Source organism: Equus quagga, chromosome 1 (assembly GCF_021613505.1).
Source record: "Equus quagga isolate Etosha38 chromosome 1, UCLA_HA_Equagga_1.0, whole genome shotgun sequence".
In the NCBI taxonomy this organism is placed as follows: domain Eukaryota; kingdom Metazoa; phylum Chordata; class Mammalia; order Perissodactyla; family Equidae; genus Equus; species Equus quagga.
In genome coordinates, this window is record NC_060267.1 from 94,722,866 (window position 1) to 94,793,468 (window position 70,603).

General features: G+C 58.4%; 1 long non-coding RNA gene across 1 annotated transcript; it reads right to left on the reverse strand.

The window, feature by feature from the left end:
• Positions 1 to 23,952: 23,952 nt before the first annotated feature.
• Positions 23,953 to 28,977, reverse strand: LOC124250468 (uncharacterized). The gene is made up of 3 exons (XR_006891562.1): positions 28,208 to 28,977; positions 26,754 to 28,053; positions 23,953 to 24,271 (listed from the first exon to the last, which is right to left on the reverse strand). It is a non-coding gene; the product is annotated as an uncharacterized LOC124250468 (long non-coding RNA).
• Between the last annotated feature and the right edge of the window lie 41,626 nt (positions 28,978 to 70,603).

Below are 70,603 nucleotides of genomic sequence, written 5' to 3' on the forward strand. Positions count from 1 at the left end.
GGGAGGCTGGCCATCCACCCAGCCCTGGAGCCAGTAAGAGGCTTACTTAGGTCTTTCAACAGGAGTAGAGTTGGGGCCATTGCTTCCACCAGGGGCTCTGAACACCGAGCTCTTTATCCAGGCGACGACCCACCCAGAGTGACAGAGTCGGTGCCTGGATTCACCTGGGGACCAGTCCAAGCCAGGCGGAGGCCACGCCTGCCTTTTCATACTTTCTCTCTGGAAGTTTATCATTCATGCTCGGTTGATGCCCACGTTGTTCACGGCGGCCACTCGCCGTCAGCAGCCACAGGCTGCCCTGTGCCAACGGCTCTGTGCCTCCCTGCCTAAGGCGGGGCACAACCTTGTCTGTGCCCCCGGGGCCAGGGCCCAGGAGCTCTCCGCCTGGCGTTGTTGAGTCATTGCCAACAGCAGCTCCCAATTCTGCAGAAACTCCACAGCTTGACCACACGCGTGGATGTCATCTAACCTGAGTGTTCCCTGGCCTCAGAGAGACCCTCCTCTGGCCAGTTTTCAGGCTGCCTTAGAGAAGGAGGCTCAGAACGGGCCTGAGGCACCGTGCAAGTCCTGCAAAAACTGGAGAGTTACGATCTGATGCTCCTGCTGTAAGCGCGTCCTCCTGCAGACCTTGCCTGTGTGACGCACGTGGCCATGCTGGTTCCCACCACCAGCAGAGGCGAGCAGGCCCCAGACAGCCCATGGGGGAAGTCTCAGAAGCCAGCAGGCCAGGCCAGGACCCCTTTGTCTGGACAGACCAGCGAAGGTCTGCAACGTTGTGGGAGCACGTAGCCTGGGCCTTCCAGCCCCACACCAGCACCTGGGAGCACAACGGCACTGGCACTGGGACAATCCATCACTCCTTGCCAAGCGCCAGAGTCTGAAGTACCAGGGGTCACTCTGGGAGGGGAGGGCCATGTGCACCGGTGGAGATGGGGCACCTTGCTCATGGATGACGAAGTGCCTGTGAGGCCTGGAGACGGTGCCCATAAATCTTTCACATCCAAGGGTCTTGGGTTCTTCTATCTAAAAACATCTTATCCATGACAGAGTCTCCCCTGGGGCCTTGAAGCTCAGTTGAGTACCTGGAGTGAGCCACCAAGAGCTCCCTGGGGAAGGACATGAAGTGGGAGGCCGGCTTCCTAATCTAAATGGACCCTATGAGCCTCTTAGGGGGCCCACCAAGGGTATACAGCCAGCGGTCTTCAGAAGCACACACTTGCTCCAGCTTCTCCTGCTCTACAGCCTTCAGTGGCTCCCACTTGCTCTCAGATATGTTCACTGTCTTCCTGTAGCCTGGAGTCTGCTGAAGAGCCAGGCTCCTTCTCTACATCTATGCACATGTCCAGGGTCCTCAAACTTTTCATGTCACACACACATGGAAAACGATAACAGGTGTATGGCCCTGGAGTGAACAGACGAGGCTGCAGGAGGTAAGGGTGACTGGCTGGGGTCTCCGTCCTCTGCCTTCCACCCCCAAGGGATGGGGGCCTCAAAGTCTTGGTTCTGTCTTACACTTTGGTGTGGCATTTGGGCATCACAGGAGGCCACTCACACTGGCCTCTCAGCTCCTGGACCACAGAGAGCAAATTTCCTGACACAGGAAATTTCACAGATGCTGTTTCCTCTACTGAGAATGTGGTTCTGTTCATCGTATGTGCATATGTGTACATGTGTGTGCAACCCACACACACACCCACATACCTCCAGATACATGGGTCTCTTTCATCCTTCAGGTTTCAGCCTGGACACCCCGTCCACCTCTTCAGAGAACACTTTCCCGACCCTCCAACTTCTTCACCCTCTCTCAAAGCACCCTCTTCTCTCTCCTCCAGGCACTGGTCTCAGCGGTGACTTACGCACTAACCATGCAGAGGGCTCCACCTCCAGCTACGAGAAAGCACCTGGTGCCCCAGGAGCCCTCCCGCTGCAAACAGCTGTAGAACGGGGTGAACTCGTCAAGGCGACGTTCCTCAGATCGGACATCGACGGGACTCCCAGGGGAGGAGAAGTGTGCAGAGTGAGCCCCACGTCACTGCCTCTCTGCCTGGGGCGCTATCTGGACCCTGTGTGGTCCCACCTAGGACTCTGCTCACGAGGTTTTCTTTTCCTAGTAATGGTCCAGCTCTTGCAGAGAACGGGGGTTCCATTAAGCTGAGGAGGCAGAGATGGGAGTTTGGGGCCGGAGAGGTAGCTGGAGCGTGGGGGCCAGAGGCCAGGAGAGGAGGGACCTGCACAGAGAAGGACCCTCGGAGTTCTGCACTGGGGATGCTCTGCATGGCCTGCAAGGATGGCTGCTGCAGAGATGAGAGCAGCACTAATGTTCTGGATTCCACGAGGCCAGGAGACACAGGAGCTCTGAGCAGCAGTGATGGAGGAAGCCTGCCGAAGCTCCTGGGTGTCAGTCAACACCCCAGAACACCTCTGCCTAGGAGGGCTGATCCAGCCCAGAGCAAGAGCCACTGCAAACCTGTCTAATGAAACCAAAACTGAGCCTGAAGAGTCAAACTGATCTGCCAGTTGTCAGAACACAACCCAGCACTGTCTCAAGAAAGACAGCAAAATCCAGACTCTCAACGCCACAGCGTCTACCACGTCCAGCATATGACAAAAATGACTAGACATGTGACCCAGCAAGAAAATGTGACGTATAAACAGGAAAGAAAAAAAAAAAAGTTAATAGAGACTGACCCTGGAAAGACCCAGATGTTGGAAATGGCAGCAAAGATGTTCAAGCAGCTAATAGAAATATTTTTTTGAGTACTCATAGAAAATTATGTCACTCGATACAAATGGATGTGAAATCTCGAGAAACAAGTGAAAACTATGACAGAGAATCAAGTGAAAATTCTAGGACCACAGAGCTTACTGTCTGAAATGTGACCTTCGCCATATAGAGTTAACAGCAGGTTTAAAACGGCAGGAGAAGCAGCCAGCGAATTGAGACATGGAGCAATAGAGACGCTCTGATCTGAAGAACAGACGGGGAGAATATTGGGAAAAAGTGCACAGAGCCTCTGCAACCACGGGAAAATATCAAGAGACCCAACACACGTCTCTTTATGAGAGAGAACAGACCAGAAACAAAAGATTTGAAAGACTGACGATCAGCAAGTCCCCGAATTTTATGAAGAACATAAAACTTACAGATTCGAGAATCTCAGCAAACTCCAAGTGGAAGAAATACAAAGAAAATGACTCCTAGACACAACATAATCAAGCTGCTGAAAAGCGAAGATTAAGGGAAAATTCTTCAGAGCAGACTTGTTGCCTGGAGAGCAACGGTAACACAGATGATGTGTGATTTCTTATTCAAAGCAACGGGGGTCAGAAAGCACGGAATTAAAAAGCCATCAATCCAAAATTCTATGTCCAATGATAACATCCTTCGAAAATAAAAACAAGAAAAGATAGTTACAGATAAACACACATTGAGAGAATTCATCACCTGCACTGTAGGAAATATTAAAAGAATTGATTCTAGATGGAAATTCCCACCTGAAGGAGGGAGCAGAGAGCACAGGGTAGTAAATAAGTAGGAAACCATAAAGGACATATTTTTTCTTTTTTTTTCAGGTTTATTTTTTAATGCTTTTTGGTGAGGAAGATTGGCCCTGAGCTAACATCTGTTGCCAATCTTCCTCTTTTTTTTCCTCCCTAAAGCCCCAGCACATAGTTGGATATCCTAGTTGTAGCTCCTTCTAGTTCTGTGTGGGACGCCGCCTCAGCATGGCTTGATGAGCAGTGCGTAGGTCCATACCCAGGATCCAAACCAGTGGACCCTGGGCCGCCAAAGCGGAGTGCGCTTACTTAACTGCTACGCCACCGGGCCTGCCCTAGGATATATTTTTTCCTCTCTTAATTTCTTGAAAAGACAACTTGTGTCTCCTTTTATAGTTTCGACTTGTTTCTGAGAAAGACACAGCCTCACCTCTGGGGTATACCTGCCAAGGATGCACGGCCCAGCTGCAAAGACCTGAATATGTTCTGTGCATCCGTGGGGACCATGACCTCCTGATTTTGATCATGGCACCGTGACTACGTGAGAGCCTGTCCTTGTTCCTAAGAAACGCACGCTGACGTATGGAGGGCAAAGGGCCAGCCACGTGGTCCCAACTTATTCTCAAACAGTTCAGAAAAACCTGGTCTATACGCATGTGTGTGTGGAGAGAGAGAGGAAAAGAGAAACGGCAATGGCATACGGGAGCAGCTTGCACTATTAATGCAATTTCTCTGTAACTATAAAACCAAAAGATTTTTTTAAATGATCACTTCAATTAAAGCTAATTATGGGGTAATTATTCAAAATCTGTTATTCTCTAGAGATGGGCTCTGGGAAAGCAGGGCCCCCAGTGTGGTTAGTCTGTCACAGGGCGTGTGTTTGTTGAAGGAATGACCTCGGTGCTGAGAATTCACCTGACATCCCAGGTAGAAGCCGGGAGCCGGAGGCCTGGTGCCAGCTCAGCCGCCCTCGGTCTCTTGTTGCACCACCACCTCTCTCACTGCGCTTTACTCTCTCTGTCTCTCTGTCTCTCTCTCTCTTTCTCTCCGTCTCACTGTCTCTCTGTCTCTGTCTGTCTCTCTCACTCTCTGTCTCTCTCAGTTTCTTTCTGTCTCTCTCGTCTCTATCTCTGTCTGTCTGTCTCTATCTCTGTCTGTCTGTCTGTCTGTCTCTATCTGTTTCTCTCTCTCTTTTTCTCCATCTCTCTGTCTTTCTGTCTCTCTCTGTCTCTATCTGTCTGCCTGTCTCTCTGGTTTTCTCTGTGTCTCTCTCTGTCTCTCTGTCTCTGTCTCTCTCTCTCTCTGTCTGTCTCTCTCTGTCTCTGTGTGTCTGTCTCTCTCTGTTTCTCTCTCAGTCTCTCTCTGTTTCTTTCTGTGTCTCTCTCTCTTTCTGGAAGACCAGCTGACCTCTTTGGTGCTGGCCAGGTCGAGGGCAGCGGTTGTCGGCGTCTCTCTGCAGGACTATGAAGGTGTACATGTCCCATCAGCAGACCCCAGGCCCCAGAGCTCTGACTGGGAAGAGCTTTCGTCCCTGGGCACCATACAGTCCCAGGGCTGAGCCAGGATGCCACTGCTCTGGGGAGGTGCACAAGCTGCCCCCAGCGCCCCCAGGGCGGGGCGTGGGCTTAAACATCCACACGTACTGCTGACTTGCCTGAGTGCTTGCTGTCCCAGGTGGGCCACACGTCCCCTGGGAGCAAAGACCCTGCCACCCAGGTCCCTCACAGCCTCCTCCACTCTGGGGACAGGGTCCCGGCTCACACTCCAGGCTGCCAGGGGCTGAATGAGCAGGGTCCGAAGGAGCGAGTGGTGGCTCCTGACAAAGCAGGTCCAGGCGTCCGCACGTGGCCCCTCCCTGTGTCTGGCGATAGATGGAAACCGCAGCCTAGCAGGGCCCCAAAGTCACACAGCAGGTGCCTGCGCTGCCACCCCCCAGCTGGACAGTTTTCACTCTCCATCCCACCCTCCGTTCGCGTCTGATGGGAACGGAGGGGTGCCCCGAACGCTCTGAGTTTTCTGCCACCAGCTACCATGCGTCCTACAGTGCTGGCTCATTCCCGCCTGCAGGGCATGGGTGCCTCCCCTGGTCATCACCCTGGGGACAACGGGGAGCCCGACTGGGCCATGGTGCCGCCCCTTCTCCCACACGGTTCCAAGCCCGCTGACCTGCACTGCCCTGAGCACGTCCCCATGCCTCTGTTTCCTCATCCACAGGAGACGCCCCACCACGTGGCTGTGGGAGTCAGGGAGAGGAGTCGCTCCAGGGCCCTCGTGGTGCCGGTGCATGTGATTAGCACACCCAATTGAGCACGGGCGGGGTTAGGATATCAGTGATGTTCTCAGCAAAGTGGTCTTGTCGCCCTCGCACGCAGATGGGGAGGGACGGCTGCCTTCAGCTCTCGTCACTGTCCCCAGTGCAGCCCCTGGCCCGGCCTGCCAGGAGCCGGAGGGGCTGCTGCGGCGGTGCTGAGCTCTGGGGTCACGGGCACTCAGCTAAACGTCCTCACCTGTCCCTCCCACCAATGTGCTTATACCTTGAGGAAAGGGACCGTGTCCTTGGACGGCCCAGCTCCGGCCATCTGGCTCTTGCCGGCTGACGGTGATGGGGAGGGAACCTGGTGAGGAGCAGCTGGCCTGCGGCTGAGGACCGCCCTACGGCCTGATCTTCCCAGACTACCCAGTGCGAATTATTCTGGAGATGGCTGAACCCAGGGAGCTACAGCAGTCTGACCCCCAAACACAACGTGGGGCAGATGCACCACTCGAGGAGCATCGCTCTTAACTTCTGCTGGGAGAGACGGTTCCAGAACGAAGCTGAGGTTATGCCATCTGGGTCAAGCCCGATTGAGTCCCCTGGAAGGAAGGTCTCTCCAAGGAGCCTGGCTTCCTGCACAAAAGGAAAGGCGGGCCAGGTTCCAGGATCCCTGTCTGAACAGGGTCTTAGAGCTACATTACTGGTCCCCAACTTGGCACTGAGCAGTGGGCACAGGCAGGAGAGAGGGGCATGGGCGGCTCTGGGCAGCACAGCCCTCTGGCTGGAGACAACCCTGCCCCTTGGTCTCTGACGCCTGAGAACCGACCACCCCGTGACCTTGCACTGAACTTGCACTGACCTTGCACCAACCTCCTACCCCCAGCAGCCCCGCAGCTCTCCACTCCTCAGCGCAGGGTCATTAGCATGCATCTAGGAAGAGCATGGCCCCATCTGAGGTCACCAAGCCCAGGCCCTCCCTCAGAGAGCAGAGAGAGCCAGGCCCTGGCCGGGCCCCGGCTCTGCCTTCCGGCTGCAGGGTATAGGCGGGTTGGGACAGCTGGCTGAATGTTGAGCGCTAATGACGACACCCGGCAGCCTCTTCTCAGGATTAGAGATGGGAATGTAGAGGTGCTCAGCCCGTAACAAGCAAGTGATAAACAACAGCTATCACTACTATCTAGTTAAAAAAGCAAACGCCAAGAAAAACACATGTGCCCTGGTAACACGACCAGGTGACGCTGGGCTCATTCCAGGGCCCAGTCAGAATGAGAGGTCAGGCAGGTGGGGGCCGAAAGGGGGCTGCCAGACCAGGGCATGGAGAGGCCTGGGCAGCATTTGGACCAAGGGGGCAGGGGGCGCGTGTCAGAGGGCAGGATAAACTGAGGGCGAGGGGAGGGTGAGACCCCCGTGGGCAGCTCAGGGGCTGACAAAGGCGACCAGCTGGAGTTGCTCCTGCTGTGCAGTGTTTGTGCCCGCCGTGGTGGGCTGGCCCCACCAGGACCCTCCTGCCCTGCCACCTGAGGGCTCCACGGCTGGTCACTGGTCCTCCGGCTGTCCTCCATGGTGCGACCCAAAGAGAGTGCGGGTGGGTTTTGGTGGCCGTGAAGAAGGAATGAAGCGTCACAGGCACGGACCTCACCTGTGCACTAGTTCCTTGAACACGTGCTGTGAAGACCCCATGCCACGCTGGGCAGAGGATAGCCAGGGGCAAAGCAGACACAGCCATCCCACAACTCCACCCCTGGGTAGGATGCTCCCAGGGATGCCGGTGCTGATGCAGCAGGCTTGATTGGCAGCTGAATGCTGATACTCAATAGCAGGTCACCCCTTAAGCCCGTTAGACCCTATGCCAGGCCCAAGAGGGAATAGAGATGAGCAAGGCCAAATTCCCGTGGGCTGCCAGGACCTGTACCCACAGACCCCCAATTGAAGGCCGGGGCAGGTGTGGTCAAGCCGCCGGGGATCCCGGCACTGGTGGGCGACGGGTTCAAGACGAGAAGCCTGGTCACACACCTTGGATTTCCCACTATACAGGGAGGCAGACGAACAGAGTCCTCATAGGTTAATGATTCTATGACGAGGAACAAGGTGAACGTGATGAGCGGGGAGCCCCAGCAAATTCCAGGGCGGACGCTCTTTCTCAAGGCTGCAGCCAAGAGTGTTTCTCGCATCTTAATTAGTCCACTGGTACGAAAAGCACAACAAGCAAAACCCCTCGGAAGCCGTGAGGCCCTGGTGAGGACCACGTGTCCTCGGAATTGGCCACTCCATCTTCAGCTCAGCCCTCGGGTGGCCATGCTCTCACCCTGGGAGAGAGGATGGGTGGGTGGGGCCAGTGGAGCAGGAGAGGGCCAGGCCCCAGGACTCCCACCGACTCTGGCTGATTTGGCCTCCTGCCCTTTCAGCTACTCCACTGAGCACCCCTCTCTCCCTGGGCGTCATTTCATCACCCAGAAAATGGGCTCACTTGGACTCCAGTTTCCAGGAATCATCAGAGATGGTCACAGCATCCCCGTCTGCTGGCCCAGCGACTCAGGAAGGGCCACATGGTCCAGGAGGCTGGGGCTTCCCACTGCCAAAGACTTCTGTACAGCCCTTCCACCCGGGGCTGCACGGCCTGTGCGCAAACTCTGGGCACTGAGTTATGCTTTCTAAGAGCCGCGTCAGACACTCTTGGATCTATTTCCTAAACATTTTCAAACTCGTACAAGGAGGGACCCAGGGACCCAGAAGTTTGTCTTTTAGGAAATTATCTTGGAGCTAAATCAGTCGAGTAAGCAAAGACCTAACAGCAAGGACGGCCACTGCTGTGTCGTTTATGAGAGGAAAATTGAAACCAGCTCCCCAGCGCTCCTGCAGAATGCGATGCATCTATCTCGCACGCCCGTGCCCGGGTCAGGAAATCCCAGTGGCGGGGCCGGCACGAGTCGGGATGCCGAGGACCCAGGCTGCGTGCAGAGTCTGCACCAAACCCTGTGTGCCAGAGAGCTTTGTCGCCCTGAAGCCCTGGAGCCGTGTCAGAGGGGGCACTGTTATCAGCCCAGGTTTCCAAATGGGAAACTGAGGCTCAGAGGGCCCCTGCTGCACGCGAGTCCGTACCCAACCTGATTCGAAACCAGGTTCTTAGCAGTGACTCGGTGCGCCAAGAAAGTGACCACATGGCACGACATTTACCCATGTGGATGGGTGTCCACAGGCTCCAAGCGGAAGATAGTCAGTTCCAAGCGTGTGAGCGCAGCCCTGTTTAGGTCGTGCAAACACGCACAGCAACGGGTGGTGGCTAATGGGGAGGGTCAGAATTTCCCTCTTCAGACTTTCTGAATTTCCTGAACATTTTTTTGCAATAACTATGGATTAGTTTCATAATCAGAAGAAAACAATAAAGCTATTTTTAAAGGCTGGCAATTGACACATCAGAGAAGAGGAACGCAGCAGGGGCACTAACTTAGTGGCACGGTGTGAGGGACGCAGCATGACTGGAAAGGCCCAGGACCGCCCCGGCCTGGGCAGATCCAGACTTTACCAGGGGCAGGGACGCCCGGGGCCCTGGGAGGAGGGCCCAGGACAGGGCTGTGGGCAGAAGGGGAGGAGGGCACTGGTCCCCGACAGCAACGAGACAGCTTTGTCACTAACATATGGGGCATCCTTCTGCTCTCCCTGGCTGCTCTCTGCCAACAAACAGAAATCAGCAGCCCACACTTAAAAACACACACAGGAATGCAACACCTCTACCAAGGAGGGCTGGGGTGGGCGGAGAGTAAAAACACAGTGTCCCCTTTTGGAACAGCGGTGTGTGGAAGGAGTCCAGTCCTGCCCGGAGGGAAGGTTCCGTCCAATTGTGCGACTGTCCAGCAGTTCCAGGCCACGCCCTCCCGGAGCTGGGTCTGCAGCAATGGGGAGGGCCTGCCCGTGCCGGCCACACTTCCCAGTGACATGGCCCAGAAGGACAGCCTCTGGATATCAGCAAATAAGACCTCCTCTTTCCAGCCGTACCAACCACCGGGACCAGATGCTGGCGTCTGATGACGGTTTTGTTCCTGTTTTGCTAGACTCCCACCTCTGCTTCTGAGAAGGGCACACATCCCACCCCCCCTCCCCCCGCCTCCCCCAACAATGAAATGAGAAGCACTTTGACCTCGTGTTTCCTTGATGGATGGGCAGAGCATGGGAAGTGACCAGGCCCCGCCGATGAGCGGCAGGTGATGGTGGGAAATTACACCAGCCTCCTCAGGTCATCCATCATTAGTGCCTGGTTCCTCGCCCCTGGCCCAGGGTCAGGCGAGCTCTCTAGCACCCATCCATCACCCCTGTCAGCTGCGTTATCCCAGGACGGTGTCTCCATCCAGGAAGCCAGGATCAACCAGATGCCCAAGGCCCAGGGCCGGCTCGCCCACTCAGAAATGCCTTTTAAACGCTGTCCTGGATGAGGATCTAATTGGAGGGTAATGAGGCATCTAATGTGTGTTTAAAGGAGGAGCCCTCCTGGAATCAAGCATCGTTTCGATGATGGCTTTGCCTTCCTGGCCACAGCCCCCCTCCCCACCCCACGACCGCCACCCCAGGCTCTGGCCAGTTTCCGTTTGTTTGCTCATTTATGATACACGTAAGAGGCAGAGACAGTCCTTCCGGCTCACCAGATCCCGTTTCACAGCCCTTCTTCCCCGGCCCCCCACCCCAAGGCTGAGCAGCCCCAGGTGGTGTGGGGTCACGTGATCAGTTCTGGCCAATGAGATGGGAGCAGTCCTTCCAGGTGGAGGTGGCTACAATTCTCCGATTCACCATCTCTTTCCTCCCTGCCGTGGGAAACCGGGAAGCCCTGGGCTGGGGAGGCCGCTGGCTGGGTTCCGGCAGAGGAACGGAGGGCCGCTGCCCTGGAGAGAGCCTGACCCCAGAGCAGTATCTGTTGGGGGAAACGAGCCCAGGTGTGTGAAACCACTGAGGACGCAGGTCACTGGTCACTGAAGCTTAACACAGCACAGATGAACACCCGGTATGGGGCCCCATTGTGCTGGGGGCAAAGAAGGGGATGGGTCTTACCTCATCCGCCTACAGTCTGGAAGAAACCTCAGAACCACTTCTGACTTTTCCATTTTAGAAACATAGGAATAGATTCTGAGAAAGGACGGTCATCCCCAGCTAGCCGGTCACAGAGCCCTGACGTGCACCTGCTCGGTCCTCAAGAGCCCAGGCTCCCAAGGTCCCCAAAGGTGGGGGCATTCTAGAAGCTCTGGAATTTCAGGATGGGCTATGGGGGCTCTTGGTGGGTTTGGTGACTCAGATGGAGCCCCTGGGGTCACAGGACCAGCTGGGGTCAGGAGTCGCAGCGTTGCTGTCTGGCCAGCTAGTTATTTTCCATAACGTCTTCCCCTAAAGGCATCTGTTGAGGTTGGGACTTCTACGAGAAGGTGATCGGGGTCATGCGAAAATCATTCTGACCTCGATGGTGCTGGCCTGGTCGGGGAGGGGCAGATCTGCTTTACCTAAATAGAAGACTCACCAGAGTTTGCCGGGGGGGGGGAAGTCTTGCAACAGGCATTTACGGACAGCCTGCGGTATGCACAGCTCTCAGTGCCCTTGAATCCTGAAATCGTTCTGAAGGTCAGGCCCAAAGATATGAGCAGCAGACCTTTTTTTTTTTTTTTGGTGGGGTGGAGGGGTCTGAGTTCTGCCTTCCATTATGAACATTTTATCATCTTTTCAGGGTTCCAAAAGCCTGGGCCATCATGAATCCAGGGCTGGGAGGGACTTTGGGGGCACTCCCATCAGACCCCCCACTCCCTCCCCACCTTCCCTTTTGATGCTCAGCTTCTCTGCATCATATTTCCAGAAGGAGGGTCAACACCTTTCTCAGCACTTCTGGAGACAACAGCAGCCCCGGCCACTTTGGGCCACCTAGAGCACTCAGCAGTATGTCCCGCAGGACACCAGGTGGTCAGTGGGGGCCCTGACCCACCGTGCAGTGCACATGAAGGCCAGCTGATGTCTGGGGCTCGTCTGAGCCCCTTCTGAAATGCATCCTCTTCCTCCCGCATGAGCCCCCCAGGCTTCCGCGGTGTTAAGGAGACTTCGTGGCTCCTCAGATGTAGCATCTTTGTCAGTTTTCAATGTGAAGAATAAAAAATTACAGAGGTGTTGACAGCCTGGTTAAATATAGTCCCATCTATTAAAAGGTGAAAACACACAGTGAGAAACGCAGGGGGGCTGGGCGTGAGGGACGTGCCGCCCGCCTCTGTCCTGCCGGTGTTCTGGGAAAGCCGGCTCTCCCCAGGCTCCGTGGCCCAATCAGACGCCTGGACCAGCCGGCCAGCCTCCAAGCCACGCAGGCCGGTGGGTGGATGTCCACATCCAACCAGGCGGGATGCCAATCTGCTCTTTAATCTCATTAACTTGGCACACATCAGTTTTTAAACCAAGGAATATGACTTCCCATGTGAATCGGCTTTTATTAGGTACCGTCTATCTCTTTAAAAAGAAAAATAGTAGCGTTAATTCCGAACATGTGCCAAACCCTTGGATTGATTCTGTTATCAGAGTGTCAGGAGTCTCTTTTCTTCGTGGAGGACCTCTGTCATCTTTTATGCCAGTGTCAGCGCGAGCCAAGCTGTCCTGAAGTGAGGCCAAGGCTGCAGTCCTGGCATAGCCAGAAAACCACCCCACACAGACCCGAACCACAGAAGTGGTGATGGACCACACCTCTGGGGAGCTGAGAGGTCTGAGGAGCGGCCGGGGGTGGCGGTGGCTGGATGGCTGCTGAATGAGGGCCCCAGGGCTCACAGCCAGGCAGGGCGGGATGTGAGCAGTGCCACCCCCTCTTCATATCTCCCAGGGGGTCATGTTCCCTCCCCTTCTGCTCCAGCCACAGCCCATGCAGCTGCCAGAGCCTGACCCAGGCCCCCATGTCCTGCTTGAGCACTGCCCCTGGGATTCTGCATCCTCCATGGTCCTTGAGGCTCCGTTCTGCAGCCCCCACACCTCACCCACCCATCGTGTGGATGTTCATCTCTGCCTCTGCCTTCCACCCCTCCTGGAAAAACTCCTCCTCATGCTCAGAGGCCCTGTCACGGTTCCCTCCTCTCTGGATCCTTCCTGACCCCAGGCCTAATTCACTGAGCTCTCCTTCCCCTCAGCTGCACACAGCACACTTCCTCTCCGGGGCACACACAACTCCCACCCTGAGGTCTGCGATTATTTGTCAGCTTTCCCAGTAGAATGTACGTTCTTGAAGCACCAGGAAGGACCACCTATGCCTGTTGGCAAAATGTTCAGCTCACTTACAGACCCTGAGCCCCGCTTTCCAAGAAGGACCTCGGTCTGATCTTTCTTCAGAGTCTCAGGATAAAGAGCTACGATTGCTGCTGCCACCACTGGGACCGCTTTCCTTGTCAGGTGGCACTAAGCTCTCTCCTCTCCCAGCCTGGCTGCTCCCAGTCCTGGCTCCTCTCCTCCCCCCTCGGCCCCTCAAGGCTTCTCAGGCAGGTTAGGGAGAGCTGAGATGCAGGAGCCAAGGAGAGGAAGCTCAGCCAGGGAGCCGACCATCTCCTGTGCCCTGCCCTGCCCCTCCTCCAACAAAGCACGCCCCCACCACGCAGCTCCTCCAACAAGCCACGCCCCACTGGTCTGGTCTCCCCTCCATACACTGGTCTTTATCCATCCCCCTCTCTCTCCCTGGGCAGCTGCTGGTCCCTCTGTGTCCCTGCTTCGGTCACTCCCCTACCGGGGCAGCGTTAGCCTTGCTAAGGCACAGCCTGGACCACGTCACTCCCCTGCTCTAAAGTCTTCCATGGCTCCCTTGGAGAGAGGACAAAGTCCATTCCTTGGGCTGGCATTCAAGGACTCCAATCAGTCCCCGAAGCCCCTCGTCTCTGCCATTCCTAATGCAGTATCTGTGTCTGGACCTTCGTTTTACCTCCACTCCCCCAGAAAGCTAAGCCTAGACCCCACTTTTTCCACAAGGTGCCCTTATTGCCGTAGTTGGAGGTGGTCCCCCAGGTTTTGGAGTGCTGACCTTACGTTTATTGGTTGTTAAGAACAATCACAGTGGGCATTTCTTGAACCCTTGGAGTGGCCGAGCCTTGGACTGAGGGCTGCCCTTTCACTCCAGCCAGAAGCCCCGTGAGGCTGGGAGCCAGGGCCTGGCCCCCGGTGGGAGATCACTGTGGTTTGCTGGATGAATGCTGAGCTGCTGATGCGCTAGCTTTGACCAGGAAAGCTCAAGCTCTTGGGGGTGGGGGGTCCCTGGACCTTTGGAGACTGTAATGAAAGTGGAGTGTACGTGGTCACCGAGATCCGCAGGGTGTCCCCTGCATGCAGTCCCCATCATACCCTTCTGATCTGTCCTCCAGCCTCTGGAGTTTGCTGCCGGCTGTCCTCCGCTTCCTGCAGGGCCGCAGCCCTCACTCCCCCAGGCTGGAGGGAAGCTGGAGAGAGGGATCAGGCTGGGGAGGAGGCTGGACACGATCCCTGGAACCAGCACTTGAGCTCCACTTAGCTGCCAGCTGTTTAAAAATGGAAGGAAGAGATTAAAAATGAGCAAGCGAAATGGCTTTGAGTAAAACCATCAGCAGCCCAAATGTGCAGACTAATTCAATTTCCGCCTCCTCCTGCTCTGAAGGGAACACACTCAAGAGCCGGCGCTCCACCACGAAGCAGGAGGAGCCGGGGCTCGGGAAGCAGAGCCGCCCGCCGGCACCCGCGCGGCCACTTGTAAATTTCCCCAGCCTCATCGAGACTCGAGCACCCGATTACGGCTCCTAATAAAGTCCCCACGTCTGCTCTGCTCATCGCCCAGACTCCTCCTGAGGCACGCTGTCGACAAGAGGCTGACCCTGGCCAGACAAGTGGGCTGCTTCCTGCGTTCCTGGGTGAGAAGTCGTGACCAAGAAGAAAGATGGCATGGTGGGAGCCGCGGCCGACATGTGGGACCAGGCCAGCCCAGAGCTAAGCTTCCCATCCGCCCTCCTGGTGGATTGTCATAGCGACTCTATCGGCAGATGGCAATAGTTACCTATTGCTGCAATAATTGGGACAAATTACCCCCAAATCTTAGCCACAGGAGACAACAAAAAACATTCACTGTCTCAGTGTCTGTGGCCTGGGAATCAGGGAGCGGCTCCCCGGGTGCTTCTGGCTCGGGGTCTCCCAGGAGGTGGCAGTCAGGCTGCCTCATTGGAAGGTTCAAGTGGGGCTGGAGGAGCCGCTAACATGCTGACTCACCAGGCTGCTGGTAAGCGGCCCCGGTTCTCACCATGAGGTCCTCTCCGTGGGGCTACTTATGACAACATGGCTCTGGCCCGCCCCAGCTTGTCACATGAGAGAGAGAGAAATAGGGGCACCCGGGACAGAAGTCGCAGCGCCTCACAGAACCTAATCTGGGGAGTGACGTGACACCCTTTCTCCAGATTCTCTTGGTCACACAGACCAGCCCCAGTACAGTGTGGGAGGGGATCAGGTGTGATACCAGGAGGCAGGGTCACCAGGGCCATCTTGGAGGCTGGTTTCTACGTCATTTCCCCATTTTACAGGTGAGGAAACTGAGGCCCAGGCTGTGTAGGTCCCGGGCCTGAGCTCGCACGGCCAGGGGGACAGAGGTAGGATGGGACCTCGGCCTTCTGGCTCCAGGGTCCTTGGACTCTCGTGGGTCACGGGGGCGAGCTCTAGCCCTGGCCCTGCCGCTCACTGGGACATGTGGCCTTGAGAGAGTCACTCAGTGACCTGGGCCTCCGCTTCTCCATCTCATCCAAAGAGACAGTAATCCCCAGGCCATGTGGCCCCAGGGTCCTGAGGGCGACCGGGCAGTGGATGGGGAAGTTTGGGGACAGAGCTCAGTTCCCACGTCTGAGAAGCCGAGGGGCCGGCTGGGATGGGAGGACCCAGCCTGGGAGCCAGCCCTCATCCCCCATCCCCCGACAAGCCTGCATCACCGGCAGGAAAACTGAGGCTCAAAGGGCGATTCACCCAAAGTCAGCCCACTGGTCAGGGTGGGGCTGGGTCAGACCCATCGACCCCCGTGTCCCAGAGGTTTTCACTGCAGGACCCACCCACACGGATGGAGGGTGTGAAGCTCAGAATAACAAGGGCGGCAGGTGAGGCTCGTTCTGGGCCCCCAGACTGTGTCTCCTCAACCCCCACTGCCACCACCTGAGACAGGTGTCGTCATCGTCACCCCACCAAGGTAAGCGGAAACAAGGAGTGACTTCCCCCAAGTGGCAGAGCCAGTGGCGAACCCGGGTCCCCCCCCAGCTGCTGCAATAGGGCCACCTCCACTCGGGGGAACTTGCCGTCACCTCCCTGAGGCCCCCAGGGAGCTTCCATGCATGTCCCATAAGGAGCATGGGTCATGCAGGCAGGCAGCTGCTGGTGCGACAAATGTCCACACGTCTCACAGGCTTAAAACCACGTTCATTCTCCCTTGCGCCCCGGCCGGTGTGGGCGGTCCCGGCGGCGGCTCAGACGGGGCTCCTCACTCCCACCTCATCGGTCCTGACCCCCAAGTCCCTCGACCGCCTGATGGGGAAAAGCTGCAGGTACATGTGAACCGCGTGACTTCTGCCCACATCCCACTGGGTCAGAAAACGGACACGTGTCCCCTCCTGCCTGCAAGGGAGGCAGGGAAATGTGGTCCCAGCTGAAGCCACCCGGTCCACGGGGGCCTGCATTACCCCGAGCTCTCCACCTGGACCCTTAAATACAAGAGCTCAGCTCATCCAAGACCAGGGAGATAGGCGCTGTTCCCTGACTTTACTAAAGAGAAAACTGAGGATCAGAGAGAGGAAGTTGTTGCCCAGGGTCACACAGCCAGCTGATGTGCTCTGTACTCCATGATCTTCCTCCTAAATTGGCCCTTCTCGCCAGTGCTGTGGTTCAGCCTGGTCTCCACAAGGAGGCTGAAGGAGGTTTTAATCTACTAGTCAGATCGCTTCACAACTTAACTCACAAACCACCAAAGGCCCCCGTCTCACTCAGAGTCCGGCCAAAGTCCTGGAAGCCCGAGAGCTGCCCGCTCTTCCTTGACCTTCTTGACCACCCCCACTCTCCTCTTGCCCTCCCTCTGATGTTCCTGGCCTCTTTGCTGCTCCTAAATGTATCAGGCTCGTTGATGCCACAGGGCTTTTGCATGTGCTATTCCCTCTGAAAATGCTGTTCTCTCAGATATCTGCACGGCCCCTCCCTCACCTCCACAAGTCTCTACTCTAATGCCCCCTGTCGGTGAGGCCTGCCCTGACCCCCCATTTAAAATTAGAACCCCGTAACCCCCAGCATTCCCACCCCCCTTTGCAACCTGTACAACATACTCTGGATATCAGTACATATTCGTTATCAGGTTTTATTAGTGACTCATCTCTCTTTCAGCACGTGAAGTGCACAGCAGGAGGACGTTTGCCTGCCCTGGTGACTGCGCTGTCCCCAGCACCTGACACAGAGAACGTGCCTATCAAGTGTCTGCTTTGACATGTACGTGTGTGTACAGAGCACTCTTCTCTCTGCCACCACCTCTGTGCAGCCCCCCTGGACTGACCACAAGAGGACGGCTGATGGCTTCCCAACCAGAGAGAAGGAGAAGGACCCTGTCGAGCTGTTTCGCCCTCTGCGCCCACTCTGCACCCCCAGAGGCGGAGCCTTGCTCTGGGTTCTCCTGCCCATGAGGAGAGGCCTGGGGACCGGCTGCCCAGTCCTCGAATCCTGGCCGAGGTCCTTGGGAGGCTGCCCTGCCCTCACAGTTCTCCTTCGCGGAGAGCTGTGTTTTGACAGCTGTTCCTGAAGCAACTGGCAGGAGGCTTCACCCCAGGCTTTCTCCCCGAACATGCAACTTTGCGGAAAGGCCAGGCCAGCTGTCACATGACTCTAGACCTCGGGGCAGCTCAGCGTCTCATCGTTCTTATCCAAGTGACAATATTTTCAACTGAGAAGGGGGCGCAGGTGAGCTGTCATGGCCTGTGGGACTTGAGAGCCAGCTGGGGTGACCAGCCCATATCTGGGCTTTCAGGGAGCCGGGCTCAGGGGACGGGCTACCCCAGCTCACGCTGACTCAGTGGCCGGTCAGGACGGCCGAAGCCAGCCATCCTGCCTGGGTCAGAGCAGCCAAAGCCCGGGAGGGGCCCCCGCAGAGGCCGGGAGCACGGCCCAGCCACGGCTGAGCAGGTCTCGGCGCTGCCACCAGCTTCCTCCTCCTGTTGTCACAAAGGAGGGGATTCATGGCACCACGAGTGGGGCGCCCAGACCCAGGGTCTGTACACGGAGCCCCTCGCTCACCAGTGGTCCCTGCCTTCCCTTCGGATGTGCCATGACCCATCCTGGTCTTCCTGTTTGTGACCTCTGTCCCCAGAAGCCACTGGGAGAGCTCGCAGTGGGGCAAGAGGGACACGAGCCAGGGGAGTAGCTCTCATCTCATCTCAGCCAGAGAGAGGCAGGGGCCTCAGCCAGAAACCGGGGGCAGCCAGTGGGCCAGGAGGAGGGTGGGGAGGGGGGCCGTGGGGCATTTCCCTACCAGCTCTTTGCAGACAGAAGGATCTGCCCCTTGGAACCTGCTGGGCCCGAGCGGCACGGGGTGTTGGGAGCCTCCTGGTCGTGACCTGGCTGGTCTCCACGGTGGCTTTCTCACCTGCTCCCTGTCCTGTGGAGCGTGGACATCGGGACATGAAGAGAACTCTCTTCCTTGGCCCCCATAAACGGTGCCTCCGCTGTGAGCCACATTTAGGCACACCGCTTGCGATCAGCCCTTGATGTCCCATCTCTCCACCCCCACCCCCGCCTCACATGGGACAAATGATCATCTGCTCCTCCTCTGCTGCCTGGATGCTGGGACTGGGGCAAATGCTGTCCCCAGGTGGAGGCCGCATCTTCCTGGATCTGTGACAGAGACTGCACAGTGCCCAGGTGCTGGCTGCCACACTTGCACAGCACTGCTCACTTATGGGATGTTCGAGGACTCCGTGCACCCAGCAACTGGTGCCTCACAGCTCCTGGCACCCTGGCAGGGTGGGGGGCAAGCAGGAAGGTCATCTCAGGCTGGCAGAGCTGGAGGGCAGCCCAGGTCCTGTGAGCTGCAGCCCTCGCGGAGCATCCCCCAGACCTGCAGGGACCCTGCCGAGGACAGGTCCTGCGCTGGACACGGATTAGTCTATTTAGGGCAAGAGCTGACCCCAGAGGGAGCAGGGGTGCAAGCAGGGGTTGGGAGGGGCCTGGCTAGCTGCAGCTCCGCCTCCTTTCTCTCTCCCTCCATTCTCGCCCCCCACTCTCCCTGTCATCAGGATCTCCCAGCGGCAGTTGGCTGCCCACCCAGCAATGTTGGGGGGCCGAGGAAGGGGGCTGGCCCTGGACCGTATTTTTCCAGCACCTCCACAGTGCCAGAGCGCCAAGCCCACCCCATCTGGTCACCCTGCCTCTCAGCTCAGCCCTGCTGAATGTGACCCGTTGCATTAGGACATCATTTTGCTTTCGATCATGACTTCATTGGCATCTTTATCACCTGGACAGCCCAGGAGTGGAACCTGAAATCAGCCGCCGCCCGGGTTCCTCTGCCTGAAGGTGGTGGGGTAACGGGAGGGAACGGTACCCGCAGCATGAGGAAGAGCCCAGAGTGACACATCCTAAGGAGAGAGCACCATGTCGGGGTCAAGGCCAGGACACTGATCCTGGCACCACCACGGGTGACACCAAGCAAGGCCCTAACCCTCTGGGACCCACATTTGCTTGTCTGTAAGGCAGCGATGATAAGGGTTTTCTTCAAGGGCGGTGGGAGGTCCAGCGGGATGACCTGGGGGCCCAGCGTGGGTCTGTGGGTCAGGGCGCTCAGGGCTTCCCAGAGTGTGGCCTGTGATCATGGAACGTGGGAGAGCCTCCTCGCAGACCCTCGGCTGGTCTGTGGAGACCCTAGGAAGCCTTCCACGCCTGTTGGACTTGTGTCTCCAGAGTACAGCCAGAACCATTTGCAGGCATTACATTGTATCGGTCAAGCCGGGCCGAGTTATGCCACAGTAACAAACAGCCCGGAATCCCTACGGCTTGACAGGTGAAGTTCAGCCCTCAGACACGCTGTGCACAGTGTGGGCTGGCAGAGGCGCTGTCCTTGCTGGAGCTGCCTGGGAACCCGGGGGATGGAGCCTCTGTCCTCGCTCGCACTTCCTCAGTCATCAGAGAAGAGGGTGAGGAATGTGGCGCTTCGCTCTCTGGCTCAGGTGTCCTTCTAGAAGTGACAGCATCACCCCTGCCCGTGTCTCGTTGGCCAGAGAAAGGCACGTAGCCACGCCCACCCAGGCAGTGGGGTGGGGACCCCTCCCCTGCACCCAGAAAGAGCAGCTGAAACCTTTGGTCTCCACAGCTGTTACTATCCCATAATGGTCCCACAAAGCGGACTTTGGGGAAGGCTGCGTTTGTTTATAAACGACCCCAAAGGGCAGAAACGGCCTCGTCCAAGATCTAAATCCAGCCTTTCGGGGGAACACAATCGCCCGACGTGAAAATGCATAGTGCTGCTTTTCCATACCCCTCAGGCACAGATTCCTACCCGTTTTTGCGTTTCGAGTTCACATATTGATTCCTATGGAGACTGTCTCCCCAGCCAAGTGTGACATTTGGCTACTGAGTCATTGTTTCAGTTCATCCCCATGTCCCACAAAAAACAGAAAACGCCAAAAAAAAAAATATTGTAGACACTGAGCCTTGCTTATATGTTTCCTGGAAGCAATTTTTTCATCACTGACTAACACGAAATAAAAACAACAGAACACATATGTGGCCTCTCTCTCCCAGGGGACAGGCTGAGTTGCTCCCTTCAAGCGCTCAGTCTGGGGAAGTTATACCCGTGCGCGGGGCGCCACAAAGCTGCTGTCAGAGGCCACCTCCCAGGCAGGAGGCCTGGGGCCACGGCCTCACCCTGATGGTCCCTACCTGCCCGTTGACGCTTCTGCGGGTCCTTCAGGGAAATTCCACGGTTTCTCTGAACACCTGCTTCCTGCCTGTGAAGTGGGGATGGCAGTGCTTGCGTGTCTCTCGCCCTCTCTCTCTGCTGGTGGAAACCCATCCTACCCTCTGCACGCACCACTGTCCCCGTGAAGATGCCCTCATGGCCTGGGCACTGGGGGTCCTTTCTTTCTACTCCTCTTACACTCAGATCAGGGTCTCATCCTGGGAAGTTGGAGAGGCGACCGTGGAGCCTGATACGGACCTCTCATCACGGAACCCAGGAGTACCGTCCGGGTACTGGGAGTTATGGCCGCCGCTCCCCGGCGGGCGTGCAGGTTACAGGTGCGACTGTGGAGTGTGCGCCCGGCAGCGGTAAGAAGACCAAGAGAAGCCCGGGGGGGACCATGTCTGTTCTTTCCTAGCAACAGAAATCACATCTCACTTTCTTGCTCAGCCCATCCTCACAGGTCCCCAGGGCCACCCAGCTCCAGCTGCCTCACATCCTCCTCCTGGGACGGTTTTACTCCTCCCTCTGATCGTGGCCTCTTCTGCGTCCTCCAAACGTCTCTGTGGCACCACGAAGCCTTCTCAGCCTGCCTGGCTGACTTACAGACCGCGTGGCCCCGTGGGCGAGTGTGTGGGCGTGGAGGACCAAGTGGAACGTCCAGTCCCAGCCTTTCCCCTTGCAGCCCGGCCTCTCAGGCAAGCCGCGTCCCCTCTCTGAGCCTCAGCTTCTTCATGCGGACAGGAGGAGGAACAGGGCCTACCCATCGCACGGGCTTGCTCCACCCTCCCCTCCCAGGCCCAGGCTCCCCCACCTGCCCAGAGCTAGGTCTCTGTCGACTTCCTTCAGAGCATCTGCCCAGGGCCCCATAACCTGACGCCGACCTCTGCCCTGAGGATGGAGGTGGCATCTGGTTCATCTCCGTATCCCTCTGAGCATCTCCGTGAGCCTAGAATGCTGGAGGCAGAAGCTAGGTAAGTGCTAGTTAGGTCACTAGGTGGACTGGCAGCTACAGCCCCTACCAAGGGTGTGCCCTTTGGCACAGGAACCCCTGGACTCCCAGATACTCTAGTCCGCACCCCACCAAAGAAGTCATCGCATCCAGTGAAAGGAACTCGGAGGTCTGGCAGCCAGGTGGGGAGGAGAGCAGGGCTCAGAGGCGCCGCAGTCCATAACTCACGGGCCACTAAATTAATTACCACGGCAGAAGTGTGGGGACGCAGCCCGTCTCCTGGAAACCGCCTCCAGTTTAAACAGCGCTTGGGTTTGTTAAAATATTGAACCTGTTAGGAAGAAAATGAAAAAAGTCACACAAGCCGCCCTTCGGCCTGGCTACGGGGTATGTCAGGGGGGAGCAGATGCGATCTGCGTGGCCTCGGCCAGCCCAAGATTGATGGCACGAGCGTCTGGAGAGGGGCCGCTTCCAGTTGCAGGCCTGCTGCAAAGCCCAGTGAAATACGCTTTTCTGTAATCTGTGTACTTGCCATGTAAATTAGTGCCCTTAAAGGGCTTCTCCGCGTGTCTCAGCTTCCGTCAGAAAGCCAGGAGAGACTCTACAGACAGAGGCAAGCATCATTGAGGGAACGGGTTTGCTGTGTAGCCCAGAGTTGCCATTGCCATCTTCAAGGGCAAACCCAGGCTCGCCTCCACGTTCTCTGGGGCGAGCGGCGGGACTTAGCGATTAGTACGGATGGCTGGCCTTGCAGGGCAGAGTGGCCGTCCCAGAAAGGGCTGCCCGCCCCACCCCCACCCCAGAAGCAGGGATTTTTTTTTTTTTTCCTCCAGTGGGGAGGGGAGCTGGGGGCAATGGAGTCCTCCCTGAGAGACCTGGCATGTCTGGGAGCTCGCAGAGGAGAGTTCAGCTCCTTCATTTCACCTTTCAGCATGTTCTGTTGACAAGACTGAGAAGGCTGACTGTTGAGAGCTGTTTGGTGTGGGCGTAGAGCGGACATTAGCAGGGGCTTCCAATAGACTGGCCTCAAACTGCAAAGACAGGCTCTGCAATGAGCCTCCTCGACAGGCTGGACAGAGAGCCCCACTGCCGGCTGGCTTCCTAGGAAGGCAGGCCGAGTCCCGAGTGAAGATGAAGAGGGTGGGGCCCGAACCAAGTGTGAGATACTGATACATGGGCCATCACTCCCAGGGCTGATATCACTAAGCAGTCTGCGGCTCCTTCCTGCTGAGTCCAGCAGCACAGCAGAATCCTTTTCTACACAGCCCTGTGGTTGCAAGAGCAGCTGACGTGGACCAGCTTAAGCTGCATAACCTAAAACAGCACGTCACAGTGGATTTGCCGTCAGGACATGGGCAGTTCACAGGGTCCAAGGAACACTGGAGAGCCGGGCTGGAAAAAGTCAGGAGCAGGGCCAGCTCCAGAGATGTTGGGAACAGGGACCGTCACTCAGACCCTCCAGGGGAGGGGACATTGCCAGAGGCATCCTCTCCAGCCGCCACGGACCTTTCTGTCTGTCCTCTCCAGCCTCATTCTGGGGAGGGGAAAGTGATCAGGCTAGTTTGGACCATGTGCTCACCCCAGCCAGGTAAGAGTGGCATCTTGACCAATAGTCCAAATGAGATGGATTCCAGAGGGAGGGAGCAGTTGAAGGACGCTGTCACCAGCGGGAGGGAAATGGGCAGGGCTGGTGGAGGCAGCCGGCCTCTTCTCAGCTCCTCCACTCAGCCTCTGCTGGCCCTGGACATTAAGCAGAGCCTCCGTGCCCTCCTGACCTGACACAAGCTCAGGCTGTTGACAATGGAGGGGAAAGGAACCGTGTGATTGACATGCCCTCCCAGGTCGAAGGGGGATGGGAGGAAGGCCTGGGGCCACAGTGATGCAGAAACCCCATTTGGCAGAGCGGGCGCCCTCTCTTGGTGAACCCAGATCTGCAGGCAGCCCGCATGTCTGGTGCAGACAGTTCAGTCTGAGGTTTTGACCGTCTCCTTGGGCACATATCGTTTCTCCACAGAGACTTGTGGACATCTGAGAGCAAGGACCACTCCTCCTTTTCCTTCGTGTCCTGCTAGAATATGGTCCAGTTCTTGCCTGCGTTCTTTCTAGTGGTTCGGGCTAAGCTGCTTCCCTTCCTGTAACCAAGCACAACGCTTTGTGACTAAAGCGCAATGTCCACATGGATGGTTAAAGGAAAGGTAAAAACTGAGTTTAAAACCATGATTCCCTCCATGATAATTACCAAAACCAAGATATGAAATTGTTCTTGCAACTGCAGACTACATTTGACTTTGATTTTTATTTCTACAATATAATATTGACAGTATACATTTGCTCATCGATTGTAACAGTGTATCACTCTGACAGGACGCGTTAATAACAGGGGCTAGGGCAGTGAAACTGCTCTGTATGACGTAAAGCGATGGATACGGGACATTATACACTGTCCCACCCCACGGACTGCACAACACCAGGAGGGAGCCCCAGTGGAAACCGCGGGCTCTGGGTGACGATGACGTGTCAGTGTAGGCTCATCAATTGTGGCAAATGCCTGGCTCTCGTGGAAGATGTCCACAGTCGGGGAGGCTGCGCGTGTGTTGGGGCGGGAGGTCCATGGGAGAGCTCTGTGCCTTCTGCTCAATTTTGCTGTGAACCTAAAACTGTTCTAAAAAATAAAGTGTGATTTTTTTAAAAAGTTCCAGCAAAGAAAACTATTATTTCAACGTAATAATAAAATAATAGGGGAACAATGGGTGGAGGGTGCGTGTATGGGAACTCTACACTATCTGCTCGATTTTCCTGTAAACGTAAAACTGCTCCAAAAAAAATAGTCTATTAATTAAAAAAAGAAAAGGGCAGTTATAGGAAACGTTCAGAGACCGGCCCCCTTTTGTCTCCTGACCTGTGAACAGCTTGGAGGCAGGCCTGACAAGTGCCCCATGAAAACTGCAAACTCGGTTAAGCCTCAATCCTTAAACCACTCTGATACTGTTGTTTGCTTAACTTAAAAGTGGGGAGGAGACCCTGATCCCATGGACGTAACTGCGATCCTGAATTTGCTGTTAGGCCCACCCGTGAGTTTCTTGATGATGTTGCTAAGGATGACTGTGTCACTGAGCAGCCCAGAGGTTGGTATGTTTGACAGCTTCATAGAAATTGCATTGTTCTGTGTGTGTTCTTCTGTAGCCTCATTTGTCACTTAATCGTAGGTTTTGAGACTGTTCCGATTCGGTGGGTATATTTCGAGTGCGTACATTCGCGCTGCTATGTAACGTTCCTGAGTGTGAACGCAGAGACCTTGTGCATCTGTTCTTGCTGAACAAAAGGACAGTGGGCAGAGGAGAGGCCAGCCTACGCCAGCCAAGGAGCTGGGATGGGGAGACCTCAGATTCCGAGCTTGTGTGTGTGTGCCTGCTCATTTACACACACACGCACACACTCCGAGTGGTGACTGTGGGAGTAGGCCAGGCTGGGTGTGATCAGAGAAGCAGCTGGAAGCTCATGTCAATCCAGAAAGCACCCCCAGCCAGGCCCGGTGCTGCTGGTATCGGGATTTTGAGCCTAACTCCTTTGCCGTCAGAAGTAGGCCAGCAGGCTTTTTGAAACCTGGTATGCACTTACAAAATAGAAAACCACATCGAAGCAGAGCGCCACGCACTCGTGATCCCACGGAAGCATCTGGTTGTTAAACATTAGTGCCAGCCGTCAACAGCTCTGCTCACGAGCACGCTGCTGATCTGCGGGAAGCCCCACCCCGCAGAGGGCCCGGGAGCGCAGGGCCTGCAGCAGGTGGCGAGGCCACGCCCTCAGGAAGGCACTGGTGAGTCCTGGGACACTGACAGCAGTAACCATGGCGACAACGTGACTTATAACCCAGGGGTAGCCCCTGCCATTAGTGAGGGCTCTGTGCCAGGTCCTTCCAGACAGCGCCAGCAGCCTGCCACTCCCAGCTGTAGCATTGTTGACCCTGCTTTGCAGATGGGGGCTCCATCACTTGCCTGAGGTCACACACTGAGGTTGGGATCTGAACTCACGTCAGACTCAGAACCTGTGCTGAGAACTAGGCCGACTGGGTGAGGCAGGGGCAGCATCGGGTGCAAAATGCAAGGGGTTCTGGTTGTCGGGTGCTGACCCCAAGAGTGGGTGCCCCCTGGCAGTGTGTGCCCTGTGCTGTCCTGCCCACCCTGGGCTGGCCCTGCTTCTGCATGCAGCCCGAGGAAGGGTCTGCCTGGGAGACCCCAGGGTTGGTCCCTTGCAATGGGGCGATGGTCTCTGACGGCCCCCCGCCCAGTCTGTCTTGCCCCCTCCACCTGTCTCTCTCAGCCTCTCCTGCTCCTGGAAGCACATCCTATAAGTAACCCTCTGGGCCCACCCTCGGTGTCCCCCATAGTCCATGGGGAGAGTGTGCCCTGCCCAGCCTGTAAGCCCCAGCTTGATGCATCTCTTCCCTGGGCCCTCCGTCAGGCCTCTCTCACTTTCTGCTCTTTATTGTCACCCCCAACCCCCACCTCTGCCTTCTCCGGCAGGACTCTGAGCCCCTGGACGGAGGCAAGGTCTACCCCGCTCAGACCCTTGGGCTAACTCAGTCACTGGCGTGTACTCAGTCAGGGCTGAGTTTTAAAGGTGCCAGAGCAGCAGAGCAGCCAGCTCCGCTCTGTCCTTCCCAGTGCTGGAACCCCAGCGGGCACAGCTAAGCCCTCTGGCTCCACCACTCCTCAAGGAGGGTCCATCTTCAGGAGGGTCAGGTCACCCGGAGCCCAAGGACCCCCCCAGCCAGGTAGGCGGATTTCTCTGAGCACCTGACAATGGGAGCTGGGTCAGCCCAGGCAGGGTCTCCACAGCCCCCTGACCTCTTTCCAAATGCCATTACCAAGGGTCTTGCCTGGCAGGAGGGGCAGTGGCTTGAATTCCTGGAGGCAGAGACGCCAGCCCACCCACACATCCCTCCCCTCGAAACCTGTCACACTCCTCTGACGTGACCTGGGCCGTGACCATCACCCTGGTCCCTGCAGCACGGGGACTGCCGGTGGCCGTTGGAGTTGGGGGAGCAGAACGGCCCCTTGTCCCTCCCACTGTGTCTTCTGGCCCCCGCCTGGCTTCCTTCCTCCCACCCTGTCTATCTCCCTCCCAGACACCCTGCCACTCACCTGCACCTCCACCCCGGGATGGATTTGGGGGAGCAGGGCACCTCCCGTGTCCACGCGATGGCTCCGCCGATGAGAGCGGCATGTGTGAGCAGAGGAATATTCCACTGGTGTTAGTTTTTATATGAAATTACATATGCACCAGCTTAATGCACTAATGTCAGAGCAAATAAATATACATGGAAACAGCCAGCCCCCGCCTCGCTCTGCCGTCTCGCTCCGGCCCGGTGCTTATACTCCTGGGCTCCCCACGCCTTTAATCTTACTGATTCATTTTCCTGCCTTCAGTGTGGCATATTAATGTTAGGTAAAAAAGTATTTCATCAGTTTTTCTGAAGGTCTTATTTCATTTTTATTCAAGAATGTGTAATCCTGAGAAAAAATAATTACATGTGAGATCAACAGTGTAGCTCTGACCTGAATTCACAGAATCACAAAATCTCAAAACCAGAAAGGGAAGTTAGAGCCAACTCTCTCATTTCACAGAGGAGAAATTGAGGCCCAGAAAGAAGGAAGGACCATGGCCTACCCAGTATCTTAGCCAGTCTGTACCAAAGCCAGGCCTGACCCCTTGTCCTTCTCACACCCACCCCAGAACCCTCATAGGCCACGTGTAGACAGAAGGTGTTTACCTTGCTCATCTCATAAGAGAGCAAGTGTCTCGGGCCTGGAGGTGATTCACCAGACCAGACAACCACCACTCAGAAATGCTGTAATAATCGTAACCACTGCTGTCCCCTGACCTGCCCAGGACCAGGCCCTGTGCTGAGCACTGTGCATGCTTCCCCTTACTGAATGCTCAGCTGCTACGATTGCTCCCATTTTACAGGTGCGAACCCTGAGGCACAGGGCAATCTGGAAACTCGTCGAGGCCACATAGGTAGTGAGTGAGGCGTCAGGATTTGCACTCAAGTTCATCTGGCTCCAAGGCTTATGCTAACCAGTACGCTACATTGCCAGGGGAGGATTATCCTCCTCAGGCAGGAAAAAGATAGCTTCTAAGGCCCCGCAGAGGTCTAAGAGCCCACAAAACACTTGAGCATATCACCGGGGCCCTTCAGCACGGCCGCGAAGGACGGTTGTATCAGTTACCTATTGCTGCCACGAATTTAGCAGCTGCAGACAACACGAATATAATATCCTACAGTCCCAGGGTTGGAAGTCCAGCTGGTCAGGCTGGTTTCTCTGCTCAGAGTCCCACAGGCCAACTCCAGGCATTGGCTGGACCACAGCCCTTGCTTCATGCTCTGGAGGAGATGCCACTTCTTTGCTCGTTCAGGGTGTTGGTGGAATTCAGCTCCTTCTGTTGGAAGGACAGATCCCTCTGCTTTGCTGCTGTTGGCTGAGGGCCACTGCCGGCTTCCAGAGGCCGGTCAGCCTCCCCGGCTGGTGGCCCCTTCCGCCTCCCAAGCCGGCAGCCACAGGTCAATTCTCACCCACCCTTCGCATCCTCCTACCTCGTCGTGTCTCTAACTCCTCTGCCCTCTTCTTTCACTTCTAAGGGTCCTTGTGGTGACATCAGGACACGTAATCCAGGCTAACGCCCCCATCTCAAGGTCCATGACCTTAATCACGTCTGCACAGTCCCTGCTGCCATGTGACAGATTCACGGGGCTGGGGACGAGGGTGTGGGCATCTGTGGGGGAACATTATTCTTCGTACTGCACGTGAAGACGGGAAACGCTCTAGTGGGACAGAACTTCAAGCGATGCTTCCTGGGAGCTGAGGAGGCCCTGGGTGAGGGTCCGCAGGGACTCCTGGCTGGGCTCACGGCTTGGCCAAACACTCAGGGACTGGGGAGGACAAGGCTGGAAGGCTGGTGACGAGGAGTTTTGGGGAAGAGACGTGTGGACAGTTTTCTCAAAATGGTCCAGAGGGTGAACGTACCTGCGTCCAGAGCCACATCATCCACCTCCAGCATCGTATTCTCCATGACTGGCGCGTTCTGGACTATGCGACACGGCAGTGCTGTCATGCCCAATGGGAGAGCTCGCCCGAAGGTCTCAGTGGAAGGAGGTCCTTCTCAGCAGTCAGGTGGACAAGACGACTCCCCCATGGCCGTCTGCTGGCCTCCAGCTCCAGCGCCTCCAGTGTCTGTCCAGTGGCCCACATGCTAAGTGGCCTTAGCGGCAGGAACGAAGGCTACACCTGGAAGAAACGACGAGAACTCACCCTTCGGGGCTGACCTGACGCCCACCACTGTGGGGTGCCCAGTTTTCCAACTACAGTCAACAATGTTCAGCCTCTGTTTGGAGTTAAATTGTATCCTCCCAAAAAAGATGTTGAGGTCCACACCCCCATCCCTGGGAATGTGACTTTATTTGGAAAGAGTTTTTGCAGATGTCGTTGTGTTAAGATGAGGTCATTGGCCCTAATCCAATATGATTTTTATAAAAAGGGAAATTTGGCCAGAGACAGACATGCGCGCAGGAAGAACGCCGTGGGAAGGTTCGCGGACGGTGGTGTGGGAGGCAACGAGCCCACAGTTACGGATGATGGAGGCAGGGCAGGAAACGACCGTGGACCTGAGCCGGCCACGGGGCTGATGGCACCTAGGATGACCCCTCTGGGGAGGGTGAATGGTTTGAGGGGAATCTGGTGGGAACCTTTTCACAGAAGTGTAGATTTGGGATGAAGGGTGAGCAACAGACGAAATAGTGAACTTTGTCATTCTTTAGGTGCTGTATTTACCAAGATTCAGTTGCAGAAAACAGAATCCACTCTAGCTTTCATGATGGGAGAGAGTTTATTGCAGGGCACAAGAGGGCTTTGAGAATCCCGGGGCAGGGGGTTAGCTTAAGAAATAGCCTGTAGGGTGAGCACCTGCAGGACCCTCACCCAAGGTCACACCACGGTGCAGGGCCGTCATGGCTGTGGCAGATGGTGAGGGCCGACCCTCCATCTCGGCTGCCCAGCTGGGACCCCCTCCAGGGCCGGGGCATCCTGCCTCCCGTCAAAGGAACTGGGAGCAGCGGGCATGCGATGCCCCACTTCCCTGGCAGCTGGGGTCAGTCCACGACCTGGACTCCGCCAGTCAGATGCTCCCACCCAGACCGCAGTGGGGGGACATGGGGCTGGGCCCCAGGCCTCAAGGAAAACAGGGCTGCCTGGGATGGGACCCCCAGCCCACATTCTGGAGGGAGCTGACACTTCCACTGGGGAACAAGCAGCCCACTGAGCCCAACAGAGCAGTGGCAATATGAGCAGAGTCCCTCCCGTCTCCCTCCAGAGCCCCCTCTGCCCGTCCCAGGAGGCAGGCTTGCACCAGTCCCCAAACGAACGCCGAGCTCCATGCCTCCAGGTGGATTTGGCTGATGCGGAATCCAGGCCACGATAGGAGGGAGGGAGGGCGTGTGGTCAGGGACTTCATCTCTGTGTCCCTCCCCAGGGGGCCCACGGCCCTGGCCCTCACAGTCAGTGTCCTGCAGCCCGGCCTGCTTTGTGGGCCTTCTCCTGAGCCCTGGGACGTGCCCCACCCGCCTTGTGCCATGGGTCCTAGGACGGGGACAGCTGGTCTGCAGCTCCCCCAGGTTCCTGCATTCTCCCCTGCGTTTGCCCTTCACCACACACCTCTGTAAATGGTCCCTTTACAAAGCTCCTGAGGGAACCCTCTGTCCTCCAATGGGACACCAGCTTTCACAGAATGGGTGCTGGACGGCCCCCCAGCGGGTGGGGACCTCACCATGAGCACACGGCTGCAGGAGGACTGGTGCATGCACAGGGAAGGAACAGCAGAGAGAATCAGCTGGCAATGAGCAGGATGCAGGACGGGAGAGACCAAGGTGAGGATGCGAAGGGAAGCCGGGGTCAGACGGGAGAGACAGCCACGTAGCACATCAAGGAGTTTCGCCTTTACTCTGCAAGAAGAGGGAAGCAGCTGGCACAGAGTCAGGACCGAGGCCAAGGTCAGCCTGGGGCGGTAAAGGCGGCCTCTCGTCCGTGGATTGAAAGCACCCCCACATCCAGCTTCACTGTCCAGGAACACGTCCGCGAGATTCCAGCAGAAGCCCAGGCTCGCCCTCAGCATCCTCCTCGGCACAGGCAGCCACTGCGAGTCCGTCCTGGAGAAGCCCCCGGTCGGGCCTCTATACCAGCCCTGCCCACGCTGCTCCGGGAGGCTGCTTTGGGGTTGACGGGGAGGCAGGTCTGCAGTCGGGGTCACATGGCCAACACCTGGTGCGATTTCTGGCACAAAAGCAGGGGTTCGCTAAGTGTTTGCAGGAGCAATGACGAGTCGGTGGGCCTGGGAGAGCGGCCTGGTCCCAGAGGAAGGTGGTGGCAGAGACAAGGTGAGAATCCATGTCCCCTCCCAGCCCTCCCCCGGGGACTGCACACCAAACCTCCACAGGCATTGGCTCCACGCACGCCAGCGGGCTCCGATGAAGGGGTGGCCCCACCAGCCTCGCCCCGGAAGGAAAGCAGCTGGCACTGCCCAGCGAAGCTCGTGGTGGGGGCCCGGCCAGAAGGCCACTCGCCAGGCTCTGCCAGGCCAGGTTGCAGCTGCCACGGGAAATCAGCTTTTCCTCTGGAGGCCAGAACAGCAGCCTCTCGCCAGGGCCCCGTCCCACCATCCCGCCCTTCAGTGGGTCCTCATTTCAGCAGGAGGTCAGGGCCACAGCAGGCAGCAGGGCAGACCCACGGCAGCAAGACCAAGCACCCGCACCAGGCTCCAGGTGCCCGAAGGATGGAACCCCCAGGGCAAAGGACCTCTGAGCCCTGCTGAGAGTGGGTGGTGGTCAGTGCACATGCTCAGGCCATTTTGTCCCCGACAAGTGAGATCAGCGGCTTTGGTTGCAATGCGCTGCTTTCTTGGGGTTCGTTCAGATCCTGCCAGTGTCCGTGGGTCTGGGAGCTGGTGTGTGGCTGCTGGGCATGCTGCCACCCTGGAGACATAAGTGTCTTCTGTGGGGAAGAAGGGTGTTTGAGGGAGCAGAGGAAACCTGGGCCTTTAGACATGGCCCTTCCCCAAGAAAAAACAAGGCCCCCACCCCCACCCCTGGTGTAGGATTAGAGGCAGGTGTGGGGGGCTCCAGGATCCTCAAATTCCTCTTTCCTCACCCCAAAACATTCACTCCCCCTCCAATACAAATGCTCACCTCCCGTGTACCTGCCCCACGAACAAGCCATCATTCATTCATTCATTCATTCACTCCATCCCACCCACTGAGCATCAGATTCTGTGCCCAGGTTCGGTGGCCTCTGCTCTCGTGGCACTTGCTGCCTTGTGTCTGGAAGTCAGACTGGTCATGGCCGGGCCACGCCCCCCCTCTCCTGTGAGAATGGAACAGCAACGGTCGTCCATCCAGAGCCTTGTATGTGCCACGAGCTGCGCTGGGCGACGGACGGACCTTGTTTCCCATCAACCCTAGAATCCTCTCAGGTGGGTGTCACTGCCCTCATTTTACAGAACGGGAAACTGAGGTTCCATGAGGTTACTCACCGACCTGCTAGTAGCAGAAAAATGGCCCCATGATGCCCATGTCCTAATCCCCAGGGCCCGCAGCCTCGGGGCATTAAGGTTGCAGGTGGAATGAAGGCTGCTGATCAGCCAACCTCACAAGAGTGACAATCGGGCTACACGGAGGACCTCCATGTAATCACAAGGATCCTTAAACGTGGAAGAGGCTGGCGGAAGGCAGAGTCAGAGCGATGGCTGTGAGGAAGACGGAGGGAGGGGCCGCCAGCCGGAGAGCACGGAAAGGCAAGAAAACAGACTCTCCCCGGCACCTCTGGAAGGAACCAGCCCTGCGAAGCCGTGACGGCAGCCCAGAGAGGCCCCTCGTGGATTTCTGACCTACAGAGCTGTAAGAGAGTAAATTCGCATTGTGTTGAGCTCCCGCATTTGTGGGAACTTGTTACAGTGGCCATGGAAACTCGGAGCTGGTGTGACAGCCTGGACCTGAGTCTGAGCACAAGGGTCCCTGGGATGCAGGGCCAGGCAGGGAGCAGAAAGGGAAACTGAGCCCCACCGTGGCTCGGCCCTGGGGGAGAAGGGGGCAAGGCCCTGAGGTCAGGCCCAGCTCACCTTAGAGAGGTGCTGGGCCTCACCGTCTCCTGAGCAGGGTCCTGGTTCTGCTGTCCATTCACACTGGCCTCCCTCCACACACTGGCAGGCTCCTGGCTCGCTCTGGCCTCAGTTTCCCCATCTGGCGTGTTAGTCTTGGGCCTCAGCCCCCAGTCCCAAGTGGGGATCGTGGCCCAGCACGTGGACCTCCCCTCCCCAAAGATGTCACTGGGGTTTAGGAGTTTAGGCAGCTGGATGAGTCTGCCCACTGGCCTCCCATGAGAAACAGCCCAAGGAGGCGCAGGTCCAGCCTGCCGTCCACGCCTCAGTCACCCCCATGCCCCTCTGTGGTTGCCCCCCTCCCGTGAACTGCAGATCCCTTTTCAGAAGCTGTCGGGACTGGCCCCCGGCCCCAGAAACATGAACTTCACATAAGGTCCTCCCCGATTCCAGGGTCCTCATCCCCTGGGCCTTTGGAAGCCCCGTTTGTGGACTCTCGGGTGGGGCATGACGGCCCCCGGGCGTGGGTACCCGGAGGAGGCAGCTGGTCCGATGCGATCACAGAGTGTCCGTGGGTGGGTGTGGGCTGTGAGCCGGGCTGCCAGATAAATTGCACGACTCCCTGTTAAATCTGAATTTCAGAGCAACAACGAATAATTTTGTTCGTGTAGGCATGTCCTAAATATTGCATGGGGCGGACTTGTAGTAAAAAATTATTTGTTGTTGTTTCTCCGAAATTCAGATGTACCTGGGCATCCTGATTTGTTTGGTTCATTTGCTAAATCCTTACGGAGGGAAGAGTGTGTGTAAGTGGGGTCGGGCGGGGGGTGCATTTTGATGTTATATAAACACCGAGCCTGGTTTTCCCGTGACATTTCTCAACCAAGATAAAAAACACTGAAAGATGGGACGCACTTAAATCTGCCCGTAAATGACAAGGAAGAAAATGCTGGAAGGTGTGGATGGCCTTTCCAGTAACCTAAAACAGCTCCCCAAACGTGCTGGATTCCAAGGGGCAAAGTGTGCGTGCCCGGGCTGCCTGTCCTTGGTGGAACCTCAGGCTTTTGCAGAAGCAGTTAACTCCGCTGCTGTCTGTGCTCCCGAGGAGCAGTCAGGCCCTCAATTCCCAGGCTTGTAAAGCATCCTTCACAGACGTTGTCAGCTCCCGACAGAAATTACTCCGTGTCTTGTACGGCCTGGCAGAGCTGATGTGCGCGGGACTCGGGGCCCTTGTAAACCTGCCAGCGTCTAAAACACGAATTCAGAAACATCGCAGGCAAACCGAAGAAGCTTAAATTGAAACCCTGAGAGCAGCCCTCCACAGTCCTACTCCACCAGCAGACACTGGGAAAAGCTGGGACACCCGGCTGAGGGCTAAAAATGCCTTCCCTTTGGCAAAAAAGGAGCTGCCGAGGAGGTTTTCATGTTTTGACGTTTTCTGGCTATATTTTAGACTAACCCTTTGAAAACTCAAAAATGAGGTCAGGTTTCCTGATTTGGCCTCACTCCTCTCTTCCGTCTCCATCGCCTCTTTCTTTAGCCTTATAAACCTAGTTTCTGGGCACGGGGTGGACTTGGGGAGAAGGTCCTTGTCGTCCAGGGAGGTTGTGAGCTGACCCGTCCAGGCAGAAGTCCAGCTGGAGGAAGAGCCTGATGTGGCAGCCAGGCGGCCCCGGAGGATGCACTGGAGAGGCACCGTCGGGACTGGAGTCAGCACCGCCCGCTGTGCACAGGCCACGAGGGCGCCAACCTGCCCTGAGGTGGCTGAAGGACAGCCCGGCGCCAGCCGTCCCTGTCCCCAAACATGCCCCAGCCCCAGCTTGTATACTCTCAGCCCCTCCTCCAAGAAGATCCGGGGAAACTCAGATCCATGCGGCGAGCCCTACCCCCAGGACCCAAAGCAGCTGGTGCTCACTCGGGGGCTCCAGCCCTCGGCCCCTGGCCCTCCAGTGGGGACACGGGGTCAGCCCAGCGCTCTGCTAGGCAAGAGAGGACAGTGCCAGAATGGAAAGTTAACGGGGCACCGAGTCCTCCCAGCTCCTCTTGGGAAGGGAACTACGGTGACCGAGGGGGGTCGGGTCAGGTGGTCCTGATGCTGCCGGGAAGGCACGTAGAGGGAGAAACACATGTGCCCTCTGACATGCCTTTGATTTTCCAGCGTGGACGACCACGTGGTTAAAAGTACTGATTGCCAGTGCACACGAGAGTATAATAAATATAATGTAATCTAATGTATTATAATATAATATACTGCACTACAATACAACGTAATGGCTGGGGATGGCCTGCTGGGGACACACCAGAGTGAGGAGCCGTGCACGCCTGGGTGGGCGCTGCCCTCGGCCACGGGGTGCAGCTGAGCATGAGCAGGGCCAGCAGCAGCAGCACAGCCAAGGGCTGGTTGACATGTCCCTCAAAATGTCCGTTTTGTCACCAAGTTCTAGAACACAAAGGAAAGCGAAGACAGCCATCTTGGAGCTGCTTTTGCTTTGAAAGGAAATTTAATTGAAGACCAAAGCGTGTTTGGTGCCACATGACCTGGTTTTCATTGTTTTCACGCTGTGACCCAGAGCAAGCAGCCGAGGGGCCCAGACCCGGGAGCGGGCGGGCGGCCGTGGGGCTGGCACGCTGGCTCGCCTCGCTCCCTCCCCTGGGGCAGATGACGCCGGGCTCTGATCCACCGTCACCTGGAAAAGCTCCCCGGCCCGGAGCGGTTCAGCGGCTTGGATTCCCTCTAAGCTCTGATGCACAGCTCCGAAGCTGTCTGCTTCTCGCCAGGGTCGTTATGGGACTTCGCTCCGGCCTGTCTCCCCCACAGACCGGGGAGTCTGCCCAGGCGGGAGCTGTCCACCCCCAGCCACCACTCTGATCCCCGCTTCGAGTAGAGCGCCCCGCGTATTCCAGAAGACCCTCAAGATCTCTTTGTGGAAGGAACCAAGGAGTGAAGGAAGACACACGGGCTGCCCGGCCCCACGTTTACTGGTTAGGAAAAGGTATGGTCTGACTTCAGGCTTGAAGAACCCGGCTCTCAGTGGAGAAGAAGGAGGAGGAGGCAGAGTCCATCCAAGTGTCCTCACGACCCACGGCGTTCACTCCTTCTGGGGCTGTGCAGGGCACCTGCTGTGTGCCCCAGGGCCGTGCCAGACGCTTACTGTATGCCTGAAGGCCGTGCGGGACGCCCACTATCCACCCAAGGGCCATGTGGGACGCCCACTGTCTGCCCCAGGGCCGTGCGGCACCTGGGAAGAGGGAGTTCTGCTCTCGGAAATGAAGGAATGAATGAATGACTTTCCCATTGCCGCCGTGAGCGACCTGAGCTGCTTCCGGTCCAGGTCCCATGACTGACTTCCGCCTGTGGACAGGGCGCAGGAGCAGAGGGCGACGAAGCAGGGAAGGGGGCTTCGTGGGCACTGCCGAGCACATGCCGTGGTGCCCACTCCAGCACCCTCGAGGTCCTGAGCCGGCCCTTCTGTCCACCGTGGACGCCAGTCCCCCTTGTTCGACCACAGTGTCCTAACCGCCGCAGTGAAAATGGTCTGTGGGTCTGGAGGCCCGCCCAGGCCCAGCTCCGGAGGTGCAGCCCAGGGTGGGCTGAGCACAGGGCTGAGGGGACGGCCGAGCGGGGCCTGGGAGTGTCAGGAGGGCTGGATGGTGCCCCAGGCCCCTTTTATGGGCTAGGGATGAAACAGTTAGAAGGCATTCCATGGCGTTTCCAGCTGCTGGACCAGACCCCGAGGGGCTGTAAGCAGGAAGGAGTCTTTGCCACCTCGTCTGTCCCATCCTGCTCTTCTGTGTACAGACCCGACGGGCTGGAGAGCAATGCCCAGAGCCCTGAGCTAACCTGGCTTGCCCTCCGAGCTGTGTGGCCATGGACAAGTGTCAGACCCTCTCTGGGCCTGGATTTGTATCTGTGAAGCAGGAAGCACGGCTACCTCATGAGTTGTGGGAGAGGCCGCCTGAGCCAGCACCCAGCCACTGTTCATTTGGTCATGGAAGAGCGAAGGGGCCAGGCTGGGCCGAGGTGCTGGAGCCCACCCTCGGGCACTAACCGTCGGGATGGGATCCTGACCCCGATTTACAGCACCAAATGGTGACCTGCAGGCCAGAGGGAAGACACGGTGCTGGGGACGTGGGCTGAGGCCGTGCTGGGCAATGACGGCAGAGGGGCACAAGCAGTGAGGGTCTCGGGGCCAGGTGAGGAGTCAGGCCTCCACGCTAGGGACAACCAGAAGTCCCTAAGGAAGGACATCCGGCGGCCGGTGGCAGAGTGGTTAAGTTCTTGCCCTCTGCTTCAGTGGCCTGGAGTTCACCTACACGGCTCATCGAGCCGCTCGTGGCAGGTGCCCCACATACAAAATAGAGGAGGATTGGCACAGACGCTAGCTCAGGGCCAATCTTCCTCACAAGAAAAAAAGAAGAAGAAGAAGAAGAAGGGGGTACAGTGAGTGCAAAGACTGTGCATCCCCGGGGCCTTGGCTACATATGGACCCTACATCCAAGGGTCACTGTGGAGGTGAAATGAATCCCCATGGAAGGGGCCTGGTCACTACCGGCTTGGTGCATGTGAGGGGGGACATGTAGAGACAGAGGCACCTGGGGTCAAACCCCAGCTCTGCCCCTCCAGGTCTGTGCACCCTTAAGCTACATCCCTAACCTCTCTGAGCCCCCTCTTCATCGCCTACAAAGGGGAATAATAATAGTTCCTGCTGTGTGGGGTTGCCGTGAGGATTACATCAATATATGCAAATGGTGCCCAGCGACAGCTCAGTAGATTCTGTTATCACGACAAACTGACAGGGTGTGTCACGAGATCCCCGCCCCGTGTTTGGAGCAGGAACACCGCTCTCTCCGAACACGCCCTCCCGGCCAGGACCTGCACTGCACGGCTGCCCACGGCTCCCGGGACCCGCTCTCCCCTGTTTGAGGGGCTTCGGAGCCTGTGGGCGTCAGGCTGTGTCCGGCGTCCTGGGCTGGGCGCTCCCGTTCCGTCAGCATGTGGCAGCGCTGGTCCTTGGCCCTACGCGGCTGACCCCAGGGCCAGGCACGGAGGTGGGACCCAGACCCTCGCCCCAGACAGCCTCATCCCCGGGTGACCGGGCAGATGCTGATGACCACGAGATGCTGACGCTCCACGGGAGGAAGATGGGGGACCAGCCGCGTCAAGAGCAGAGGCGGCCGCGGGGGCTGCCCCGCGCTGTCCTCCAGGGCTGAGGCCGGGGCGCACGGAGCGCAGGGGGCATCAAGCTGCTCCAGTGCTGGCGTCCAGCGGCGGGCTGGAGCCCACGTGCCCTAGAAAAGTGGAGGGCACCACAGCTGCCTGAGCCAGGCCGTCGTCTCAGCTGCTGCAATGGGGCCCACCTGAGTCGCCCCCCCAACAGGCAGGCCTCCTGCTGACGGCTCCCGGCCCTGGTGGGCAGGGTCAGGTGGGCTTCTCTGCCATGGTGTTGAGCCCCTGAGGGCCACTGGGTCCTGGCCCCTGGCCTGAGGCCCTCCAGGGCAAAGCTTGTCAGCCTGAGCAAGAAACCTCGTAATTCTCTGCTGCCAGGAGGCCCAGCCCAGAGGGGGCGTCCGGGTTTGAGGGTGGCCCAGCCCCAGCACCCCATCCACCCACAGCTGCCTGAGAAGCTGCACCCCACACTCTCTCTGTGACGACCGGAGGATGTCAGTGCCCCAGCCACGAGGCCAGGAGCCCCACAACCGCCCCTCCTCAGAACAGGGGGCCACAGCAGGGGCTGAATCGCAATCCCCGTGAGCACCAGGCGCCCCTCATCTTAACGATGGGAGGCATTTTTGTAGCAATAAAAATAGATTTAATAACCAGACAGCGAAATTACTTTTTTGGGGGGTAAAAAACCTCGAGGTTGTAAATATTCGTTGCTGCTCCCCATGAGATCTCCGGGGTCGTGTTTCAGAAAGAGAACACGCACGAGCGTGCACGCATGCTCCCACGCAGGCACACGCACCCCTGACGGCGGCCGCGCCGGCTCTCCGCTGTGCAGATGCAACAGACCCTCATTTTTTTTATTGGAAGCAGGAGGTGCTCCCTCCACCTGGAGCCGCGGGATGTGATTTCCGGAGCCTTCCCCGACCCGGGTTCCTTCTCCCTCCATCACACGGGGGTCCTGAGTGGGGAAGCTCAGAGCCCTGCAGGGCACGGTACCAGGTGGGGAGCCCGGCGTCCCAAGGCCACGCCCGCTGTGGGCTGGGGCCCGTGATTTGTCCCATTCGGTCAGTAAGCGAAGCTGCCAACAGCTCCACCCGGAGGGGCCGGCTTCCAGCGCCTAAATGCAGGAAGAGGAAAAGCCCCAACCACACCCTGCCCGCTGAGGCCCCGATTTCTCGCCTCCGGGGACATGCGGTGTCTCCACACTTCGCATTTTCATCCACTCAGCAGAGCCACTGCAGGCCTCCCCAGCCTGGGCACGGCGGCGCACCCTGGCGGAGAAGCTGTCTCTTGGAGGCCAGAGACCAGCACGGGACGGCGGACCAGCATGACCACTGCTCTAGGTAGCAGGGGCAGAGCAGCCCAGGACCCGGTGATGAAGGCAGCCCTGAGAGGCAGCAGGACCTCAGCAGACGGGGTCCAGGTAAGGACGTGCTGCAAGACTTTATCCTGAAGCAATAGGGAGCTACAGAGGGTGTTAGAGCAGAGGTGTGGCAGGTCAGATGTGCATTTGGAAAGATTATTCTTGTGACGCCGTCGGGACGAGAAGGGTGCAAGGCAGGCAGGACACTGATTATCGGGTGAGTGCCCCAACCCCAACGAGACAAGAGAAACTGACCAACAGCAGGAGGGCTTCTCCTGGAGAGGGCAAGTCAGACTCAGGGAGTGGCCACTTCTCTGAAAGGCTCTTGTTGGGAGGCAGCGACAGGCACTCCTGGGACCCTCCAGGGCAAGGTGGAGCCCAAGGGGGGTTTGTAACTCAGCCACGGAACAGGCCTCGCGAGGGAAATGAGCCACCCGCACACGGCGGTGTCTCCCCAGGGCAAGGGACCGACTCACCCTCTCTGACACAGCGCCCTGGACAGGATTCCTCTCCTGGGGGCAGTCTGGCCAGTGGACCCCATGGCCCCACTCACAGGCCCCCCAGCACCCATGGGATGCCGCCCTGGAGATTTGCCCCAGCATCTGGAGATTCGGGAGTTTTCTGACGCCCTCCGTCAATATCCGTTAGGTCCCTCTCCCGGCCCTTAGAGCCTTGCTCCAAAACTCCAGCAGAGCCAGCATGAGGCTGCTACCTGTCCCCCGACATCGGGCAACCCCGCCCTTCCCGAGGGGCTGGGTCCAGGGGTGGAAGCTCAGGCACCAGGTGGACCAGGGCCCCGACTTCAGGCAGCGGTCCGCCCGGTGCCCTGGCTGTCTCAGCTCGCAACCGGCACGGGTGCCCAGCACACGCGGGATTCGGGGAAACCACTCTGCCCGAGGCCACAGCGCCACGTGGAGCGGCCGTCTGGAGAGGCTGCATGTCGGGGCTCCCTGCTGCCTGCCGCCATGTCGCACGACTCTGGGGGCACCGGCCACCGGGAACGAAATAGGCCCGGGCCCCTGGGAGGCTGGCGGGAGGGGGCCTGCTCTCAACAGACGATGCTGGGCAGAGTATTTCTCTCCTCGTTTACAGATGCAGCACAGGCCCCTCAGCCCCGGACTAATCTAGCGGGGTTCCGCTGGGGCGCACCCCAGGCCCCCCGCTCCCTGGTAGTCCATGTCCCGCTGAGCCAGCACTGATCCCACTCCTCCCTGTGGTGAGGACGAGCGACCTTGCCTGCCCTTGACTCTCCTGCCTTTTCCTGGGGTCTGCCTGTCGCCCACAACCTGCGCCACCCTGCTTTTGTCCCCAGGCCGGTAGCTGCGTCCCTGAGGACCCAGAGCTGCCGCGGCCTGGCTGTCGCTGCCGGGCGGCGGCCTGCGTCCCCGGCCTCCCACCTGTGTCAGTGGGACACCCCGCACCGGGCAGGCGCTCGTGTTTTCAGAGTGGCCAGCGCTCCCACATCTCCGGAGGCGTCACCTCTTCCCCCACGGCTCCCACCGAGGCTCCGCCGTGATGGGCCTCCCGTCCCCTTGCGTTCCTAATCCTGGCCCCCTGAGGGACCAGGCAGGCGAATCCTGCGCCTTCACGGGAACATGGCCTGGAGCTGGTGGGCTCCTCGCTCTGCACACCTTTGAGGCCACCTCGTGTCCCCAGGCCGCCAGGCCGACCACAGTGGGGACAGCTCACCTGAGACGGGTTTGTGCCCTCAACTCAACCTGCGGAGAAGGGAGCAGAAAGGAGGGTTCTGCGCAGCACCTCCTCCTGCCCTCAGACCACCGTGTCAGGGCCCCTCCACTGGGGAGGCCATCCTGGCGCTCAGGGTGGGTTCAGGTCCCTCTGCCACCCACCTGGGGCCCGCACACAGGCGCGTGGCACACGGTCCTGTCCTACGCTGCCAGTTCTCATGGCATCCCCCCGGCAGCTAGGGATTCGCACCACAGGACCTCCTGGGCGCTCCTCTCCGCTCTGTGGCTCCAGTCTCATTCTGGGCCAGCCCAGGGCCGTGGGGAGAATGGCAGGGGCCTGGAGGATGGAGGGCGGAGGGTCCCTCAGCTCCCCAGCCTTGATCAGCCAATGCCAGCTGCCCCCATCTGCCCTGAGAGCATCTGATGACGCCCGAAGGTTGTCGCAGCTGCTTCTTGTGACTAAGACCCCTGAGGGGGGTCTGAGGCCCCTTGAACCCTCTTAGACTCGGCCTGAGGCCCCAGCAGGGCAGATGGAGCGGGCTTGAAGCTCCCAGAGGGACGCTGTGGCCCTCTGAGCCCTCCTGGCTCAGGAGTTGGGCCTCCAGTGTGAACCTGGAGACAAGCGGGGGCCACCACAGCGGCACAGCCGCTCCCCAGCCCTGCCTGCCCTCTCTGATCACCTTTCAGGCCCCGCTGTCTCTCCGCAAAGGAAGAGCTGCTCCCATGCCTGCAGGGCCCGTGTCAAGGGACCGTGTGCCCACCAGCCCCTCTGCCCGTCCCCACCACCACCCCCGCACTCATCCCACAGCTCTGCCCTGTCCCCTCGACCCCTGGGGGAACATCGGGATATGGGCTGACATCCCATCCGACCAGGGAGAGAGCAGTGCGCAGTCAGAGGCGCGACACAGACCGTGAAGCCAAGCCCCCCATGCCTCACAGCAGCGCAGAGTGGAGAACGGCCAACCAGGGGCCACCATCGGAATGGGGTCTTCAGGAACAAGGAGATGCCCCTCAGGCATCTGGGGAACGTGCATCCCACCTGACAGAGCGGGCTGAGAGAGACATCACCAACGGGCGCAGGGGGCTCACCACCCATCGGGCCTGAGGGTTCCCTGGCCTTGGGAGCCACCAAGCCCTCTCTGGAGATGGGACCATGCAGGAGCCCATGGGGAAGACCCCAGAGAGGCCCAAAGCCCACCAGTCAGCCCTGCCCCCGCGCATCGCACGGCTCTGAGGAGCCCCTGAGAGGCGAGGGCCCCAGGGAGGTGCTGCGCCTGACCCTGCGGGACACCCCTGCTTCACTCTGACCCCCGCATGGCGTCCGTTCCTGGTGTTATAGCAAAAATGGGTCGGTTTGGTTATTTCTAACTGGGTAATTGGCTAGTGAGACGTCAGTCAAGACCCCACAAAACATGAAGGTGCTGGAACTCTGGGACCACGGCCAGCGTCGCGACTGGGATGCGAGAGAGCCGGTGGGGGGCTGCTCGCCCCCTCCCTGAACCAGTTCCCGTAACAGTCAACTTCCAGGTAACACTTCCTGAGCACCTGCCACATGCGATGCTCACCGCTGGAGATGTGGCAGGAAAGTCCGTGTGCACACGTCCTAGATGTGGAATAAATGGGTGACGTGTTAGGAGACAGTACATCTGCTGTTCACAGAGAAGAATGAAGAATAAACACACGTGTAGAAGATATGTGCGAAAATGGCAGGGGGAGGGCCTGCTGTATGCGACGGAGTCAGGAAGGCCTCTGTCAGAGGGGGCGGGTAAGCATAGACCTGAGTGATGTGAGACAGCAAACTGTGAGGCTACTGGGAGAACAGCAGGTCAGGGAGAGAACAGCCTGTGCAAAGGCCCTGTGGCAGAATGCGCTCAGGGTGTTTGGAAAGGAAGGCAGAGTGGCAGGAGGGTCATGGACACGCAGAGCAATGGTGGGAGGTGTGGTGGGGTGGGGAGCATCCATGGCTGCCTCCCAGGGAGGGGCCCAGGGGCACAGCCCTGAGTCACACTCACCACTCACGGCAGCCAGGAGAGAACCAGCCCCACTGATGAGGGAGACCGGCCCCCTCCCACCCCCCGAAGGGACGGAGCCGAGCGGTTAGCTCCACTCTGTCTTGTCTGGCCTTTTAGAATCTTCTTAATATTGAAGGCAGAGAGGCAACCACACACATCAAAAGGCTCCCTCTCTCCCCGCCACGGGTGGTGGGCGGGGGAGGAAGGAAGCTGGCAGACCAGACTCAGCAAAGGAGCTGGTGAGAGCAGAAGGAGGGGCTCTTTTTTTCCCTTGTTTCCTGGGACAAAAGTGCATCTCTCGTCTCCTGGCGCAGCCAAGGCTCCTCATCCTCATCCTCAGGGCCGACACGATCAGTTACAGGACCCGGGGGGTAGGCAAGAAGACAGGAGGAGAGGCAGGGTGATGTGGAACAGCTCATGGACCGAGAGAGGGACGGAGGACCCGTCACGAGCAGGGAGATGGCGGCTCAGCAGACGTCCCGGGGGCTCTGGACTGGGGTCCCGCCCAAGTGCAGCCACGGAGCAGACATCCGAGCCTTGGATGTCGCTCTCACCTCCAAGGGAGGCGGTCCAGGTCACCTGGCCGGGGAGGCACCTGCAGCACAGAGCTCTTGTGGAGCCGCCGCCCGGACCTGCATCAAACTGGCCCCAGGAACGTGGCTAGAAGGGAATACCAGGTCCCACTGTGCGTGCCGCTGCTCCCAGCTGGTCAGCACTTTGGTGGCGCGCTTTAGTAGAAAGTGGGTGGAGCAATAAACTTAGGTTAGGGAAAACAGTCCCCTGGCCCAGACCCGCCGCCAGCTGCTGGGTGGCCTTCGGCAAGGCCCCCTCCTTCTGCCACAGGTGCCACCTGCAAGATGAGGCTGTGGCCGAGCTCTCTGGAGGTGGGAGCAAAGCCTCAAGTCCCTTTACGTCCACCAGGCCGGAGGAGCGATGATCTCGAGGGAGGTCTGGCTGGCCTGTGTGCCCCGGCTTCCTCAGGAGTCCCGGCAGGAGCTGACGCGGTCAGGGACATCTTTAGGAGGTGAGTCAGTGGTCTATCTACTACACGGGCCACTCGGGGATGTTAATCACAGCAATATTTGCAAAAGTAGAAAACGGAACAAGCCAAATATTCATCAGGATGGGAGTGGATCCAGAAAAAGACAAAAGTTGCTCCAGTGCAATGACATGCTAAGCAGCCATTAAGAGTTGAAGGGACCTCTTCATACTGAAATGGAGACTCCTGAGACACACTGATCAGCCACGGGATATGCACAGCACAAGCCCAAACCCACCAGTGTCAAACAATGACGGTGATGACGGTGATGGTGACGATGATGACAATGATGGTGATGATGGCAATGATGGTGGTGATGATGATGATGATGATAGTGATGACAGTGAGATGGGATGATGATGGTGATGATGTGGTAACGATGGTAATGGTGATGATGACAAGGATGGTGATGATGACGGCAATGATCATGGTGATGACGTGATGATGACGGTGGTGATGACGCTGATGGTGATGATGATGAGATAGATGGGATGATGATGGTGATGAGGATGATAGTCATTATGATGATGATATGATGACGATGATGTGATGGTGGTGATGATGGTGGCGGTGGCGATGGTGGTGACGATGGTGATGATGATGGTGATAGTGATGATGATGATGATGGTGATGGTGGGATGATGATGGTGATGGTGATGATTATGGTGACGATGATGATGATGGTGATAGTGATAATGACGATGGTAATGGTGATGATGATGATGATGGTGGTGGTGATGGTGATGATTATGGTGACGATGGTGATGATGATGATGATGGTGATAGTGATGATGATGATGATGGTGATGGTGGGATGATGATGGTGATGGTGATGATTATGGTGACGATGATGATGATGGTGATAGTGATAATGACGATGGTAATGGTGATGATGATGATGATGGTGGTGGTGATGGTGATGATTATGGTGACGATGGTGATGATGATGATGATGGTGATAGTGATGATGATGGTGATGATGACGATGGTAATGGTGATGATGATGCTGATGGTGGTGGTGATGGTGATGATTATGGTGACGATGGTGATGATGATGATGATGGTGATAGTGATGATGATGATGGTGATAGTGATGATGATGATGGTGATGATGACGATGGTAATGGTGATGATGATGGTGGTGGTGGTGGTGATGAGATGGGATGATGGTGGTGATGGTAGCGATGACAACAGTGTCAGACAAACATCATTTGTAAATGCACAGAAACAAGGGACAGCAAGGAGACACACACAGCAGAGGGTAAATGGTGAACGGTAGTTTACTTGGAGCAAGCGGCAAAGAAGGGACTTCCAAATTTTACTCTATAGATGTATTTACTTGACTATTTCAAAACAAAAATGAGTTTGTTTCCACTTTGTGTAATAAGAATATTGATGGCAAATGAAGTGTATTGTTTCCCCCCGATGCCGAGCTTTCCCATCCCGTGAGGCCAGAATCCTTGTCCCCACTTTACAGATGAAGACCCCGAGGTTGGAGAGAAGCGACTTACCCCTGGGAGTGAGTGATGGATGAGGGTCTACCCAGATCTGCGTCTCCACCGCCCACATCTGTGAGCATCGGCCCACGGCTCATGACCCAGTGCCTGTTTCACTTCCCCCCAGCTCGCCGTGAAACACTGGCAGAGCCGCTCTCCTTGACCAGACTTGAGCCGGCTCCACGGAGCCCTCTTTTTGGCTCGGCCTCCTCCCTGGGCCCTGTCTTCTTTCTCCACAGCCAAGCTTTAGCAGGAATTCTACTAAGTCAGCTGACGAGAGTCCCCGCCGCTTGCTGTCTGACCCGGTCCTCAGCCCCCGCCCTCGGTGTCTGAGGCCTTGGCCGGCCGTTAGCAAGAATCCCGTGGGCCAGGTTGGCAGAATACCCCCTTTGACACCTCGTCAAGTTCCTCTCGGTGATTTCCGTCCACTGACCCCTCCTTCTGCTCGTGGCTATGAGTCCCTGCTGCCCTCGTTGTGCTCAGAATGGAGTTCCATCTCCCACCTGCTAAGGCAGCGCTGGCCAGCGACCCTTGCCTCCCTAGCAGGTGTGGGGATAACATTTGCTTTAACAGTGCCCACATGCAGAGGCCACCGGAGGGAGCTCGCACGGTCTGAGAACCCCGACCCCAGGTCTTCACTGAGCCCCAGGTCCCGCTCCACTTTCTGATCCACTTCCCCTTCCCCACTCATTGTCTATAGAACTCCTACTCATCGACAAAGCCTCAGCTAAAATGCCTATCTCTGATTGACCATGCAAAACTGGGGTGCCCTATTATGGGCCTTGTGGCACATTGCACTTTCTCTCCTGGGATGCCACAACGTGCGATGGTTTATGTGTGAGACTGTCAGTTTCATCTGCCTCTCCCTCTGGACAGCAGCATCCTTCCAAGCAGGGATGTATGGGACCTGCCTGTAGCATGGAGCCTGGCTCAGGGCAGGGCTTAGCAGACAATAGGAACCAACTGCCTTTAGCTCCTCATGGTTGCCCAGGAGGCACCAAGGCCGAGGAGGGGAATCTGTAATGCCTCCCTGGACAAAGGCTTGAGCGCCCTTTCCAGCCTGAAAATCAGTGCACCTGCTCCTCTGTGCAGAGCTGACTTAGACCAGTGTCGGCTCTGACTCCCAGGGGCCGGCCAGCTCTCTCTCTAACTCAGCACAGAAATCTGTTCTTATCAGAGAGACGCCAGCACCAGGAAGCAGGTGGGGGAGTATTTTGGGGCTTGGAAGGGGCCCTCAGAGCCTGTGAAATCACACAGAGTAGGCGGCCACCCACCCTTCCTAAATATAAAGCCCGACGCGGGCTGCCGACCGCCCCTCGCCTCGCCAGGAGGTTCCCGGGAGGGGGGCGCTGCCTCACGGTTCTGCACGAGCCTCAGACCACCCTCTGCTGAAGCCACCACCCGCTGCCCCGTGCCAGTGCCCACCGAGTCCGAGGCAGGACCCTCGCAAGGCTGGGATGCTTAGAGAAGTGATGGTGTGTTTGTAAGACACAAGAAAGCCTGTGAAAGAAACCATCCCTCGCCCTGACACCCTCTCAAAGCCTCCAGTGTCCCCTGCTTGGTTCACTGGGTCCTCCCTTTGGTCTCATGGCCCCAAGGACATTCAAGGTCATCTCTCCCACAGCTCCGGCCGTGTAGGACAGAAAGGCCTGTGGTCCACATGGGCCCTTCTTTTCCTAACCCGCGACCACGGACAAGCTGCCCAGCCTCTGTGTCCTTCCTTCCAAACCAGGGCCAGGAACTCCCACGCCGGGGAGCGGCTGAGCGCCCGAGCCATCACTGGCCCACCGGAGGCACCCCATTGACCCCAGCGGGGAGGAGCGTCCAGCAGGACCTCATCCCAGGCCGGGTGGTTTTGAAACCTGACAAATCGGGGCTGAGTCTCCTTTTCAGCACCACCCAAAAGGGGAGCTCCTGTCTCTGGGGCGGCCCCCCTGTGTCGCGATGTCTGGGTGCTCCAGGCCTGGCACCAGGCAGCACAGCCAACACCCTGGTTAGAAGGACAGGGCGCCAGGTTGAGGTTGATGGCAGGAGGCGAGGGGAAGGGAAGACCTCCGGGCCCCCGGAGGGATTTTCCCAAGTGCAGGAAGACGACAGGTTGCAATCGGAAACCCTTGGAAATCAGGACCCCCATCCAGTCAACAATGTGCAGCTACGTTCACCCCACGCGAACTGGCCCATCTGCCTGGCCCGGGTGCCGGGGGAAGTAGGGCTGCCGGCCCGGCCAGCGGCTGCTCTGTGCCTGACGTCTGAGCCAGCCGAGGGCAGCCTGTCCCTGGGGCTCTGGGCGGCAGGATCTCAAGGATAAATCTAATTTCCTTCTGTTTCCCACCGAGCTGATAGCCTGTCACTCTCTGCGGAAAGTGTGATGGCTGTAGTCCGCGCCCTCGCCGGGGACGAGCAACACACGCTGGGAGTCTTGTGCCAGGCCTGCCTCTCTCTGCTGCTCCCGGCGCCCTGGGGTGAGCCAGCCGGAGGTTTACATAACTTCCCCTGGCATGCGCCTCCCAGCCACGCACGGTTGAGCCGGGTGCCGGCTCAGCAGCTGCCTGCGGGTGGGCCTGCGGGGGCGGCATGGGGGCGGCCACGACGCGGGAGAAGCAGCCAGCTCTTCTGGGGCCTTTGCCAGAGAAGTTCGGTGCTTAAGGAAGAAGTCTGGAGCTGCGTGACAGTGTGGGGGCGGTGGCGTGTCGTAAAACTCGCAAGAAGCAGCATGGCCGACTCTCTCCTCGCACGGCCTGGACGCTGAGGTCCTGCTGACCTCCTGGCCAATCTGCTCCTGCTCAGCCCCACCAGCCGCCCCCTATCCTGGGGGTCAAGGAGCTCCCAAATCTGCCTTCACGCCATCCCCCTGCCACACCTTGGCTCAGGTCCCCACGACCCCCAGGCCCCTAGACGAGCTGCCTAGTGGCCTCTCTTCCTGGCTGTCCCCTCTGAGGCCGGCCAGCCCAGCAAATCTCCCAGAAGCACCGGCCAAGCGTGGCTCCCTCCCCCACGGTGTCTTCCCACGGCTTGGCTCCCGCCTACCCGTGGCGTGCTCTCATTTTCAAATGCACTTTCGTTTTCAAAAATGGACTGTCAGCATCAGAAGGACAATAGGAGCATCCAGAAGGCCCCCGAAGCTTCGAGTGGGGACGCTGGCTTTTCTGCCATGGCCCTGCTGCCAAGCTGGGGACTGTGGCCTCAATTCCTCCTCAGGGAAATCACAGGTTAGACCGAATGACCCCTGAGGTCCCCAGAAGCTCTCCTATCCTACGACCTATCTACAAGTCCATTCCCACCCAGTGTGTTCACTTGGTCACCTCGAGCAACGGGGTGCTCCCTCTCTTCTGGGGCAGCCTATGACTCTTCCAGGGAACTTACTCTAGCCACACTCTGGAGCAGAGTCCGTGCCCATCTCTGTAGGCGACTCCCCCGTGTGTCAGCATGGCACTCCCTGGGCCCACATACCCTGACCTTGATCTCAGCAGGACCCTGCCGGGACAGCCTGGAAACCTGGGAGCCGTGAGCTCTTCCAAAATGCCAGAGCCCGTGGACACAGCTTCTGGAAAGGCCACTGTGCACTCGCTCTTGCTCCAGCAAAACCAGACACCTTAGTTCCCGGCGTCTGAGCCTGGAAAGAGCTGTATCTGTGGGTTTCCCTTCGTGCCTCCACGAGGCTCAGCTCTTAGGAAGCGAGATGTTTGGCCCGCAGTGGCGTCTGGTTCCAACTGTGCCCCTCCAGATCGGCAGCAGCTACAACATGGCAGACACTCAGGCATCCCCTGTCAGCCTCCCAGCAGGTAGGTCCCGGACCCCTCCCCAGCTCGGACTTTTGGACTGACCCCAAGCCAGCTGTCCTGTCCCACCCGAGCTGTCTGTGCTGGCGCGTTGGGCTTGAGTGGACTGCAGGGTAGGAGGTGACAGGCTGTCCGCGGCCGCTTCCGGGCCTTCATGCGGGCAGGCAGCTCTGTGCCCAAGGGCCAAGCCCCTGGAGCTCCCGTTTCCCCAGCCTGACTGGCCGCCGCCCGGGCAGTGCCTGGTGTTCTTGGTGAGGGGGATTATTTCTCTGTGATCCGGGAAGTTACTGCAATTCAGACAACGCATCTCGGCGTTTCTCCTGTGCTCGAACTAAGGCAAAGCACTTTTCCGGTTTTCAAGAGTTGTTAGCTTTTAGAAAACCGTCTTCTCCCTCATCCCAGGCTCTTTCTGCTCCGGTTCTTGCTTCCCCAACCGGCTTGGCTCGGTCCAGCTCAGAGCCCGGCAGCTGACAGGCGGCCCATCAGGCCGGGCTCAGTGAGCCTCCAGGGCCAGCCTGTGAGGTGGTGGATGGCTCCCCGGGAGTCCCGGCCCCAAGACTAGATGAGCAGGCCGGGCGCCCACTGTCCCTGCTCTCCAGTGGGTCCCCAGTGAGGGTTCTCGTGCCTCTGGCAGAGCTGAAGAGAGAGGTGGCTCTCCGGGGCCCGAGAGGGTGGGATGCTGGGCGGTCGCTGTGTCAGCAGCTTTGGGGGGCAGTGTGCTGTCCAGGGGACAGCTACAGCTTTGGGACCACGGACGGGAGTCTATGTGACCTAGGCAAATGGCCCAGCTTCCTGATCTGAGTAACGAGCTGGGCCTGGGGGCGGATGTGAGGCCATGAGACACAGCCTGTTTGACATTATCAATATTAATGAGCGATATTAATATTAATGATCACTGGACCACAACCCAGCCATGTGAAACCTGCACTGAGCGAGTTTGGGAGCATCTAGGGGCGTGGAGATTGCTGGCAGAGAGGCACTTACCAGCCTCCAGGAGGCCAGTTGCTTCACTGCCTCTGGCTGCTGTGTCTTTGTCTGCACGATGCCCGGTCCCCAAGGGTGCCAGGATAGCTAAGAGTTAGCTCAGGAGGCCTGAGAGCAGCGCCACACACACGACGTTCAGGGAACACAGAGCGTGCCTGCCTGGGCCTTTGGTCCTCGTCATTTCCCCAAAGCACCGACCCCCGCCAACCCCCACCTCACCCCAGGGCCTCAGCAGGGTTATCACTGTGCCCGTTTCACAGACTTGGAAACCGAGGCTCTTAGAGGCCGGAAGCCTGCCGGACGTCACCCCACCAGCAAATGGGGGAGCTGGGCTCAACCCACCGGCTCTCGAGCTCTGCCCCTGCTCCACGGGACAGTCACGCTGAGACACTGGGCATTATGGGAACGGGGTGGCCTCATGGGAACCCAGCAAGGGACCCTGGAAGGTCTGGGCAGTAGAGTAAAGCTCCAGGTCTAGAGGCAGCTTGACAACCGACTCCCTCCCCCACCAGCCGGGCACGATCCCGCCCAACATCCCGGGACCGTGGGATCCTCTGAGAGGGCTCAGGGCTTCCAAAGGAGACCCATGGGGGTTAACTGGCTGCGTGATCCGCACCCCATTCCTCTGTTAACTCGTGCTCAGAGCGGGGACTTCTGTGACAGACGGTGATAGAGAGAAAATTATTCACGAACTTGCTGAGGCAGACTTTACTCAGGACTGCGGGGTTGTGGGTAGGGGCCACTGCAGCGGGTTTTGTAATAGGGCAGAGACACAGGGCCCAGTGCCGAATGTAACAAGCGGAATGAGGATCTCATGGCCAAGGAGCAGGGGCGGGGCAGTCAGAGGTGGACAGTTACTAAGACGGGAGGGTGAACCTTGTTAACTGACCTAACAAGATTCTCGGGGCAGGCGGCGCAGTCAGGTACTCCTGAGGGTCGGGGTTGAGGAGGGTGCACGGATATTCCCAGGGGTGGGGGGTGAGGAGGGTGGACAGACATTCCAGGGTCGGGGGATGGGGAAGGTGGCCATCTCCCCCCACAGTGCCTCCCTAATGTCCTCTCACCCCGCCCACCACATGCCCAAATCCAAAAACCCCCTTCCAGTCCTCCGAGCTCCGATGACTCAGCCTCAGAAACGGCTTCCCTTCCCTCCACTCTCTTTCGCCCTGCCTGCCTGGAGGACACCAGCAGACCCCCACCTCATGGCCACGCCTCAGGCTCACCCCCTAGTCTGTCCCCAGATGGCAACAAAACGCACATCCAGAGGGGTCACTTTCCCGCCTGAATTCTTCCACCGGCTCCCGTGGCCCTCCGGGGGATGCAGACCCCTGAGCTCCCCTCTTGGGCCTGCCCTTCTCCTGCCCCGTGCTGCACACTCACCACCCACGTGCCCCCTCTAGCCCGCCTGGACCCTCCACCCACTCACCCCCCAGCCCACACGGTCTGTCCTGAACCACAAGGGCCGAGGCAGACACCTCAACCCAAACGCCCTCCAGCCCTGTGCGCGCTCTGCCCTGGCTGTCCCAGCCTTCCTTGGGGCCAGCTGCATCCCCCTTACCCCAGGGCAGGGACCATGTCCCACAATTCAAGCCCAGACCATGGAGGGTCCTCACCAAATGTTTGTTGAATGAATGAATGATTGTTTTGTGAGTTCCTGGCCCCCACGTCCATCTAGGAATGACAGCTCCTGATCAATGCACATGGGTTTCCACGACCACAAAGCAGGATGGCCAGGCACAAAAGTGTGTCCCACGGACCCCTGCCACAGCTACACAAGGAGGTCAGGGTGTGGAAGGAGGGGGCACAGAGGTGGAGGTCCCCAGGACAGATTGGCCAGGAGAAAGGAGCGTGGCCATTGGAGGTACAGGCAGGTGTGTCCTGTAGAGAGCTGACCATCCTGGCAGCCAGTGCCACCTCACCTGGGCACCCTCCTGGCATGACCACGTGAAGTCCCCCAGCATGGGGTTTGTCTGCTGTCCCTGGCTGCCTGCTCCACCAGAGCCTGGAGCCACTGTTGACTGCTCCTCACCGTGGCCGGTGCGTGGCACGGAGCAGATGCTCAGCAAAGACTCGCAGAGAGGAGGGACAAGCTCCGAAACGGCGGCTGGCTGGCACAGGGCAGGGGGGGGCGGCCTCAAAAGACGCTTGCTTCGAGGGTGACAGAGCAGAGGAACGGGCCAGCACCCTTTCTCGTCTCCACCTTCCCGTGGCCGCCACACCACAGCGCCAGGCCCAGAACAAACGGCCTCTCTGTTCAGGAGAATGAAACGCACAGCCTGTAGCAGGCTTGCGACAAATTGGCCACCTTGAGAGAGCCCATCCTGCTGCCCAAGGCCCAGAGGCCGCTTGTCCCAGCTGGGGGAGGCATCACGACTCAGTGGGCCCCATCCTCACTGCCCCCTGCTCACTAGCCGTCTGCAGCCCCTCACCCTCTGCATGGGGACGCAGCCAGGGTGGGCCTCCCCCATCAGTAATCACTCCCAGGCTTAGATTAGTGTCCTGGGGCCGCGGTAACAAAGGACCACAGACTGAGGGGCTTAAAACAACAGGGGTTTCTTCTCTCCCGGTTCTGGAGGCCTGAAGCCACGGTGCCTCACCCCGGGGAGGGTCCCTCCTGCCTCTCCCAGCTCCTGGGGGCCCCAGGTGTTCCTGGGCTTGTCGCCACATCACTCCGGTCTCTGCTCCGTCCTCACGTGACCCTCCTCTCTGTGTCTCTGTGTTCTCTCTTCTTAGAGCACGCCAGTCACTGGATGTAGGGCCCACCCTAATCCAGGAGGATCTCATCTCGAGATCCTTAACCGATTACATCTGCAAAGACCCTATTTCTGAATAAGGTCACACACTGAGGCTCCAGGTGGACATGAATTTGGGGACACTATTCAGCCCACACAGAGCTCCTGCCTCAAATCCTCCAGTGCTAGGTACAGAGCAGCTGATCGCCAAACTGTCAGAATCAGGATCAGGGTGCTGATGCCTGATGAATTCAGTGAGCCCCACCCCCTCAACTTACATCAGGGGAAACTGAGGACCGAGATGGGGAGGGGCTTGCCCGGGGCCACAGCAAGCAGGTGGCAGAGCAGCTTTGCTCGGAGCTGGGAAGTGCCCCGCTGCCATTTCACGTCCCAGGTAAATAAACAAGCAGACAGATAAACAGGCCTTGGGAGACATGGTCTCCAGGAGCAGTGACAGCAACAGACAGGGCTGGAAACGTGCTCGAAAACGGTTGCTTTCACGGAGAACAAATGGAGGGGACCATCTGGAGGAGAGGATGCTGCCGGGGTGGGCGTTGCAGGAGAGTGGGAGTGACAGGTGGTGGGAGGCTGGCGCTCCAGGGACCCGGCCATGAAGGACAGGGACCGGTGGAGGACAGGCTGGGGGTGGGTCCTCTTCTTGTGGGGGGCTCAGGGTGGCCCCGAGGGCGAGGCCCAGCAGTGTGTGGCCGGCGTCTGCTCCAGGCGTGGACACAGGGGGCTGAGATCTAGGACGGGCCCCACTGGAGAGCCCCCCGGGCTTGGCTGGCAGGCAGCAGGCTTCCCCCAGCCTCCTTCCTCCCACTCAGCCTGCCCCTCCCTCCATAAACAGATGGTGGGGCCAAGGGTGGGTGGGCCACTGCCCCTTCTGGGAGCCCCATGGAGCCTGGGTTGGCCTGACCCAGTTCTCTCTGTCCAGAATAGGGCCGAGAGGCATTGGCTGTTGGTGGGTGAGGGGGGGCTGGACAGAAGCGGGAGTGGCCATATCAGGCCATGTGCAAGAGGAGGACAGACGGAGAGGAAGGAGGCGGAGGGGGAGGGAGACAAAGCCTCGGAATAGGCAAAAATGAGTGGCCACACGCTCCTGAGCCATGGAGAAGCAGTTCTGGAGGCCTGGAGTGCGCAGCCCAGGAGCCCGACAGCACCGCTCCCCCCCACCAACAAGGATGCCCGCGGGTCCCTTTGCCCATCCTGCCCATCTTCTAAGGAGGCGCTGGCCTCGCCCTCCAGGTCCTCTGCCTGCCCTCCCGGGAGGTGTCTCATCTGACAGGACTATTTGGGTTGGTTTGTTCTGTTTCTCCTTTTTTGAAACAGACGTAGCGGAAAGGATGGAATATTAACAAGGACGGGCGCAGGAGGGCCCTGACTGGGGAGAAGTTGGCTTGTTTGCTTTGATTTCCAGGAGTCCTGGAGAACGAGAGCTCCTGGCCTGTAAGGAAAGTGGACAGGGGACGACGGGAAGGCCAAGGGGTCCGGGAGCCAGGTGAATGCTGTGGGCTCCCCGACTACGAGGGTGGGCCCTGCCTGCGGCTGGAGTCCTGCCTCCTGGGCTGGGCAGCGCCTCGTCCCGCGCCTCCTTGGAGGAAGCCAGCCAGGCTGCACCAGGGCCAACTCCCCAGGCTCTTGGGAGACGTGGCCGACTTTGCTGGGTTTACTCATCCTGAAATTCACGAATTAACCTCCCAGGGAGTCAGAGGAAGATAAAGGGAGAGGGAGAGAGGAGAACAGAGTAGAGAAGTGACAGCTCTTCAAATGCAGTCCCCAAACCACAGACCGTCATGAAAATAAACATAAATAGATCAATCAGTTTGCCTCCTTTCAACCTCTCCTTTGCTCCACTCCGGGTTGGCGTCCTGGAAATTTATCAAACTGGTCTTTTAGGCGCGTTTCTGATCTGGCTGTTTGGGAATTAACCCCCAGGCCTTGGGATGTACACAGCCGCTCATTAGCACTACAGACGTCCTGGTGGATCCCGGCCTCTCCCGCGCTCCCTCGGCAGAAGCCGCCGTGTTTGATTTCGGTCCTACAGGGCCCGGGCGTCAAGCAACAAAGGCCCAGTAACGCGAGGGGCACACAGGCTCCCAGCCAACCCTGGCAGGAAGACAAAGGCGGGCGGCCGAGCCCCAGGCACATCTGAGGATGGAGTTTGCGCCGCAAACTCCAGAGACTGAAAGGCCTGGTGTTCCGAACCGGGGGACCGGGGACGGAGGAGGGAGGGCCCCGCAAGCCCTGGCCCATCACCAGAGGCTTTGGGAGAGGAGCGGCCAGCGCCAGGGGACAAGGCCTCCTGCTCCCACGGATCTTGCTTCCCAGAGCCTCTGTCAGTCCCTCTCCCTACAGGTAGGAGTGACAAGGTGGCACCAGGCCATGGCCCAGAGCAGCAGAGCACCTGCTCTATGAGAACGTCTTGGGGGTGGAGTCAACTGAAACAGCCTTGCTTTCGGAGGCAAAGCCCTGTGACCTTGGACGAAGTCCCCTGGCTTCACCAGCACAGGTCCTGACCCCTCACCGCCCCCCACCTTGCGTTGGCCTGGACGGTTTCTAAAGGGGGACGCATGCGTCCCAGCTCCCTCTCCAACCCACACAGGAGAAGCAGAGCTTCAGAGAACTGCAGCCTTGGCGTCTGCAGGCCCACATCCGGGCGTCTGGCACAGCAGGCCTCACTGCCCTGAGACCCATGGGGGCCCTGCCTGGGGCACAGCACGAGGCATCACTGGGTGACGTCACTAACGTTAGAGACACAGTGATAGAAAGCAGTGTCAAGACTTCCTGAGGGCCCCCAGGTGCCGGATCCTGTTGTCCCTCTGGCATCCGCTCTTCCTGTCTCCACCACTGCCCCTGGCGGAGGGGTGGCTGTTACCCCCACTGCAGACACGGTCCTTCTCCCGGGCTGTGCGGCCTTAAGTGGCAGAACCAGTGTACCACCCGGCAGCAGGTCCAGAGCTTGGCCCCTGACCACTGACACTCCCGGCGAAGATGCTAATTCCTGCTCAGGACCCAGTCCTTGTAGAAGACGTCACCGCTGTGTCCTGTCCCTGGTGGCCACTTTGGACCAATGTCCTTATCGAAGTTGACCAGTGTCAATTAGGGGCCTCTTTGCTCTCTGAGCCTCAGGAGAGCCCATCCCTCGCCCTCCCCACTGACCACTCAGTGCCTGGCCTCGAGTCCACCTGAAATGGCCGATTCACAGCCACAGGTGTCCCTGGGGAGAGCCTCGCAGAGATCTAGAAAGCTCGGCTCCTGCAAAGGGCAGCAGCTCAGAAACGGCTGGGAGGTATTGTCCAGGTCGTGGCAAGTGGGCAGGAGAGATGTTTATGGGTGCTGCAAGGACCCCAAACCAGCCGCCCTAAGGGACGCCAGCCTGTGTGCTGTGGGAGGGAGTTCCGTGTTCCGTCTCTTTCCTCAGACCTCTTACCCACCCTACAAGGTGAGTCCCCGCGGGTGGTGTGTTAGCTCAGGCTGCTATGACAAAATATCGCCTACTGAGTAGCTTATCAACAACAGAAATTCATTTTCCACATTTCTGGAGGCTGGAGGTCCCTGATCAGGGTGCCGGCATGGTTGGTTCCAGCTACAGATGGTGGCCTTCTCTTTGTACCCTCACATGGCAGAAAAGCTGCGAGCAAGCTCTCTAGCCAGTTCTTCTAAGGGCACTGGTCCCATGCATGGGGGCTCCACCCTCATGCCCTAACCACCCTCAAAGGCCCCCCCTCCTGAGACCATCGCACTAAGGATTAGATTCCAGCTTATGCATTTGGGGGATGCAAACATTCCATCCACGGCAGATGGGGTGGGTGTTCCCTCTGCTTTGCCAATATCAGGTGTGGAAGTGGTCAGTGGGGACAGAGCAATCACAGCACCCGGAGGGCAGGGTCCCCCATGGGCTCTTTTGTCTTCGTGCAAAAACAGCCCAGGGAATCTAGCATAAGGGGGTGCAGCGAGGACTTGGGGCCTGGTGGAGCTCCAGGACGGCCTGCCTGCAGCTTCTGGGGGTCCAGCAGGCCTCCAGCCTCAGCCCCACAACGTTCTTCGCAGAAACAGGGTGGGGAGGAGAGAGGCAAGCCGTCTCCAGGACGAGCCATGCGGCACCCTGGCCACATCCCACCACAAGTTGACAGGACAGGGGAAACCTTCCGCCAGGAAGCCGGGACCTGCGCCCGGCCAGCATGCGGGTTCTTCTAGCTCCTAAGCTGGGCACGTGAGCTCTCTGCCAGGCAAAGCAGCCCAGTCAAAACAGACAGAGGGGGCTGGGTGCAAATCTCCTCCCCTCTCCTGCCAGCAGCTGACAGGTGCCGTGGAACTCAGCTCGCCTGATGGAGGGAGGGACAGGGGACTATGAGCGGAGAGCTCCTAGCGAGTGCCCAGTGCATAGCAGGTGCTTCATAAACTCTTATTTGATGCTTATGATCCCGTGAGTCAAAGGGAGAAGACATCCACAGCGTCACCACTCTTCAGGCAGGTGACTGAGTTAAGGACTGCCCCTCGGCCAGTTGGAAACGGGACACACCCCACGGGTCAGATGGCAGTGACAGCGTCTGTGGGACAGGGTAGGAGGAGCCTGTGCTCCAGGCCCCAGTGCTGGATTGGTTCTGGGCCAAGCCTGTCTCACCCGGGGCCCCATTCCAATGTGGCTGCGGCTGCGGCCAGCACCAGGGGCTCCACAGGGACCAGCTTTCCTCTCTGTGATGACTTGTGGCAGAGCAAATGAAGTGTGCCTTGGAGAGCACAGCCAGCTGTCACGGCAAGTGAGGGGCCCTGGCAGATTACAGGCCCGTCCCCACGGGGTCACGGCGCTCAGCTGAGACTGCAGGCAGGAAAGCCCACACTCCTCCTCAAATAGGCCTCTTCCTACAGGAAACAGGCCAGTTCTCCCCCGAGAAACCAGCTCTGTCGACTCAGAACACTTGCCTAAGCATCCGGGCCGCTGTTCTCGGGGCCGCACGGGTCTCGGCACCACGGTCCTGGGCTGTGTCAGTGCAGCACGGTGTTCTCGGAAGTGCAGGACCAACCTCCACAGAGGTGAAGACTTACACCACCGTCTCACGAAGCTACAGTCACAGCTGTTCATCAGGCTACACCCCGGAGTGCATGCACACACACACAGACAATGCACGCAAGCATGGACATGCATGCACACACACATACAGACAGTACGCACGAGCATGGACATGCATGCACACACACATATACAGACAGTATGCACGAGCATGGACATGCATGCGCACACACAGACAACATATACAAGTATGGACATACATGTACACACAAGATGCACAAGCATAGACATGCATGCCCGCACAACCTGTGCGCGTATTCATGTATGTGCTTATACACACGCACATGTATGCAGGAGCACACGGGTGTACCCATGGCATGCATTTGCACATATATGCATGCATGTGCACACGACACAGCACACCAACGGGCTCACATCTCATGTGCGCAGGTACACACTTATACATGTAAGCTCATGCTCTCACACATGCGCTCAGGCTTGTGTGACACACACACATGTACAGACCTGTATGCTTATGACGCACTTGCACACAGACACTCCTTCCCGAAACCTAAGCTCCCCAGCAGGCAGCTCTAGCCGGAGTGAGACCCAGGCTGCCTCACCCTTGGAGCTGGTTTAAAGAGGAAGCACGAGAAGACTCGCACTCCCCGGGCTGTTTTCAAGTCCAGCAAACTCTCGCGGGGCCCCAGTGGACTTGGAGAAATGCCTCTGCTGCTGGGCCTGTGCCTGGCAGAGCTGGCTCTGTTTGTTCCTGGGCCCAGCCATCTCACCTGGTGACAGGAAGAGCTGTTTCATCAATCTTTGATCAATCAGTGTCCAGCAGGCCCGATGGGGTCTTGATGAGGTCTGGCCAGGGAAACCCCACAGGCCCACAGCCCCTCTGATCAAAGACGGGGCACTTTGCAGGCTGACAGCCGCTCAGCCAGGCCTGTTTTCCTGGAAGAGCAGCAACACAGATGCCCTCGGAGAGCCACCTGCTCCATCTCCCTGTGCCGGCAGACACAGGATCACCAAGGGATCCCTGACTCCTAACTGCTGGGAGGAAGGGCGACGGCCTCTCCACTTCGCTGATGGAGACAAGCTGGACCCGGTCTAGGACTTCACAGAGACCTCCCCTGGCCCCATCTCTGCCACACCCCCAACCACAAATGCCCCCCACCTCACAGGAACCCAGCCCAGGGTGTGTCTGGCTGCACCTCACCATGGGCCCTGACACTCAGGCTACCACGGGACAGACTTGCCTGACCTCAGGCACAGAGCTGCTGGCAGGTGAGCTGCCAGCCTTCCCAAAAGAACCAACAGCACCAAGCAGGGCCCCAGCTCCTAGCCAAGAGGCGAGGATTCTTGGGACACGATTACGAGAAAAGCTACGTGGGTGCCTGTTCTCAGTGGTGGGACAGAGTCCTCACGGGCCGGCGTTGGCATGAAGGGGTTGATTCAAGGAGGCTGGGCAGCTCACAGCAGTCTTGCGAGGCCAGAGGACCAGGCATGGATGTGGCCACCAGGAACACACAACTGGAGACACGTCCACCGCCCATGGCTAGTCCAGCAGAGACCCCACTGCTTCTCACAGATCAGGCAGAGAATGGTGTCAGAGCTCCACCAAAGCTGCCCCTGGGACACTGAAGCCACTGTCACCGGCGCACTGGCCAGAAGACGTCCCCTGCCCACCGAGGCGTCCTTCCTTCCCTGCTGCTCTCAGCTCTTATGCAGGCCTCTGACCAGCCGAGCCAGTTCACACGGCCATGCCGGCACGCCAGGGAGTCTGGGAAAAGCAGCTGTGGGATTTCATCGCGGGAAGGAGGGCTCTCAGTGCGGGAATGACAAGCTCATCAAAAGATGTTGGGCAGCCGTGAAGAGCAGGCGTCACCTCTGCTCGCTCACAGTGTGCCTTCTTTTCCACAGGCACTGAATGCCGGGCCCCGGGGTGCTAACTTTGGTTTCTGTTTAGCCACCCTAGTCTGTGGATTAATGTCCAGTCCTCCAACAGTAACTGTGTCCTCGCTGTCCTCGCTCCCCATTTCCGTGGAGCTTGCCGCCTGCAACCACCTTGGTATTGATTCCTGTACTGATTGGTATTGCTGGTTGAGAGCAGCTGCATCTACTCCAGCTAGCATGATAAAAAGGTGTTACTGGAGGACGCTGGGTGGCTCAGGTCATCTCTAGGACGGCCGGAGAACCAGGCTGCGATGCCTCACAATGGGAAACGTCCAACGCAGCCAGGAGACGCACCCAGCCACCCTGCAGGACCATTCTAGCACCTTCCTCCACCACCTGCCGCTGGGCAGGATGGCAGGTCAGTCTCCCTGTGTGTGTCCACCACCTCAAATTGCTCCTTCTGCCCCTGGACTGACGCAGGATCACCTGGGAGGTGGAGCCGGGCCACGTACCTCCACCCCAGCTGCGAGGCGATCTTGATTGTTGTGATTACATTTCACATTGACCGGGCGGTACTCCCAGTGCAAGGAACCATCAGTGAGGTGAGCCAGTTCCTGCTATAGGCAGGCGCCTGGGCACAATCTTGCAGGGACCTCCGAGGAACCGTGTAGAAATTTCCACCTAACGTGTCCCACGGAGGGGCAGGAGAGCTCGGTATCTCTCAGCCCACTGCCATCTCTCCGTGGCTGAGGGCTGTTCTGGATTTAACCCCCAGCCTCTCTGGGCTGCCCTGTCCACAGGCCAGGCTGGCTCCTGGGGCACCGAGAAATGCCCGAGGCGGAGAGCAGAAATACGGGTGGTTGAGGTGGGAAGCAGTGAGTGTGTGACTTGGAGGTGGCCAAGGACACCTGCTGCCCTGCCCTTGACCCACCCCTCCATCTCCATCTCGAAGTTCGCTCCCCTGCGACTGCTCATTGCAGACCCCTGTAGACTGGCTGATGCTCCCGTCTCCCCCCCCCGCCCCCCCCCCGTTCTCCTCTCCACTGCAGATGGTCCTTCCCCTCCTCCCTCTGGATGGCTTCTGCCAAGAGCGCTTCCACCAGCATCGGCCAAGACCAAAGTCACTTCTCCAGCCTCATCCTGTTTGGCCTCTCGGGCCATTCCCCGGAAAACACCCTCTCTTGGCTTCTCCGACCTCACTCTCCTCCCCCCCTCCCCTCTCACTGACCGCTGTTTCTCGACCCCCTTGCTGTCCTCTAATTGTGGGGTGCCCCAGGGCCCTGGGCCCCTTCTCTTCTCCTTCTACCTTTCTCCAGGTGATCTCACCTGTAGGCAATGCCTCTCCAGCCCTGAAGGCCCCCAAGATTCCAGACTTGCAATTGTCCAGCTCTGTACAGGAAGTTTCCCCCTGATCACCCGAATTCCACGTGGCCGGCACAGGACTCCCCGCCCCCTCCATTGCTTGCCCCTCCCTGGGCTCCACTTCAGTAAATGGCTCCAGCAGCCACCAGGCTGCACAACCCACCGTCTGGGGGCTATCCTCCATTCCTCTCTCCCTCGCTGCACCCGAGTCCTAGCCATGAGGAGTCCTGGCACCTTCAAAGCACAGCCCAGACCATCCCCCGACTCTTGCCGCCTCCCCGGCCCTGGCCCTGGCCACCCTGTCTCTCTCCTGCAATGGCTCTCTGTCCCCCCAGGCCGAGGCCCAGCGCCGCTCAGAGGCTCTGCACCTGCGATTCTCTGTGCCCACAACACTCCTCCCCTGATTTCAACTGTCTTCTCCTTGACGTTCACGTCACGGCTCAAATCACACCTCTTCAGGGAGGCCTCCCGGACCACTGCTCCAAACGTCCCCATCCACACCCCGCCGTTTGAGTTCTCTGCTCTGGTTATTGGGGACAGTTTTCCCATTTATGAGCTTATTGTCCACTGCCCCAGCCCGCACACACGCTAGAATGTAGGTTCCGTGTGAGCAGAAGCCTTAGGGGTCCTGCTCTCCACTGGACCCCACACCCCAGCCCAAGGCCAGGCCTGTGGAAGGCACCCATGGCACCTCCAGCAGCCAGGTCCTCGGAGACCCACACAGTGGTGGGCGTGCCTTTGCCCATCACCCTGATGGGCCAGCCAGGGCCCCCGGGCGCCGTGGACGTGGGACAGGCTGGAGCACCTGCTGGAAGGAAAGAGCCTCCCGCTTCCAGGGACTCTGATTGCAGAGCCGACCGGCCCTCTCCAGATGTTGGAACCAGCAGGACGTCTGATAAGGGTCCTTTCCGCCAACATCTTCCAAGTGCCTGCTCGGCTGGCTCTGTAACATCCAAGGAGAGAGAAGGAGCTTCGTCCAGAAAGGCCTGTGCCTTCATCTCGCTCTTCCCTCGGCAGCCTCCAAGCCTCAGTGTTGTCATCTGTGAAACGGGCAGAGAGGGGCTTGTCTCGAGGGTGATGGTGACAACTGGCGTGTCCACGACGCTCCCCCAGGGCCTTGTGCTCAGACCATGTGGAGCCGAAGCCTGCCCGTCCCTGGCCTCCAGACGGCCCGGTCAGGCGAGCACGAATGGGCGGAGGAGACGGCATGGCCAGCCTCACCCACTGCCTCTTCTGGACTCGGTTTCCTCCTCTGTAGGAAGGGGCTCCGAGGCCACCTCACCTTCCCCACAAGACGGCACAGAGCTTCCCAGGGGAGGAGGATGTGACGTGCTGTAGCCGGACATAACCAGCCATCAGCAAGAGCTCGCCTTACGTGGAACAGGATCGATGGCCAGGGAGGGAAGGAAAGGAAAAAGACAGAAAGTCTGAGTCTCCACGCTGCCGGCTTGTTTATTCCTGTGACGAGAAGCAGCCCTGTCTTTTTACGGAGTATCAACCTCTTTCACATACATGGCCTCAGTGGCTTCCATGAAAAGCCCCTTGAGTGACTTCGGGTGAGCAATGTCACCGTTTCACAGTTGGGAAACTGAGGCTCAGAGAGCCAGAGTCAGGAAGGCGAGCACAGTGTTACCAAAACGGCTAAAATAAAAAACAGTGCAAACACCAAATGCTGGTGAAGGTGTGGAGACGTCCGACGCCTCGGGTGCTGCTGGCGGGGTGGAAAACGGCGCAGCCACTCTGGCGGAGGGTCTGGCAGTTTCCTTAAAAACTAATCATGCCACCACCACGTGACCCAGCAATTGCACTCCTGGGCATTTATCTCAGAGAAATGAAAACGCATCTTTGTGCAAGAACCTGTGCACGAGTGTTGACAGCAGCTTTGTGTAATCACCGAAAGTCGGACACAACTGCAATGTCCTTACACAGGTGAGCGGCTGAGCAAACTGTGGTCCATCCACGCCATTGGCCCTCCTCAGCCATTGAAGGGCTGGGCTGTTGATGCCTGAAAGAGTCTGGACAAATCTCCAGAGAACTAAGCTGAATGAAAAAAGCTAGTTCCTAGAGGTTGCATGCCATGTGACCCCATTTGCACCACCTTCTTGCCTGACGCGGTTGTGGAGATGGAGAACAGATGGGTGGTTGCTGGGGTTCAGGCAGGAGTAGGGGTTGCAGGGAGGCACCTGTGGGAGGGTCCTGGAGGTGACGGGCTGCTCCTGTCCCAGGGCATCAGCGTCAACCGTCGGCGTCAACGCTGGGGAGACGGTGTCATGTGGTCGTGCAAGATGTTCCTGTTGGGGAGACGGGGTTGGGGGTGCATGATCTCTCTGTGGTCTGTCTTACAACTGCGTGTGAATCTACAGTGAGCTCAAAATACAGAGCTGGATCACAAGAAGCAAAGAAAGAAAGGACGCGCAGCCGAGGAGTCAGGATCAGGCTAGCGGCAAGGCCGTCCTGGCTCCTGGGCCGTCCCTGTCTACACTTGTGTGCTGGGCACCCTTCCTCTCTCAGTGTGGTGCGCTCACGTGAGTGTGTGTCTCTCCACGTCTGTAAGACAAAGAGTCTGTGTGAGGCGGGCACCCTGGGGCCACCAGGTGTGTGTGGAGAGCAGAGACATTAAACGTGCCTCGCAGGGTCATCTGAGAACCTTCCTGGGGAAGCGAGCCCTCCTTCTAGAAAACAATGGAGAAAATCGCTCCTTCAATCAGAGCCATTCATGGGGCTGTCAACCCTTCGAATCTCACATCCCCGGTCCAGTGATCTGATTTTCCTGGGCTGCTGCGCCCACCCCCTGCCCCAGGGACAAGCCCCACAGCTGGAGTCTCTCGCCTCCTCGGTCCACACTTCATGCTCCTAACCCAGGGGGAGAATTAGGGGTGCACGAGACAAAGCGGGGCTGTCAGAGGCCGTGGGAAGGAGCCCTCGCAGCCACGCGCTGCCCCTGGGGACGTTGTAAGTGATGCCTGTGTTCCAGCGTGTTCCCAGCCTCCTGAGCAGCTGATGGCAGAGGGAAGCTGTGTGGAACTTGGCAAAGGGTCCCTTTCCAGCCTGCCCGGGGCCCTGCTGCCCGTGAGAGAGGCCGGGCTCTCCTCAGGGCACCCTGAGCCCCCAGGAAGGCTGCTGCAGCGCCCACCTCCACCGAGGAACAGCCATGCTGGTCACGGGCTATGGCGTCCTCCACCTGCTCCCTGCCCTCAGGCCACCCGGCGAGGCTGCCACTGTCCTCAGCGGAGAACTGACAGGATGGGGCACCCTGGAACAGAGGGTCCTGGCGGCCTGCACACAGCCCTGCGGGTACAGCCCACTGGACTCAAGTCAGGGGATCATCCCTCTCCGTGAAGAGAGGAGACCAAGTGTCTCAGGGGCCAGAGGAGGTGGGAAGACCCTTCCCTGGGGAGACTCCCACCTCCGGGACGGGGCACGACTTCACACACATCCTTCTGAGATGGAGGCTGAAGGAGACTTGACACGCTGAGGGGAGGGTGATGGGAAGACGGCAGAGAGATTCGACGATGCCGTCCCTGAAGCCCGGGGTGGTGCGGCCACAAGCCAAGGAGAGCCTGGGGCCCCCAGGAGCTGGAGGGGCCGGGAACACGTCCTCGCCTGGAGCCTCCCGAGGGAGGCTGGCCCTGCCGACACCTTGATCTCAGACTTCTCTCCTCCAGAGTGGGAGAGGACGCATTTCTGTGAGTTCGCCACCGGTTTTGCAGTCCTTTGTTTCAGCATCCGCCCTCTGCGCTGCCCAGCTGTGCGTCGGGGCTGGACACTGTTACCTCTGCTGCAGGTGCCTTGCTGGGCTGTGGCGAGGGTGAAGAGAGAAAACACCTGCAAAGGGGCTGGCGCAATGTGGCTCACGGCCGTGCTCGCTCAGCGACACCATTGCTGCCATCACGTAGCTGGCTCCGCTCCGGCGTCGCGTGGTGCTGGATGAGCACATGGCACTGCTGCCCGTGGCAGCCCCTCCTGTGGGTGCCATGGCACACTGCTCACACCGGGCACTGGGCCAGCCTCCACCGCCTGGGGCCTGCAGCCGCTCCGCTCAGACCTGCACACCCCTGCGGCCCTCCTCCCACCCCTCACCCTCCCCCCCACCCCGTGGACCCTGCCTGCCCCTGGGAAAATGCCAGCAGCCTGGGGAGGGGCAACGTCTGACTGTTCTCTGTTGGGTCCTCAGCCCTGACTCGGCACAGAACTGAGGCACGGATGTGCAAGTGAGCCAGTGGCAGGTTGCTAAGCCGCTCACCATTGGTCCCAAGGCGAAAGAACAGTGTTTACATGTGTCTTAGTCGGAGCTCTCCAGAGAAGCAGAGCCCATAGCACGTTATATGTGTATATAGAAAGAGACTTATTATAAATAAGAATTGGTTCACACGATTCATGGAGGCTGAGAAGACCCAAGAGATGCCGTCAGCCAGCGGGAGACCCAGGAGCGCTGATATTTCAGTTCAAGCCCAAAGGCATGAGAGGACCCGTGTTCCCGGTCAGGCAGTCAGGCAGGGAGAAGTTGCCCCTGACTGGCGGGAGGGTTGAGCTTTTTCTTCTATTTAGACCTTCAACTGATTGGGTGGGGCCCACCCACGTTGGGGAGGGCACCTGCTTCACTCAGACCACCGATTCAAATGTTAACCTCATCCAGAGACTCCCTTGCAGACACACCCAGCGTAATATTTAACTGGATTTCTGGGCCCCCTGTGGCCCAATCACCTTGACACATAAAATCCATGATCACACCAGGTGAGGGTCGTCGGTGTGTTATTAGTAGTAAGTGGCATAGGCACTGGCAAACGATGATTAAACATTAAACATCATTCGATGCCCCAGGCCTCCCCTCTGACCTCTGCCCTCTGCCCTCAGTGCTCAGGAAGGTTCTCGTCCAATTCTCCGCTGCTGAGACGGACCGTCCCCCTCAAGTCCTCTGAGGACCAGGGAGGATGGAGCTCTGGGAGCAGGTGCCTCCTTTCCGGCTTTCAAACACTCACAGACCTGCTAAATCATTAAGTGACTATGTCCCACCAATCAGTTACGGACCGGATATGACGTGAGGCCCCGCGACCAGCCTCGCCCTGACCAATGCCAGGCTGGTGGGCGGTTCTGAGGGTTTCAGCTCCTCACTGACAGGAAAGGGGCACTCAGCTCAGCTTGAGGACACTTGTCAAACACCAGACGGCTTCTCCTCGTCGCTCCCTCCCGTTCCCGCGTCCAGGAGGTGCTGGTGAGGGCTCGCAGGAATGTAACGAGGACGCACAGCCGGAGCTGTAGCCGCTTTCCAAGGATCTGGCTTTCCTTCAATACATACACACACATGCACACACGCACCAACGTGCACAAGCACACGCGTGCTCACATGCACACAACTCCCAACCCCGTGAGCCGCAGGAGGGACCTGTCTGGAAAGGAGGCGTTCCTGGGGTGCCACAGAGCAGGGGCCGACACGCAGTGAGGCCGAGACATTAAGCACACAATGGGGAAGAGTCCTCCACCACGTAGAACTGGGACTTCAGGGTCGTCCAGCCCGAGAGGGCAGGAGCAGGACCCGTGCGCACCCGTGTTCCCATCACCACGTGGAGAGGTTCAAGTCTTCCCTCCATCCAGAATGACTTCCTTCCCCTAGCGCATCTCCCAATCCCATCTGCCAGCGGCGCCACCTCCTCCTAGAAACCTCCCCAGGTTGGAATCCCCTCTCCCTCCCTGGAGCTCGCTCTGCATTTCGCCCAGACCCCCCTGGTGCAGTGACTGCCTTGAATTATGGTGCTCAGCCTCCAGCTGGGTCTCCCGGCTGCTCCTTAGCACGTGGAGCCCAGCTCCCTTCGCTCGGCCAGTCCCATCCCCACCCCACCCTGGCACAGCACTTCGTAGTCGGAACTTAACGATGTGGATTAAGGCTGCTCCAGCTAGAGAAGCCCAAGGTGACCGGGCCTACATGCCAAACTATATGACCCGGTGGATTTTTTTTATGGTATGAATTAGGGCTGCCCCAGGGAGAGAAGCCCAGGGCATCCCCCCCTACATGCCGATCTATATGGCCAGATTCGTATCTAAAGTTATATGACCGCACAATAACCAGACCCCATCTGCACTGAAATCATTTAATGACTTTTTACATCATCTTTTCTTTTTCCAGTAAAAATAAGTCACGTACCTATGCCTTATAAAATTAGCCCTAACCCTCAACTCAGGGCAGCAGCAGGAGCTCTGCCTGCCCGTGGGTCCTGTCCCCACGCGGCAGCAGCAGGAGCTCTGACTGCCCATGGGTCCTGTCCCCATGCTATTCCACACTATTCTCTAAATAAAACGAGCACCTCTGCCAGATCTTAAGAGTCCAAGAAATCTTTCTTTCGACTCCTCAGCTCACCGACCCCGCATCACTTAATACTTAATGTCACGTAGTCTCAGTGGCTCCTGCCTACCAACAACGTAACCGTCTGAAGAGTGAGGGTTTCACTGGCTCGTTGCAAACCCGGACTCCACCCAGCCAGGGTGGGGCACGGTCTGAGTGACGGCTTCCCTGTGCGAAGGTGACGGTGACCTTGAGAGAGGCAGAGTCACAAATGGAGCAACAGTGCCTTCAGGCAGCCTCGGCTCCCTCCTCCCCTCCCAGCCCCCCCCCCCCCCCCCCCCCCGCCCCACCGCCCGCCTGGCCCTCACACCCCGCCCAGGGAGCCGCAGGACCCACAGGGACCCACTTGGTGGACACAGAGGCTGAGGCGCCCTGAGTCACCACATGTGCACCGGCCTCACGGTGGAGGGGGACCAGCATCCAGACCCCCAGCGTGGTCGGCGCCTTTTCCACAGCATCCCGCTGGGGTTTGCCATCAGCAAACGCGGGGACTGACATTTTACCTGAGCATCACAGCTCTCCAAGCGCGGTTCCATCCATTGTCTGCTGTGGACCCCCCGACTCTGCGAAATGGCATTTATAATAGAGAGGTCAGCTGTCAAGAGCAGCACAGAAAGGACGCCGCAGAGCTCGCCCGAGGGGTCCAAGCCTGGGGCCCTTTCAGATCTCCCCAGACGCTCGACATCTCCAAAGGCTCCCCTTAGACGTGCTCACCTGTGGAGGCAGCACACGGATTACTCAGCCCTCCTGTAGGGAGAGGTCTCCATTTCCACGGCATCAAGACTGACCCCATTCCTGCCTTCCGCCCGCCACCCCGGCAGCGCAGACGCTTCCTCTGGGCTCAGCCCACCAGGTCCTCCGGGACGCCCCTAATGGTTAATCAGACACAGTTGGCGAGATGCCTGCACAAGCGCCAGCGATGACAACCGTGCCAGGAGCCGGGCGTAATCACGGCTCGGGTCTAATTCAGGAAAAACAGATCTGACTTCGGGTGACAGCGTGCCAGTTCTGAGAGGATTGTAAGTGCCCGGTGGTTCTTCTGTATATGGTCTGATCACAGCCCCCGTTCCTCTGATTACCCCCTTGGGACTTTCTGAGCCGAGGTCAGAGCCGGATGACCAGACAGGGCATCTGTGCCCTGAGTTACGAGCGGGTGGGCTGCACCCCGAGCGTCACTGTGGGCCCTAACTTCTCCAGGAAAGACGTCTCAGAGCCACAGCCTGCCGTCTGCACAGGGGGCTCACAGGGACCCTTTTCTTGTTTCAGATCCCTTTGGGATCCTATTAGCACTGACTCAGAGAGTCCAGCACCGACAGATGACTTAGTACAAACAATAGCATCTAAGGGCCTTGTTGGGACTCCCTGTCTCTCTTCCTCCTCATGTTAGGAGCCCAAACGCCACCCCCTGAAATAAATATTCCACAGGAGGCAATTTTCCAGCCAGCATCCACCGGCACAGCCTGCTCTGTGCCCTGATGGTGGCAAAGCCTCAATCCAGGCTTGGCAGCCGGCAAGGACCAAGTCTTTCCAAACGAAGCAATGTTTGTTTTTAATTACTGAATTAACTACTGACATCTTTGCTCAGCTCCCCCGCACTGGGGGGCTTAGTGCCAAAGACACTGTAAGCCCTCGGAGCCTGCATTTCTCTGGGTGAACATCTTGCCTGGCATTGCAGCCCGGCCCTCCCTAAACAGACACGGGGCCGCCCAGAGAGTGCAGGGGCTCGGCAGCCGTGGCCCAAGGAGGTGGCCGTGGGGCCAGCCCCACAGAGCTCCGCGGGGCCAGGGGGATTTCTCAGGGTGCCCAAGGGGAGCCACGCTCTTGTCGGCCCAGCGGGAGCTGGCCCTGGCATCCTGACCACACAGCCACAGGGACAACTGAACCCTGAGTGACCTCCAACCCCGACGGCAACAGGGGCTCTCTCACGCCGAATCCTTCCCCACGCCGTGCCGTGCAGGTGATCTGTCTTCTTGTCTGATTCTTTGCTTTGAATCAACTCAGTCGGGACATGCTCACTGAGACCGTCTAAACCACGAGGTCGAGCCCTGAGCTGGCTCAGCCTGGGGCCACAGGGCCCAGACATGGATGCATTCCCCTCCCCATAAGGGCCAATTGCAGCCAGGATTCCTCCCACTGCCCTTGGAATTTTCCTACAGGGCCTGGCCGGTGGCCACTGGCCACCCCCAGGATCTCCCCGCCCAGGTGAAGGCAGGCTCTGCGTGAGTCCCTGCTTCATCCAGAGGTGTCAGCTCTGTCACCCCTGAGACGGGAGGTGCAGGTCTGGGCAGCAAAAGGGGCTTCCTGGGGCTCAGGCAGGTGCCCGAAGAGGCCAGGGCAGGGGGTAGTGACCAGGAGGACTCACCACGGGCCACTAGGGACCCCCGAGACTCCAGGAAACACCAGGGGGGTGCCTGTCAAGAGGACTTGGGGTTCTGTAAAAGCAGGTAGGTGACTGGACCAGAGAAATCCTGGTGACAGCTTCCATGTGGCCCACCGTCACCAGCCCCAAAAGGGGCAACCTCCCCATGGGAGCAGAGGACCCAAATAGAAAGCAATGGAGCCTTGAGAGGGGCTCAGAGTAATGACCAATGGACCCCTGGGACCCCAGGTTTAGAGCTGGTCAGAGGGCAGGGCTTGCTGAGCTGACCCCAAGGACACGTAGAATTGGGACAAAAACTGGCTTCTGGGAATGAGGAGCGACAGTGTTGGCATCCAGACAATGAATGGGGTGGAGGGGTAACCTTTTCCCCCCACATTCCTGAGCCCCAAAGGCAGGACCTTGGCCTGGCCAGCTCTCAGATTACCCAGAGCGCCAAAGGTGACCCCCCCCCAGCACAGAGCAGGGCCCCCCAAGGCTTGTATGTCCCTGTCCAATTAAAGACAGACCCCACTAGCACCCAGGGCCTGCAGCCTGAAGCTGGACAGGGAGAATGTTCAGAGCAGTGGACTTCAGCCCGGGCGGATTCTAGCCCCAGAGGAC